The sequence below is a fragment of the Suncus etruscus genome, chromosome 18, assembly GCF_024139225.1.
Source record: "Suncus etruscus isolate mSunEtr1 chromosome 18, mSunEtr1.pri.cur, whole genome shotgun sequence".
In the NCBI taxonomy this organism is placed as follows: Eukaryota; Metazoa; Chordata; class Mammalia; order Eulipotyphla; family Soricidae; genus Suncus; species Suncus etruscus.
In genome coordinates, this window is record NC_064865.1 from 32,749,123 (window position 1) to 32,821,211 (window position 72,089).

Sequence of the window (72,089 nt, forward strand, 5' to 3'; positions counted from 1 at the left end):
TACAAAGGAACACCTAAGACTAAGGGGAAGGGGTGAAAAAGCACATGTATAAAAGCATTACATGTACATGAGTATATCCAGATAGAACAAAATGGGGAGGTATACACAACTGATGAGAAGTGTGACACATACAGCAAAGGCAAAAAATGAGAATGTTAGCAAAATAAATGAGTACTCCCAAAGGAGCAAAAATCAAGGAGACAAAACTTGTGGCTACATAAATACAATGGAAGATTACTGAGGTCAGGGAAATCAAGAAACTCTTTTTAGAAAGAAAAGAGCATTTTGGAAAAAACCCTGACTAGATGAAAACAGCACAAAGGTAAAGGAAGCTGCAGCAACAAAGTAAAGGCTTTGTATAAAGAAATCTATATGTAGAGAGGCACCCACCTGAGGAGACAGTGAGAAGCTTCAAATGGGATACAAACTAAATATGAAGCTATGATATAAAAATTATATGGGAACAGATTTTACAAGAGATGTAATACGTGCTTCCCATCTGGGGATAGGAATTCTTCCTTCCCCCAACTCTATTCCTTTCCTTCCCACCCCCCATATTGGTCTGTCGTCCTCTCACATTCCCCTCACTTGTAAAGCAAGTGAACTCTACTTCCATCACAGCTAAGCCGGTCAGGGGGCTCAGGGGGCCCCCTAGAAAGACCCCCAGAGGGGTCAGGGGGTGTGGAAGGGTGGCGTCGTGAACGAAGTTGTTGCCGAGACTGGAGTTGATGACGCAGTTCTGAGACACGTTCCTCTTTCTGGAAAATAAAAAGAAAGCCGTGGAAGAGAGTGGGGTTAAGAGGAAATCATGAAGAGGTGTGGAGGAGAGAATGGAAAGAGGAGCAAAAAAAAAAAAAAAAAAAAAAAAAAAAACAACCAAAAAGATGGAGAGAAAATGATGAGAGAAGGACAAATAAATTTAAATGATCAATAAGGAACAAAAGGAAAAGCAAAAAGAATACAGTGAGGGTACCAGCTGGAAAGAGATCAGGAAAACAGGGGTGGTAAATGGAGATGGGGAAGTCAGGACTTTACAGTTTCTAATAACTTACAGGTTTGTGTCAACTCATTTCGATTAGCCACCTCTCGGATACCCCACAAGTTCCTAATTATAGGCTGGGATGCAGAGACTCAGTGGGATCCTACCCAGTTCTCCTTCACTGGCTCAATACCCAGGGCCACAGCCTTACCTCCAGGAGTCAAGTTAACAGAGAAGTTCATGCTCCAAAGCCCCCTCTACCTGAGGACTTCAACACTGGATTTTACCTGAAACAGCACTCTTGTTCAACCATGTCCTCCCCAATAAGTATTCTTTTAAGTTCCTCCCTTGATAAATCTCTCTCTCTCTGTTTCTGTCTGTCTGTCTCTCTCTCTCTCTCTCTCTCTCACACACACACACACACACACACACACACACACACACACACACAAACATACCAGAACTACTTCTACCTTGGACTCTGCTTCAGAAACTCCAACCTAAGACACAGGATGCTAATCCTGCCACCTTCTGCTACCATCATCACACACCTCAGCAATGATCTTCTCCAATTCACGGTTCTCCTTCTCCAACAGCCGGGACTTCTCTTCCTCATTATTATTGGTGGATGATCCTGTCTTCATTGTGTCCTGTGCCTCAGACTGCCATTCTCCACGAGTGATCAATCTACGCATCTATGAGCAAATGTTTAGGGCATAAGAGGGTGAGCAGTCAATGATTCACTGATGGCAGGGGAAGAAGGGTTGAGAAGGAAAGAATAAAGACAAGTTGCCCCACCCCAAAGGAATCAAATGGTAGGAGAGGAAAGGTAAAACAAAGAGCAGCACCCTGGGAGTAAGGGAGAGAGGGCCTGGGTGGAAGAGGTGGGCTGACACTGAAACCTCACCTTGGGCACGAAGAGCACAACCAGGGTAATATAAGAGGAGAAAACAATGGCTAGAGAGGCAAAGGCAAAGGCTGCATCCTGCTGACTAGATAGAATCATGGTGACGGGAGCAGTGATGAGGCACAGGACCTGGAGGCAAAATATGTTTGGGAAATCTCAGCCTTGTCTTCAGAAAACATAAAAAGTTTCCTTTCCCCAGAAAGAAAGTCTGTAAGGACAATTGTCAGGCAAACTTGCCACTTGAAATAATCTAACCTCGGGAGCATCCTCAATTCTAGATTGAGAAGAATTCCACATAAACTGTACCAAAGCATTTCTTATCAACATTAACCTTTAGGCAAGAGCTCCTATAATTTCTCTACATACATTTAAGGTCCCAAAAGTCAGTTCCTAACACGAATTCTTGGTTCAGACTCCAGTCTGTGAGCCACAGACAAGCAGTTGAGTTTCTCTTTTTATATAGCTTTTCTGGGAATACCAATGTCAACTTCACTGAGTGGCTATATAAAGACTTAATAAGTATTTCTAATGTGTTTTATCAACTATTAGGGTTTTATAAATCTGAAATATTAAAATACTTTTTAAAACTTCTACTAAACTAAGCCCAGACCTAGCACCCAATTTTTCCCATGCCACCCAATCTACATTGCTGGTAGTCAGTCTCTTGGGTGAAGACCAACTGCCTAGGGAACTCACCGCTACATTGTAGATGGCCATGCCAACAGCACGGTGATCATTGATTTTCTCAGTGGAAACACTCTTGGTCTCATATGCAAGAAAGATACCCAGTAGCAGAAGCAGACCCTTGTAACCATAGAAAATGCCTAGAATAGCAAGGAAGAGTCACCCAGGCAACAAGCCCTCCATGTCCCCATTATTTTCCCTACTCTCTACCACCTCCACCTGCTTCTTCTGGTAGCTCCATAATAAAAATTGGCCTCCAACTTGGCCATTTGTTTTTATATTTTTTGGAAAGGGCTTGGACCACTGCTGGTGGTACTCAAGGGCTATTCTTGATTCTGTGTTCATTAATGACACTTGATGGTGTTTGGAGAATATATGTAGTATCAATGATTGAACTGGGATTGGCTGCATGCTAGGCAAGTGCTTTACCTCTTCTGTATTCTCCTATTATCCTCTTTAGTCCTCCTTCAATTCTGCTCTTTCACTGAGTAACCCAATATATTACCTCCTCCCACCTCATGTCTACCAAACTTGCCCAGATAGTGCCGCCTTCTTTTTTTTTTTTTTTTTTTTGGTTTTTGGGCCACACCCGGTGACGCTCAGGGGTTACTCCTGGCTATGCACTCAGAAGTCGCTCCTGGCTTGGGGGACCATATGGGATGCCGGGGGATTGAACTGTGGTCCGTCCTAGGCTAGCGCAGGCAAGGCAAGCACCTTACCTCTAGCACCACCGAGCCAGCCCCAGCACCTTCTTCTTTAAGAACTGGGTAACAAGGAGCTGGGCCACAAACAGCATCTTATGTTCCATGCAGGAAGATTGCTTTGTACAATGTGGGTAGGTTTGCCATTTGAAGTCACAGATCAGAGTGATATAACTAAAGCCCAGATAGGAAGCTACTCTAGGGAGCTGACTAGAAACAAGCAGTTTGGGTTATGAAAATAAAAATAGTAACACAAGTGCTGCTTCAACCCTGTATTAGGCCCTAAATACTTACTTAAATCTTTATCTAAACAAAAGATAAACTTTCTCCCATTCTTAGTAAAGATTAATGCAGTAACAGAGGGTGACATTTAGACCAGAATGTGACTCAGTGTTTGAATTTGTGAGGCCCTTGATTTAATCTCTAACACATTTTTTAAAAAAGCAATATTGAAACAAAGTTGATCTAAACTCTCTTTCTCTCTTCAATCCTACTATCTTACCCTGCCCCCTCACTTTTGCTGCATCATTGCCTTTCCGTTACCCACAACCCACACACACCAAGCCATGTATTCATCTTCTTAGAGCTGCAATGCTCCAGCTGTGGCAGAATAGACTCATCAATATCTTCTTTTGGTTCCTCCTTGGCAAAAGTCTAAAGGAGAAATCAGATCACAGGTAAAATGATTACCATCTTCTCCCAACCCTTACCAACTCTGTCCCATCTCCTCCCTGGGATTTTCAATACTGAGGCCAAGTTCTACGTTAGACCTGGAAATTTTTTCCCAGATCCCCACCATCTCTTTCAGATCAATCTAGAGACCTCTCATGAGACTCCTAGGAAAAAAGAATGGGATTGAGTCCAGAGAGCTTCATTTCTCAAGATCATCCTTTGTGCTAAAGACTCTGACCATCTGGAAGTCCCTTTGCCCTTTGACTCAAGTACCTCTCTCAAATTTTACCTCAATGGTCCGGTGTAAAGGATCCACAATCTGCCATATGATGAGGGTAAGGATATCCATGCCCACTAGAAGGCCCACTGTAGCATACAGCTTCCAGGGCTCCAGGGTCTGAGTAAACACAGAGCATAGGCATGTTAGGAAGTCCTCTATCCCCCAGAGCCAAGTCATTAAGAAATGAGATCAGAAGCAGCTCACCTTCCTCCACTCCTTCTTTTCTTCCTTCTTTGTGAAGACTGTATGGACCCACCAGATCTTGGTGAACATGGAGCCATAGCCCAAACTAAAACCCAAACCCAGGAGCCAGAGGCGGGCCTATGAAAGGAAAGAGGGTGGGGGAGTAGGGAGAAATGAGGCAAGAATGGGGTAGGGCTAAAGGGGAAACAGATGACAAAGCAGGCACGATACAATCAGTAAGGGAAAAGAGGGAATGAGGAGAAAGCAGGCAAGAGAGAATCTTCCTACTTCTGACAAAATTACTTCCATCCATCTTGCATTTGATCATTGAGAGAAATCTATTAAAAACTCTGATTGTGAACTTCTCCCCAGTGCTTACAGACCATAGCCTAAACACCTTCTGATGTGATGTAAGACCCTTGGCAACAAGACCCAACTACCTTTCTATGTTCATCTCCTAGCCTAGCTCTCCACGCTCCATTTAGGAGGAACCACTACCTCTTTTTTAATCTACTTTCTATTGTGTCTTTTATTTTCCTGGCCACATATATCAGTGCTCAGGGGTTACTCCTGGCAGGCTCGGTGGACCATATGGGATCCCAGGGATCAAACTCCAGTTGGCCACATGAAAGGCAAAAATACCCTATCCACTGTGCTATCACTCCATCCCCCTCTAGTGTATTTTTTTGCCAAATGCACATTACTTTTATCTCTTACACCCTTATTTTCTAGCTGACAGAATCCCATTATGCCAATACCCTTTCAATACCACATTTGTGAGGTTCATTCAACTATCTGTGAGCTACTTCCTTTGTTTCAGTAGGGCTTGATGAACATTCTTACTCTGCTACCTACCTACACTACAGCCTCTTTACTGCACATTGTTTTCATTGGAGACAAACTAATGAACTAAAAGTGCATGTGTGTGCAAATGCCATGAGCAGAAAGGCATGATCAGGACAGGCACAGGAAGGAGGAGTAAGGATGGACAGGGAAAAGGAGAGATGTTTCTCACCAGCATAACAGAGAAGTATACAAATATCACCATTAAAATAAACTGTTCATCATAGCTCAGAACCTTCCACCTGTAAAGGACATTACAGACTTTCCTTCCTTTGAAACAGTATGTCTTTACCCCCAGAATCTCCTGTTGAACAGTTTAATTCTGTCTTCATCCTTGCAGTCCCCATCCCCATGCCACCAAGCTCCCACAGGAAGTCTTCTGTTCTTGTTCTCAGCCCAGACATACACATAAACTACTGTTGTTCAGAGGTGCTTTGTGCAGACTCTTTCCCTTAGCTTTCAAAACTTCCCTCCTCTCCACAAAATGTGCCATGGCAACCTTGGAACCAAAGAGGAAACTACAAAGTGACAAAAGTCTGGAGGCTTTTTTCAGAAGCAGAAAGAAAGCACAGTCCAGCGAGATCAGAAGGGTAATTTTGGGAAAAGGAACAGTGACAAGAGTTGAGGAGAAAAAAGGAAAAAAAAGAAACACAGAATCCTCAACATTATAAGAATTGTTCCTCAAAGGTGTAAGAGCCACATTCTGAAGGTGCTGCCAACCAACTTCTCACCTGGCAGACAAAAGGAAACTGGTTTATTCCGATGTGGTAACCATCCAATCCAAGTGGGAAGACAGCAGCTAGTGCCAGCGAGCAGCCCACAGCTGTCAAATTGTTCAGGTTGGGTTGCGAATTCTGGATATAACTAGGGCAGAAAGATGGGAAGGGTGGGAGAGGGAGAAGAGCAGAATTATCTTCTTCCAATAGCCACACAATAATCTGACTCAATCTCAGGGCCACTGGCTGGAGACAGGCATGGAGCAAAGAGCCATCATAAAAGACAAAACCATTTTGGATTTAGTAGATATGGTGCTTCTGAGACTTCCCCAGCACTGAATACCCACTAAAATAAAGACCTCTCTAGTTCAAGTTAACCCTATATTGTATCCTGGAAACATTTGACTTTTCCTTCAGCTGCTTTGGAGCTGGCATGGAGTTAAACCTGGTTGCCCCTCACTGTTTTGATTATCAGTGGTTGTTAGGAGAATGAAAATCTCCATGAAGTTTTTTGTTCTCACACCATTCCTGAGGCATGATCACTATCGCAGAGAAGCAAACAAGATAAGGAAAACTGCAGAAGAAAAACTTACCGAACATGAGAGTTGTAGATGTTAAAAGACAGACAAACAACAGCTAGGACAATGCCCAGACTGGAAAGAACTGAGACAGAGATAAAAAGTTTCTGTGACAGGAAGCGGAATGTCTTGATGACCAGGGTCTGATCAGCTGGGGGAGACCCTCCTGCATGACAGGGGAAGAGAGAGGAAGAAGAGAAAGGAATGAAGATGAGAAAGGGGCAAAGGACAAAGGTTGTGATGGACACTCAGGTCTTTCACTTTAATGACATAAGGCTCTAACTACCTGAATAAAGCTCATTACAGGTAGAATGTTCTTTGATGTATGGCTCTTAGGAAATAATCAGAAAAGAGAGGAGAAAGTAAAATTAGAGGTTGAGAAAGACAAGAGTATATTAGCAAACTTGTTGTTTTGTTGCTATTGTAGTTCTTTGTTCTATTGTATATTTTGTTCTCACTTTTTTTTTTTTTTCAGTTTTGGGGCCACATCTGGCAGGGTCCAGAACTTATTCCTGCCTTTGCACTCAGGAATCATTCTTGATTGTGGTTGGCAGATCCTATATGGTGCCAGGGATCTAACCCAAATTGGCCATGTGCAAGGTACCCACTGCAAGGTACCCGTCTCTCTGGCCCATTTTTTCTGTTTTCCTTCTTTCTTGAAATTAGGAAAAATGGTAGTTGAAAGAAGGGCATGCTGAGAAATAAATATTATAAAGCCCTTATCATTCAGATTAAAAGATGTAAAAGACAGTTGTAGAATCATAATGCTAAAGAGTTTAAAAATATCTAGTTTTGCCTTCAAACCTTAAAAGAATAATGATCTATGATTTTTAACCTAGCAGGATGATAGTCCCAATTCTAGTTAATAAGTAGAAGCTCAGGTTTTTCAGAGTTCACCCCCACCCCCCAAAAAAGAAAAAAGAATAAAAGATAATACTAATTTCAATGTGCTTGCCTTGGAGAAAAAAGAGTATAATTTAGGCCACAGAGCACTTATACCTGTAGAGAACACTGTCCTAAATTCAAATTATAAAACTTATTTTGAAACCCCATCAATGCCATGAACTAGAAATCAGTTGGACATTGCAGATGCCAGCTACATTTAATGGTTATGCACCCTCCATCTTTAAGGCATCCTTCCATACCCATCACTTATTTTATCTAACTTTCTTCATGAATCTTTTCATTCATCTTTAGTATCTTCCCATTTCTACTATTGAGCCAGCCAAATGAATGAAGACTAACAGTCTACTTTTCCTTGTGAAAATGAGCATTTTAAAAGGCTGGATAGATAGTACAGCAGGTAGGACACTTGTATTTATCGCAGCCAACCTAGATTCAATGGTTCAATCCCTGGCACCCCACATGGACTCCAACAATGATTCCTGAGCATACAGCAAGTAAGCCTTGGGCACTGCCATATATAGCCCCCAAAACTAAATAAATAAATTAGCACATTTTAAGGCCAGAGAGATACCCAGGGGTTCAGACATTTGTCTTGCATATAACAGGCTCCCATTCTTCCCCAGCACTGTAGGAGGTACCCAAACACTACTAAGAGTGACACCAGAACACAGATCGAGGAGTAGCCCTCGATCACCTACAAGCATGGCCCACATGCTGCCATGAAAAAAATTAAATTAAATACTTCTTAAAAGTTCTAATAAAAAGTACAGTTTAGGCTGGGATGCCTAGGTTTTTCCCTAGCAACACAAAAAAAAATAATAAGAACAATAAATAAATAAAAAGCCTGCCTTAGCAAAGGACAATTATATGAGGTTTTGCAACTTCTCCCATAGTCCACAAATGACCAAATTAACTAGTTCACATATATCCAGGCCCCAGAACATCTGGGAAGCCCTATTAGATTTTCCATTTCCAGCCCCCTACCCACTCCCTGTCTCTCAGCAATGAACTATTTTTAATAGTGACCTACTAACAACAACCTATTTTCTCTCCAAATCCACCAAGGGAAACTTCCTTGCCCAGATCTTAGAAATGTTATTCCCTTTCTTTATAAACCCAGTCCCTAACACACTTCAAACTAATAGCACCTACCCCTACACTCTATTTAAACACTTGACCCCTTTATTTAATGGTCCAGAAGGGTTGAAAGAGAATATAAACAGGTTCAATCAATCCACTTACCAATCCACTTATCAGTTTTGGACCAGGAAAGAATATCCTTAGTGCTATCATAGTAGCCAATCTTCTTGTAGCTACCACCTAGCAGATAAAAATAGGAATGACCATAGATAAGTAAAGAGTAAAGAGCAAATTAAGTTAAGGCATTCTTAACTTCCCAGTTTAGTTTTCATGGTTGTTTCTAATTTCCCAAGTACCACACTTGGAAAGACATAAGGGGCTGTCTGACAGGCTTTAGGGCAATGCAAATCAATAAAAATATCTCAGATGTGCAAAACCCTTCAGTGAAAATGGTTACAGTATGTCTGCCACCCATTCTGCAGCCTCACACCTCTCTTGGAAAGACATTTCTCATGTTGATTCAGGCTTCTAAAGCTTTAAATAGGTCTTTACTTATTCTTCCTCTCACACACAATAAAATTATAAGACTTTTTTCCGTGTGGTATTTCATTTTAATTTTAGAAATTCCCCTTCCTTTGGCCTAGGTACTAATTCCTTAAATAAACTGCCCTCTGCAGGAGTGAAAAGCTAATATAAGGATTAAGGCACATGCAGCCAACCCTATTTTATACCAATAGTGCCTATTTTATACCAATATACCAATCGTACCTCTGAGCAAATCTTAAGCTCTGAGCAGGAAGTAGCCCATGAGCGAAGTGGACAAAAAAAATTCCAAATAAAATAAAACTGCCATTCACCTCTTAAACAATCACAAAGTAAAATTCAGTCACCCCTAAAATTCTGTTCTGTACTGAACTATCCAAACAGTCCAAGTTACCAACATAACCTTTCTTTCAAAACCAACCCCCACCACTTTCATCATGGCTAAAATCCACTCTCTCTTGTGTTGGATACAAAGACGATTTGAATGGATGTGAGAGGAGAGAAGGAAAGAAAGAAACTTTTCATAGAAAGCCAAGAAACAGCTCATAGCTATGCTATAAAGATCTGAGAATGGAATAGAATTTTTTAATTAACTCATAAATATCGTATAAATATCTAAGTGTGCTAAATGATAAGAAAAAAACAGAGGCTGGAGAGATAGTACACAGAGTATGGTATTTGTTCTACACACAGCCAAGTTGGATTTGTCTCCAGCACCCATATAGTTCCATATCCCCTACCAGGAATAATCCTTAAGTACAGAGCCAGGAGTAAGCCTTGAGCATCACTGGATATCACCCAAAATCAAAAACAAAACAAAACAAAACAAAAAGGCAAAAAGTAAAGACATACAAACTAAAAATAGCCAAAATACACATACAATGAAAATCTTACGAATGATAGTTTACATAACAAGAAATTCCTTTAATTTCCTAAATTTCATTTTCTTTGACTTCATAAATGTGCAACTGTTAAATCCTTAATCCTTCAACCCAAATCACTAAATGGAAATTTCTAAAATTAAAATGGTAGCTACTGGGGAAGGGGGAGAAATGTGGGTTTTGTGTGCATGTCCCTTTCAAGAACACAATAACTACAATTCATAAAACCTACCATATTACTATTATCACTATTATTTTGATTATTATTTAAGAGTTTGAAAACAAGGATAGAGCAGAGAGATAACTCAAAGGACAGAGCATGTGCTTTGTATGCAGGAGGCCCATATTCAATTTTTGGCACAACAGGGATCTCTGTGCACTTGTCAGGAGTAACTCTTGGCATGAAGCCAGGAGCAGTCCCCAAATACTACTATGTGTGTCCCATAATAAATAAACAAGGACAGAAGATGGATGGGGAGACATTGAGGAAATCTTCAGATATGCCCTGGTGTTCTTCCAGGTATACCAGATTGCTGCTCCCCCCAATTCCCCAGTCACCTCATGTCCCCAAGCTTACCCTGAAGCTGTTCAATAAGTGTCCATGCCATCCGAGAACCACTGGCATCAAATACCACATGACCCTGAGGGAAAGAAACATGTTAAAAAAAGGCAAAGGGAATAAAAGCAAGGGTGAAAACAGAACATCAGGAACTCTAGATTCTTCTGCTTTTGATATAGTGTGCTTCTGAAAGAAATCTATTTATGGTATTTGCCTGTATATAGGACATACCCCAGATGTCCATACCCTAGATTTCAGAAACATTATTCTTCAGAGAATATCCTTCACCTGTGAAATCTGAATGGGGAAAATTGCCAAAAAGAGCAGAACACCAACAGACCTAGCTTCTAGCTCTGTGACCCAAGCAAGTCACCAAATTCCCGTCACTAATCTTTCCACATTATTTATCTACCTATTGATTTAAGTTTGAGAGACCATATCCAGTGGTTCTCAGGGACATGGCTCAGTGCTAAGAGGACACTGCTGATAAATCATAAGTTGCTGGACCTCCCATACACAAAGCATGTTCTCCAGACCTTTGAAGTATCTCCCTGCTCCTAATCTCTCCACTTTAAAAAGGAAGAAGAAGCTAATTTGTGTCTATTCCTCTTTTAAACTCCTACAATTTGGGGCCAGAGAGATAGCACAATGGTGGGGCATTTGTCTTGCATTTGGCCAGTGTGGGAGGAACACAGATAGATTCTGGGCATCCCATTGGGCCCCCAGCCTACCAGGGGCAATTTCTGAGTGCAGAGCCAACAGTAACCCCTGAGGACCACTTGGTGTAATCCAAAAACCAATCAATCAATCAATAAAGTTTTAAATAAATAAATAAAATCCTACAATTTTCATCAACTCATAAATATCTAGATTAAAAGGAAATTAGAGCAAGAGTTAAAATAAGTGGAATACATCTTGGAGAGATAGCTTAAAGGGAAGGATTGGATATTCACCTAGTCCCCGAGTTCTGCTGAGTGTGACCCAAAATTAAAGGAAAATAAAAGAACTATATATACTATATTTCCCTTCTGCTCTTATGTAGGATTTTCTCTGTCTGAAACCAATTATAATCTCTCTTTTCTCTTCTTTCTCTCATTCTCTCCCCTCTCCCACCCCACCACCAAGTATTACAGAAGTAGCAATAACTCACAGAGACACCCTCAAAGGATGAAGAGTTCATGGCCCGGTAAATTTGGTCAGTAATAGTCTGGTTGTTGTAATTGAAGTCTTCCAGGCGCACACCTGAACGGCCACCTCCTCCAGAAGTCTTATTCAGGGCCAATGCCAAGGCCCAGATAGCATCGTAGGCCAGTGGTGCCTCTTGGAAACCTCCTGTCTCCTCAGGATGTCTTTTTAATCGTTTGGTCAGTTTCTCCACAAATTCCTGGGATGTCTAAGAAAATAAAAATAATAGGAAAAGATTGGAAGAAACAGAGAGTGAAGGATCAGATTCTGACTCTAATACTTCAACTTGAGTCAGGCTGAGCAGTATATGTTCAAAATCTTTTATTACACCTGCATGTATTAGATTAGAAGTTACTGACTAGAGCAGGAATTGGCTGGGTCTATTTCTCTTAACATCTTAATATTAAGTACAGCAGCTATCTCTGTACTCTATCTGTACTATCTCTGTAATTATCTTGTAACTACAAAATAATAAACACTAGGCATAATGAAAAGCAAAGACTAGGATGGAGAGGAAAAAAAATCAAAGCAAAATGACTATTCCAATGACAAACCTCAATAAGACTTTCTTTATGGCATTGGCATGGAGGATCTCATAGCTTCTCCACCTCTGAGATATACTAGGAAATGTCACAATATATTTCTTTTTTTTTTTTTTTTTTTTTTTTTTTTTGTGGTTTTTGGGTCACACCCGGCAGTGCTCAGGGGTTACTCCTGGCTCCATGCTCAGAAATTGCTCCTGGCAGGCACAGGGGACCATATGGGACGCCGGGATTCGAACTGATGACCTTCTGCATGAAAGGCAAATGCCTTACCTCCATGCTATCTCTCCGGCCCCACAATATATTTCTTAATTCACTCTTCTTGTCAAGAAGACATTTTTCTTTAGTGTGTTTACCTTTTTTGTTCTCCTCATAAGCTTTCAGTCCACTGTCTCTTAGAGTATTTTTTCTAAAAACTGAGGTCTGCAGAAATAGCTTTCACATACATTCTTGAAGTTCATTCAATCTCTACCCAAACCTATTCTAGCTCTCGATTTTATTTTTCCAAGAAACATAAAAAAAAAAAAAATAATAGAAAAAAAATAATAGTTTCATTTTTAAAAAAAAATGGGAGCTATCTTTGTTTTGGGACCATATTGGGCTACTCCTATCTCTATATTGGGGAATGCTTGAGGAACAATATAGTGCCCAAAAATAAATCTGGGCTCTGAAATCAACAACTGTGTTTTGGCTGACTGAGCTATCTCTCTGGTCCAAAAATAAAGTTTCTTAAGCTCTGTCATAAAGTAGATCTAGAGATCTGGCTATAAATTTGTTAGTCTAAGTAACTTTGTCAAACTACTTTGCAAATGTCTTCCACAGAATGGAGGAATAAAATCCAACTGCCCCTCCTTACACTCATTGGAAAGTTTTGATAGCCTCTTGGCAAGTTTTGAAGTGTGGTAGCAATGATGATGGAAGACGACACTGGTAGTGGGATTGGTGTTGAAATATTACATGCCTAAAACACAACAATTAATAACTTTGTAAACCATGATTCTCTAATTAAATTTTAAAATTATAAAAAATAAAGTAAGGGCCCAGAGAGATAGCACAGCGGCGTTTGCCTTGCAAGCAGTCGATCCAGGACCAAAGGTGGTTGGTTTGAATCCCAGTGTCCCATATGGTCCCCCGTGCCTGCCAGGAGCTATTTCTGAGCAGACAGCCAGGAGTAACCCCTGAGCACCACCAGGTGTGACCCAAAAACTAAAAACTAAAAAAAAAATAAATAAATAAATAAAGTAAAATAAACCTCTTGACAAGGAACAGGTTATTCAAAGGGACAATATACAACTCTCAATATTTAGAATATATTAACACAAAAACAAAACAGAGAAAAAAGAAAAATAAAGAATATATTGGGGCCGGGCGGTGGCGCAAGAGGTAAGGTGCCTGCCTTGCCTGCGCTAGCCTTGGACGGACCGCGGTTCGATCCCCCGGTGTCCCATATGGTCCCCCAAGCCAGGAGCAACTTCTGAGCGCATAGCCAGGAGTAACCCCTGAGCGTCAACGGGTGTGACCCAAAAACAAAAACAAAACAAAAAAAAATATATTAACACACTTTCATAAAGAAATAGTGCAAAAAAAAAAAAAAAAAAAAAAATATATATATATATATATATATATATATATATATATAAAAACCTTTGTTTCCCCATATTCTGGCCACTTTTCTCCCTTAACTTTCTAGAAAAACAGAGAAATTGGGAATGCAAAGGACAGAGCAGTGCACTGGAGTGGAAAAACAGCCTGGATTTTGAAAACAGGCTGGGCTCTAAACCTTGAGAAAAGAAGTAGGTTTAATTCCTCTCTTAATCCTCAACATCCAGTACTGTGCCCAGTCCAAAATAGACAAGAAGAAATGTCCACTGGGTTAGAGCAGTGAAAATATTCTTCATGATACTATAATGGAAAGCACATGCCATTACACATTTGTCCAAACTCTCATAATATATAAGAATGGCCCTCACAAAAGCTATGGACTTTGGAATACACTCTGGGAACATGGTGAAGGGAGTTCAACACTGGTGGTAGGATTGGCCCTGATTCATAGTATGTCTGAAACCCAACTATGAAAATCTTTGTAAATCACAATGGCTTCAATAAAATTAATTTAAATTAAAAAAAACTATGGACTTTGGGTGATAATGATCGATTTTAATTACTCTAGGAAGAAAAGTTGATAATATGGGAAGTGAAAGAGCAGAGTGGAACTATCAAGAACCTCTGTACATTTCTCCCACATTTGCTCTTTAAAAGCTCTTTAAAAAAAATAAGGGTCAGAGCATTAACACAGCAGGTAGAGTGTTTGCTCTTGTGGCTGACCCAGGTTCAAACCTTATGGCTCCCAGAGCTTGTCAGGAATAATTTCTGAGCACAGAGCCAGGAGTAACCCCTAAGTGTGCCTCCCCACAAACAAACAAACTTATAAATAAATAAATATAAATAAAAAGCTATCTTGAGACCAGAAAGATTAGCTCAAAGGCTGGAGCACCTGCTTTGTATATGAAAGTCTGAGGTTCAGTCCTGCATGGTACCCTGGTGGGAGTCACACACACCAACACCAACACCTAGCGGTGTTCAGATGTACTCCTATCTCTGCACTCAGGTATTACTCCTGGCAGGCTTGGGGGAACATACAAGTTTCCAAGGAGCAATCCCGGGTCAGTCATATGAAACCTAACATCCTACCCACTTAACAATTATTATGGCCCCAATTTAGTTTGGTTTTGTTTCATTAAACACATGTGGATTAAGCTCAGGGCTTAATCCTGGTCTGTACTGAGCATCATTCCTGGCAGGATTTGAGGACATAAAGGCTGTCGGGGATCAAACTTGGCTCTTGCTATACTATTTCTCTAACCCAACAAAAAAATTTTTAATGTTCACTGGATTATATGATTGAAACTCAATCATGAAAAACTTTGTAACTATCTCATGGTGATACAATTAAAATATAATTTTATTTAAAATAGATTACCTATTTAGATATTAGATAGAACTCCACAATTTTTTGCGTTTGTTCATTGTAGATTTTTTGCATTCATTCATTTTTAAAATATTGCATTAACTGAGAAAATAGCTCCAAGTATTGGCTTGCATGCTATGCATGAGGAGGCCTGGTTTCAGTCTCTGGCACTGAGTACTACACTAGGAGTCATCCCTGAGAACTAAAGTGGGAATAACATCGGAGCATCACTACATGTGACCCCCAGAAAACCAATATGTATATATTTCATTAATGCTATTAAAGTATTATTTATCTCAGAGATGGAGCAATAGCACAATGACTTGCCTTGCATGGAATCAAACCTGGTTTGATCCCTAGCATCCCATACGGTTTCCCAAGCATGCCAGGAGTAATTCCTGAGCAGAGCTATAAGTACTAACCCCTGAGCACCACCGAGTGCTCATATATAATATATATTATGTTATAATATATATCAATATAGGAAATGTGGGGCCCTCTTAAAAGCTGCAACTCAAAACAATTGAAAAATATTCATGCTCAGCTAGATACCTAAAATTTCTCCATCTTCATTTCTGTTCTTTTGTGAAGTGTTTATGAGCGTTGGACCACACCACAGGTGTTTAAAGCCCCACTCTTGGTGGGGCTCAGGGTGACTATACAGGGTTCCAGGGATGAAAAGTGGGTAGGCTGCATGCAAGGCAAGCACACTACTACTATCCACTATCCACAGCTTTTCCCATGGCATTTTCTAAGCTTTAAACAATTTTCATTATTTAAAATAAAGTACAAAGCATTATCTAGTATAAGGAGCAGCACTAAAAAATCGGGGCCAGAGAGATAATATAAAGTAAGATCATTTTTCAGAATTTTTATTCTAAAAATATCTAATAAAAATGTCCATTAGGGAACTGAGCTAATAATACAGTTTGCCTTCCACACAATCAACCAGATCCAATCTTTGGTACTTCATAATGACCCCCCCCCCCCAAGCCTATCAAGAGTGAACCCTGGGCACACAGCCAGGAACAAGCTCTGAATACAGCCAGGTATGGCCCCAAAACAAGCAAACAAGAAGTTAATTGGATAAGATCAAGAAACAGTTTGAATGGATTGCAATTCTAATTAATTCACCTACCTGACTGTTACCTCCAACAATTTATTAAGCCTCACAAACTGGATATTCAATTATAAAATTGGAGTAATATTGACTACCTTAAATGAAGATAAAAATAGAACATATGTGATAAAAGATATAAAGTAAGTCATATAATTTCTTTTTGTGGTTTTACCATCCGCAACCTCATCTTTGTTACCAATATTCAATTCTGTGATTTTGGATAAGAAGAAGAGATCAAAAAGCAGAGTGCATACCCTGTATGCAGGAGGAGGTTCAAGTAGAATCCACAAAACTCTAGGGACTGCCACCAGCAGTTGTGCCTGAGCACTACCCCAGAGAGCCTCCAAACAAGAACAAACTCTCTTTATACCAGGTGCTTTTCTAAGGAAGATGTGCCACACTATTCAGTCCTTACTCCAATAATATAAATATCATTATGCCTATTTTAGAAACAAGAAAATTGAGACAGGGGCTGGAGCGATAGCACAGCAGTAGGGCATTTGCCTTGTACGTGGCTGACCCAGGACGTGGTTTGATCCCCCGGCATCCCATATGCACCCCCAAACCAGGAGCGATTTCTGAGCGCATAGTCAGGAGTAACTCCTGAGCATCACCAGGTGATTTTGGATAAGAAGAAGAGATCAAAAAGCAGAGTGCATACCCTGTATGCAGGAGGAGGTTCAAGTAGAATCCACAAAACTCTAGGGACTACCCAAAAAAACAAATAAAAAAATGAGACAAAGAGAAGCTTATGCTGCTAAGACATAGAAGAGATGGAATCCAAGGCAGATCTACATCTATCAAGAGCATTTGCTCAACAGAAAGCAATAGGACTGCAACTTTATGAGTAATCCTTCCGTCTCCAAGTCTATCCAATCTGGACTGCAAAGTAAATTCTGCAACTCATACAAATCAGTGAAATAATCAAGTAGAAAATTCACTTGCCAATTTATTAACGGCCCTAACTAACCCCTTAGTGTGAAAGATGACTCAACAATGATCTAGAAAATCCGTATTATGAGAGAGCTTTTTAATATGTGTTATACTTAAGTCTGTAAGGCCTCTATTCCCAAACAGAATTTAATTACTATTCTATACGCAGGTATGCCACCTCCCACATTCCCCTCTAGCCAGATTTATAATATTTCCTCAGAAAAATCCTAACCTATTCTCCCATATTCAGCTCCTAAAAACCCTTTTATTCCATATAACTTCTTTATTTATGCCCTTGGTTACAAACATGTTCGTAATTGGGTTTTAGCCATAAAATGCACATACCCCTTTACCAGTGCAACTTTCCCACAACCATTGTCCCCCATTTCCCTTCTCCCCTCTCCCCTGTCCATCAAGACAGGCACTGTATTTCACTATCATTGTCATGGTAGTTGTTAGTATAGTTATTTCTCTAACTGCACTTACCACTTTGTGATCAGCTTCATATTATGGGCTGGTTCTTCCAGCCCTCATCTCTATTATCTCTGGGTATGATTATTATACTGCCTTTTATTTTTCTTAAATCCCACATACTAATGAGACTATTCTGTGCTTATCTCTCTCCTTCTAACTTATTTCACTCAACATAATGGTCTCCATATCCATGCATGTATAGGCAAATTTCATAACTTCATTTATTTTACTTTTGGGGGGATTTGGGTCACAACTGGCAGCGCTCAGGGGTTCCTCCTGGCTCTATGCTCAGAAATCGCTCCTGGCAGGCTCAGGGACCATATGGGATACCAGGATTCAAACCACCATCCTTCTGCATGCAAGGCAAATGCCCTACCTCCATGTTATTTCTTCAGCCCCCTAAGGGGTTACTCCTGGGTATGTGCTCAGAAATCACTCCTGGCTTGGGGGACACCTGGAATCAAACCAAGGTTTGTCCTGGGTCAGCTTCATGCGAGGCAAACGCCCTACCAATATACTATCATTCCGACCCCAATAACTTCATTTTTCTAACAGCTGCATAGTATTCCATTGTATAGATGCACCAGAGTATCTTTAGCCAGTCATATGTTGTTGGGCATCTGGGTTATATCCAAATTCTGGCTATTGTAAATAGTCCTACTATTCCTAAAAACTTTATCTAAACTACAGTTTCTCAATCTATGTACTATTGGCATTTAAAATAGGATAATTATTTGCTGGGTATAAGGAAATTTGACCTGTGTACTTGCATGTAAATATAGAAAGTTTAGAAGCAACCCAGCCTAACCTCTATCCATTACATACCAGAGAGGTTTGTCCCTTTTCTCACCCCACCATCACCTCACCATCCTTAAATTATGACAAACAAAATAATTTCTAGACATTACAATGTCTGGTTGCAATAACAAGTTTTATTAGTTAGTAATTAGTCCTTAAAACTTAGTTCCCAAAACCAGTAACATCAACTTCCCAAGGAGCTTGTTAGAAATGTAAATTTCCGGGGCCAGTGAGATGGCACTAGAGGCAAGGTGTCTGCCTTGCAAGCGCTAGCCAAGGAAGGACCGCGGTTTGATCCCCCGGCATCCCATATGGTCCCACCAAGCTAGGGGCAATTTCTGAGCACTTAGCCAGGAGTAACCCCTGAACATCAAACCAAAAAAAAAAAAAAAGAGAGAGAGAGAAATGTAAATTTCCAGGTCCACCTTATACCTGAATCAGAACTTCCCAGAGACAAGCACAGTAATCTATGTTTAACTTACCAGGTGGTTCGAATGGAATCTGCACTTTAAGTGAAAATTTTCTATCTAAATAAAGGACCTCCTTATAAAGGGAAGTCCAATCTGCTACTTTTCTCAATTTTCATAGTTCAAGGTCTCTCATCCTATTCCTTATTGCTGATAACTTTCCTTGGTTCTATCTGACATCTAGAATTTCTCCCTTAGATTTTAAGGCTGCTTCTATTCTCTGTTAAACCTTGACTAGAATTTTAAGCAATCAGGTAGATATACTGCCACCTCTAGACCTCAAAAGTAGAAACATGAAAAAAAGTACAAGGCGGGGCTGGCGAGGTGGCACTAGAGGTAAGGTGTCTGCCTTGCAAGCCCTAGCCAAGGAAGGACCGCGGTTCCCCGGCATCCCATATGGTCCCCCAGGAGTAACCCCTGAGCATCAAATGGTGTGGCAGAAAAACCAAAAAAAACAAAAAAACAGAAAACAAGGCAACTTGCAGGAGAACAACAGACAACAGTGGGGCCTTACGGTATCACCCTTCCATGCTCCACATTTGGCAAATCAGGATATGAAGGCCCAGAGGGTCCACCCACAGGGCTTGGCTCAGGCTCAGAAGAATAAGTGACAGACCCAGAGATTTCTCTATAAACAAGAACTAGGAAAAAGATAACAATCTCTAATTCACCTCAAAATCTAAATCACCACCAGAATCCAGAACTCTCTTTACCTTAGTCAAATCCTGAATTCCCGTCAAAGTTCCTCTAATTTCATACTATCAGGCAAAACCCCAAACTGCAGATGCTAGACAACTATTTTCCAATTTTAGTCATCTCATAGTTCCCTGGGTTATTGGAGTTCTCTTACGTTTCAAGTTAGCTATTAGAAAATAAATTCACAGAATACTCCAACTGTTTATTTCTTTTTTTTGTTTGTTTTTGGTTTGCCATATATACATTTTTTTTGCATAGCAATTTATATTTTTTATTTAAACAACTTTATTACATACATGATTGTGTTTGGGTTTCAGTCATGTAAAGAACACCACCCATCACCAATGCAACATTCCCATCACCAATGTCCCAAATCTCCCTCCTCCCCACCCAACCCCCGCCTGTACTCTAGACAGGCTTTCTATTTCCCTCGTACATTCTCTTTATTAGGATAGTTCAAAACGTAGTTATTTCTCTAACTAAACTCATCCCTGTTTGTGGTGAGCTTCATGAGGTGAGCTATAACTTCCAGCTCTTTTCTCTTTTGTGCCTGAAAGTTATTATTGCAAGAATGTCTTTCATTTTTCTTAAAACCCATAGATGAGTGAGACCATTCTGCATTTTTCTCTCTCTCTCTGACTTATTTCACTCAGCATAATAGATTCCATGTACATCCATGTATAGGAAATTTTCATGACTTCATCTCTCCTGACAGCTGAATTATATTCCATTGTGTATATGTACCACAGTTTCTTTAGCCATTCATCTCTTGAAGGGTACCTTGGCTGTTTCCAGAGTCTTGTAAATAGTGCTGAAATAAATATAGGTGTAAGGAAGGGATTTTTGTATTGTATTTTTGTGTTCCTAGGGTATATTCCTAGGAGTTTTATAGCTGGGTTATATGGGACCTCGATTTCCAGTTTTTGGAGGAACCTCCATATTGCTTTCCATAAAGGTTGAACTAGATGGCATTCCCACCAGCAGTGGATAAGAGTTCCTTTCTCTCCACATCCCCGCCAACACTACTTGTTCTCATTCTTTGTGATGTGTGCCAATCTCTGGGGTGTGAGGTGGTACCGCATAGTTGTTTTGATTTACATCTCCCTGGTGATTAGTGATATGGAGCATTTTTTCATGTGTCTTTTGGCCATTTGTATTTCTTCTTTGTCAAAGTGTCTGTTCATGTCTTCTCCCAATTTTTTGATGGGATTAGATGTTTTTTTCTTGTAAATTTCTGTCAGTGCCTTGTATATTTTGGAGATTAGCCCCTTCTCTGATGGGTATTGGGTGAATAGTTTCTCCCACTCAGTGGGGGGCTCTTGTATCCTGGGCACTATTTCTTTTGAGGTGCAAAAGCTTCTCAGTTTAATATATTCCCATCTGTTATTCTCTGCTTTCACTTACTTGGAAAGTGCAGTTTCCTCTTTGAAGATGCCTTTAGTCTCAATGTCCTGGAGTGTTTTATCTATGTGTTGTTCTATATATCTTATGGTTTCGGGTCTGATATCGAGGTCTTTCAGCCATTTGGATTTAACCTTCGTGCATGATGTTAGCTGGGGGTCTAAGTTCAATTTTTTGCAAATGGCTAGCCAGTTGTGCCAACACCACTTGTTGAAGAGGCTTTCTTTGCTCCATTTAGGATTTCTTGCTCCTTTATCAAAAAGTAGGTAATTGTATGCCTGGGGAACAATCTCTGAGTATTCAAGCCTATTCCACTGATCTGAAGGCCTGTCTTTATTCTGATACCATGCTGTTTTGATAACTATTGCTTTGTAGTACAGTTTAAAGTTGGGGAAAGTAATTCCTCCCATGTTCTTTTTCCCAATGATTGCTTTAGCTATTCCAGGGTGTTTATTGTTCCAAATAAATTTCAAAAGTGCCTGATCCACTTCTTTGAAGAATGTCATGGGTATATTTCAGCAGGGCACTCTAAACATAGAATCCCTCAGAATGCCCCGAGACAGTGATCATGATCAGAGTCCTACTGTTGGAAAAAAAAAATCTCGATTCTTTTTCACCTTTGCTAAAATATGGTCATTGAAGTTAGAAAAATAACTCAATAGACAGAGTGTTTTGTATACAAGTGGCCTGGTATTGGTCCCCAGCACCATTTGGTGCTCCAAGCACAGTCGAGTAGCTGCCCCAAGCACTGAGCCAAGAGTAGCACCTGAGTACCACCATTGAGCCTTGCTGAAAACCCAGAACAAAAGGCAAAATAAAATTGTCACTAGTAAACAGTATTAGCTGACAAAAGTATTTTAGCCAGACTTCATAGCTTTCCATGAAAAACAACAGTCCGGAGTTAGATTTAACTAAAATTCAATTCTAGTTTGACAACTCATTAATATGTGGCCTGTGACAAGTCACCTAATCTCTCTGAGTCTCAATTTCCTGGTCTATAAAATAGAAATGATTAATCAATGTCAGAATCCCATAAAGATCATTGAAAACATGTATCTAAGCTCCTGGTTTATGTCACAAGAGCAATTATTACTGAAATTCTTAATAAAATGTTCAAGTACTTTAAAACCATTAAGTTGAATCCCAGCATGCTCTCCAAAGCTGATACATAAATTGTTCTATTAAGATACCCACAATGGGGGCCAGAGTGATAGCACAGTGGTATGGTGTTTGCCTTACACGCGGCCAACCTGGGACAGACCCAGGTTCGATCCCCAGCATCCCATATGGTCCCCCAAGCCTGCCAGAAGAGACTTCTGAGTGCAGAGCCAGGAGTAACCCCTGAGCACTACTACTGGGGATGGCCCAAAAACCACAAAAAGAAAAAAAAAAAAGATACCCAAGAGGTATGTATTATTTAAGATGGTGTTTTGAACAAGAATGAAACCTCTCCTTCCACCATGCCCTACTCACTTGTACTCTTACCTCTGTCTTCCCAAACCAGATAATGTGTCATTTGCTCTAGGCCTATCTCTAACTATCCAGGAAATAGTAATTTTGTTTGTTTTCTGGGCTATACTGGTGATGCTCCAGGGTTACTCTTGCTTTGCATTCAGGAATTACTCTTGGAAGTGCTCAAGGGACCATATGGGATATCAGAAATTGAACCCAGGTCAGCTACAAGCAAGGCAAGGTCCCTTCTGGTGTTATCACTCCACCTCTTGGGAAAACTAATTTAAAAGTTTCTTTTACAGCAGAATGCTGAAAAGAGGTTAAATTTAGTTAAAATTCATCAGAAGGAGATTGGGAAAAGACAGTACAGTGGTCAGGGTGTGTGCTCTGCACATGGCCAAACAAGTACAGTCCCTGGCACCCCATATGGTTTCCTGAACACTGCCAGAAGTGATTCCTGAGCAAAGATCCAGAAGAAGCCCTGAGCAGCACTAGATGTTACCCCTAAACAAAAGAAAATGAAAAAAAAAAAAATCAGGAGTGTCCAAATATAGTACAGGGTTAAGGAATTTGATATACAAATGGCTGCCCTGAGTTTGATTTCCAGCACTGTGTATGGTTTCCCAAGCACCACCAGGAGTAACCCCTGAGCACTAAGATTCAAGAGTACTAATAAGCACTGTGTGGTGGAGCCAAAAGCAAAAACAAAAAATCAAGAGCCAAACAGAACATTAATCAGAAGTGAAAGTTAAGCTACTTCTAAAAATGCTCTGAAATCACCATAAAATAAAATGCATTTCATCCCAGGAACAGAGTTTCTGTAAAGGTGTATTTACATATACAGATTTTTTATTATCATTCACACCATCCCCTAATATGGGCTCTTGCCAAATGTGCCTCAATTGCCTGGGAACAGCCTTTCCGCTCCTTGAAAGCCTATTAGACGTACCATTCTCATTTATTTTTTCTACAAATGGAAGTCAGAGCAGAAGTGAATTCCATAGGAAGCATGATGAAAATAAGCTTTAAGTAGGCAGAAGTCACTTGTCCTGAACCTCTAAACTCCACACCTAACTCCTTTTCCCTTTTGACAATCCCTCAATTATCTTGACCAGCCCAGGTACCATTCATTAAGTTCCATATTCTTACCATGTTGGAAATGCTGCGTGTGTTGGCAGGGTTCAGCATGACAATCTCAGTGGTAATGTGGCCTTCAACTGCCTCAGTCATCTCATCCACAGTGCAATTGATAGACGGGTCATAGGTCTTGAACCAATTGTCAGCATACCACCCAATGAGAAACCAAACATACTTCTTTCCAAAAAGACGTTCCTTGTATACCTGAATGCAAAGGAGGAGGAAAGGCTGGTCTTTGTTTCTTTGGTACCTCTTTCTTTTTTTTCTTTCTTTTTTTTCTTATTTAACACTATTCAACCTATAGGAATCAACAGAGAGCAGATAATTGGCATATTCTATAAGTCTTGGGCATAAGAAGAAAGGTTCAACTAATACTCTTAAAGTTATTCCCCTTCCAAATTCTTTCTAAGTATCTCAGCCAACTTTTCAACCAGTCAGGAAAAAGGAAATTTATGGACTCCTCTGTAAACATAAAATCCATAGGTAAGGAGATCTGAATAAGATATAAGATACACTCTGACAGGAAACCAAGAAGTGGAGTTAAAATCTATTGACAGGGACAAGATACTAATCATTCCTTCAGATAAATTGCTATAAACTTAAGCAAATATTGGAAAGGAGATCTAATGAGATACCCAGGTCAATGAGCCCACCGCAAGGCACTCTTTTTTTAAATTCCAACCCCACCTCACAAAAGACTTTGCGGGCTTCAGTTTCATAGAAAAGTCCCACGATGATTCGGGCATCCTGGCGCTAAAAAATAGAAAAACAGAGCTCCTGAAAGATATCTAAAAACACTGAGTAATTTCAAGGCTTTGGTTTCACATCTAAGCATGTTTAGTGCAAGGTTTCATACAATGGGTAAAAAATAAATGTCAAATGGAAGAAGGAACAAAATTACCCCAGGAGATGCTACTGCTTCACAGACTCATAGTTATGTAATATAATAAACATATTAGCTAATGCAGCTGTGCTGATTACCCAGTTATAAATATACCAAATTAACACAACTGTATACCTTAGATTTGCACAATGTCATGTTGATTACATCTCAGTATCGAAAACAAAAACATCTTGCACCTGCCTGACCCTCCTCTAACCCAACACTGCACCCCCAACACAATCCCTCTGAGGGCTCAGCTCACCATTCCCAGACATCTCACCTTCAGGTTCTTGACAGGCACAGCTGGATCAGAGAAGAAACTCTGACGGAAAGTAATCTCAATTCCGGCCTCTTTTACTCGTTCCTCTAGGTCATCCAGGGTCTTAAGTGGGTATGAGAAACAAATACAAAAAACATGGGTGTCTAGGGGGGTAAAGACTATCTATGAAGGAACAGCAATTCTAAATCTTCTTACTACGACTTTCAAGGTGGTCTGAGGTAGGAAAAAGCATCATAAATGGTTAAATGTGGTTTCTGAATGGAAAGGTACCTGAGGAGCTCATCTGAGGAACGGTGTCCAAGGAATTTTACCCAACTTCTACCAGACCACAAAAATGGGAGGACAACAATGAAACCAGAAAAAGAAAAGGCAGGGTTGAGATAAATAGTCTGATGTTAACCTCAAGAGGCAAGGGAATTTTAGAAAATACCTCAAATGCCCAAAAATACTTTTCAGAAAAGACATTTGTACTTCTGAATTTTTTCAGCACAATAGCCAAAGTCTAGAAACAACCTAAGTGTTCAAGAACTGATGACTGGGGCCAGAGAGATAGCACAGCAATATTTTGCTTTGCACAGGTTTGCTTGCATTCGGCCAACCTGGGAGGGACTCGGTTCGATTCCTGGCATCCCATATGATCAACCAGCCTGCCAGGGGTGATTTCATTGTGCATAGCCAGGAGAGACCCCTGAGCACCACTAGGTATAGCCCCAAAACTAAACAATCAATCAATCAAGTTAAAAAAAAAAAGAATTGATAACTAGATAAAGAAATTATGTTACATAAAAACAATATAATATAGTGGCCAAAGCAGTGGTGCAAGTGGTAGGCACTTGGCTTTCATGCACTAACCTAGGATGGACCTTGGTTCAATCCCCTGGTGTCCCAATGCCAGGAGCAATTTCTGAGCACATAGCAAGGAGTAACCCCTGAGCGTCACCGGGTGTGGCCCAAAAACCAAAATAAATAAATAAATAATATACTATTTATAAGTATAAGAAAAGATGAAATCATGCAATTTGTTAAGTATGATCTAGAGAGTATCAAGCTGTATGTTAGAAGAGGAACAGACAAAAAATAATCTATCTCTCTCTCTCTAACTTTAAAGAAACATTGTAGGGGAATGGCAAATATTGAAAGGTAAATTTGAGCTTCATGGGAGGGAGAGTGGAGGGGTGCTAGAAGGTGATAAACAAGTATTATGCATGAACCTTCTCAGTACCTGTTATAGATCTAGGCAAGTTGGTGGGCTGGAAGGGAAAGCAGGGACATATATGAAGGGAAATGGTCTCGGGTGAAAGATTAGTATTGGAACACTTTATGCTTGAATAAACATTTTATGCCTGAATCATGAATAACTTTGTAACTCAGAGTTCATCAATTAAAAAATAAAGGCAATGGGGCCAGAGAGATAGCAAAGTGGTAGGGCATTTGCCTGGCAAGAAGCCAACCAAGGATGGACCTGGGTTCAATTCCCAGCATCCCATATGATCCACCAAGCCTGCCAGAAGTGATTTCTGAGTACAGAACCAAAGTAACCATGGAGCGCTGCTGGGTGTGGCCCAAAAGCAAAAAAAAGGCAAGTGGTGAATAGATAAAAGGATCAAGAGGACAAAGGCCAGAATCACTGAGAGAAAGTTGAAGGAGGATTAAATGGCCACTGAATATAGAAATAGAGGATCCAAAGAATAGAAGAACACACACACACACACACACACACACAACCACAAAACAGATTATGAATTTCTTTTCTCTCTCTTCAAATCACCCTCTCCATCCACTTCTGTCTGTTGGCATCTTTCACTGAGTCAACTACCTATGTATAATACTTGTTTCTCTTCTCTCACACAGTATCTCACAATTTCTATCTCTCCTGCCCTCTCTGTCCTATACCATTTCTAGAATTCCATTTTTTCTGTACAAACACACACACACACACACATACAACGCCACTGAAATCTGCTACATTCCTATGTTCCTGTACTATATTATCTCTCTTGTCTTATCTCAACAATGAAGAGCACCTACTTTCATTAAACTGGATCATAGAGGTTTTGTCTATGAAAAGGAGCATCAAAGGGGAAAATAAAACAGAAACAGAAACAGTCCTAAAATCAAAAAGTTAAATTCAACATATTCATTTTCGTCAATCCTCTGGCTATCAAAAGAACCTAAGCTTTACCCATTCTAGATTATACTCTTCGGTTAAAAAAAAAAAAATCAAGATCTTTCTCCCCCAAATAAGTCCCAGGTGGCAGCAGTTTTCACTGGCATTTAAGGAAATTCCCACCCTCCTCACCGATGTGAAGACCTCAGTAGTCTGCTGAATGGTAGCGATCTTCTTCCAGCCCCACTTTTCAAAGAGTTTCACTCGGGTGGGATTGTGGAGTGTAGCTGATGGATGAGTTCGAAAGAATGTAGGAAAGCGCTGCCGGTTTGATAGGGCTGGTGAGCTTGAGCCATAGGAAAGCTACGAAGGACAGAGACAATGCAAAAGAACTTACTAAAAGCTACTGAGTTTCTTCCACCTATTTGCCCCTTTCTCTATTCCCCCTTGCTTCTGTCCTATAGAAGCATGCTTTTCGAAAATACAGATTGCCACTCACAATCAGAGCATCTCTCCTGATCTAAGTTTACTTCCTTCTGATATAGGAAGTCAACAATACTTCCAGGTCAGATCACTGTTACTAGAAGCCAACTGCTTAGGTCTGCAAAGACTCTGCATCCTGGCAGTCAGTGCTTCACAGTTCTCGTAAACACAAACTCTCAATACACCCCCTGTTTAGTATAGCTCAATCTTTTGACCACCGTGGAGAGCTTACCACAATGAGGTTCCACATCCTGGCAGCCTCAGCCACAAGAGTAGAAACAGAGCTGCAGCCAGGCATGAGTATGATCTTGATAGGGTCATTGTAGAGCAGCTCATAAAGATACTTGGTAGCTTGGCCTGGATCACACTAAATTGGGGGTAGGGGGAGAGTAAAGGGTAGTAAGAGGAAGTTATTCTTCCACCTACCCACTGTTTTGCTAAGAAGCCTCTGCTCCAAAAGCTGGCAAGAAAGCTTAAGTGCAAAGAAAGCTCTGATAGAGTAATAAAGATTCTTGATACTTAAAAAAAAAAAAAAGCATCTATCATGGTTTCCATTTTTTTCCTTCTTGAAATGCCTTTCTGTTGAGTCTAGTTTCTACTCATTCCTTAAATACCCTCTCTTGTCTTCAACCTACAGTCTTACCTACGCCCTTTCTGTACGTCCCTCCTTCAATATTAATACATCTTCCTGACTTTCAGTTCATTCTTAGTTATCTCTTCCCTCTATCAGCCCTTTTCCCCAGCTTCTATCAGTGAATAGAAATAAATCTTCAGGAATATGAACAAACTCTCTCTGAGTCCCCAGAGCTATTTATGAATGCCTCCTCAAAACCATTTATGAAAAATCCCTCATCCCCTTCCATTTTCTTCTTTCCTCTTTTCAGAGCTAGTGACAAACAAGAGAGGAGGAACAGGACCACTAGGGGGTCTGCTCAGCTATCCGGCCCTTCCTGCTGGGTGCTGACATTTGACAGGTTCATTAGAAGGAGGGGGAAAAAGACATTTAGTAGTGTAAGCGAGGAGAAAAAGAAGACAAGGAAGAAATTGGAATTTATATTAAAAAAAAGTATAGAACTGAATAAATCAGATGCTGTTAGGGGTATATGAAAGAGAGGTGAGAACTAAGAAAGTAAAAGGTACAGAAAGCTAGAGAAAAAGGGGATGAAGGGAGGATGGGACTTGGGGAAGGAAGAGCCAGCCAGATCTCCCACTGCCTGCTCACCCCCTGCTGTAATATGACATTTCAGAAGCTGCAGGAGCCCAAAGGAAGTGAAGAAGAAATGGAAGTCAGTGGGGAGTCAAGGCCGAGGGGACACAAACACAAGAGACTGAGGAGGGTAAAGGGTGGCAAGAAAATAAAGAAGCACCCCCTCGGTGCTCATTTCCTACTGAGGCCTGACATTTGGGACACTGTGGGAAGTTGGAGATGGGAGAACCAGAAAGGCTGTCAGTCTGAAGAATAAACTCCAGAACTCTCTGCTGCCCTCCACAATAGCCCCTGCTGCGCAGTTTAAAATGCCTACTCGAATGGTACTTTTGGAAGGTTCTTGGTCCCTCTAACTTAGAAATCAGTGTGTATCTTTACCATGCTTGGGTCCCTACCTGCCCTTTCCTAGTTTCTGCTATTCCAAGTCCTACTGCAGTTTCTCCCCCAAGTCCCCTCAGTGCTCCTTTTTTGTTTGATGAAAAGCTTAATGAAAACAATTAGGACATATGAGAATATATGATATAGACAAATAGGGCAATGTCTTTTCTGTTTTTTCATTCCTTCTTCATTTTTACTTTTATTTTTTGGCTTGTACTTGAATTCAATGCTCAGGGTTTTACTCCCGCCTCAGCACTCCTAGCATTGCTCAGGGGACCAGGTGAGATGCCAAAGATCAAACCCAGGTCAGCTTGCAAGGCAAGTGCCCTACTCTTTATACAATTTCTTCAGGCCCGATCTCGACAGTTTCTTCTATCCCATTGCCCCTCCCATACTCTTCATTATTGCATATTCTCTCCACCATGGAATTTTAACCTCCTCTACAATAGGAATCCTCCATTCTCCTTTTGCTCCTCTGCTCTATCCAACTGTTAGGATGTACAGTCAAGACAGAACACAGTTGCCAGAACTGTTTATCTGGCTTTCCATATGCCCCATGTCGTCTGTGCTATTCCCTCCTTCTACCTTCCCTCAGGTCCCCCCATCTGCTCCAAAACACTTTAAGGATCCACCTGTCATAGTGGAGGAGATCTGAACTTACACAAGGCTCCCCTAATTTCCTGTGATCCCTATCAAAATGACTGCACCTATCCTTCTCCGTCTCTCCTCCATACACCTCAAGCAATTACCTCTCCTAAGACAGTCCCCTTCATCAGATTCTAAATTCCTTTCCTGCAGCTGCCTGGCTACATAAGCTACATAAGCATCCACCACAAGAGTTTTTACTGATAAGCATGCAGATATAACTCAGACTCTCCTGACCAAGGAATTAGAAACTGCATTATTTCAAACCTTTCTGGTGGTTTTCTTTTTTTGGAGGGGTGCCATATCAGCAATGCTCAGGAATTACTCCTAGCTCTGCACTCAAAAATCACTCCTGGAAAAGTGCTTGGGGAACCATATGGGAAGTTGAGGACTGATTCCGGTTCGGCCATGCCAGACAAGCACCTTACCCACTAGACTATCTCTTTGGCCCCTTCTCTGGTGATTTTTCTGAAAACTGAAGCATCATTCCAAGTGTCAGAAGGGACTGATGTTGCCTCTCCAAACTCCTAACAGTCCCTCAAGTTTCTTCTGTGTGCACTCTGCAACCGCACGTCTAGCCCTTCCTGCATCAGATTTCTACTTTTTGTTGTAGATTTGCTATCCTTGAGAATAAACAGAAATAATCAGTAGACCCCAGGTGTAAGATCACCAAACCCTCAACTCTCCTCGGTCCCTGAGGTCTCAGAGATGCCAAGTGTCAGAAGATAAATGTAAAGTGAGCTTCCAGATCTCCTCTATTCCCAGGGCCACATCTTTTCCCCTATGTAGGAGACAAAGATAAGAAAGAACTCATAGAACTACCGTCCAGGCATCTGAATCTGCATTTTCTCATTTTCTTACCTCCCCCCACCTCGCATCTCATCTCCCTTCTCACATCGTTGAGGCCACAAATCTGTAAGGGAAGAAAAACTCGAAACTCAAGTTCCACTAAATGCTTCACTATCTTTGTCTCCCCTACCCACTGCCAATTTTTCTTTTCTTCGGGTTACTGTTCCCTGACTTCTCGACATAACCAAGCTCTTGTGGAGGTTCCTATGTGCATCTCGAATCAAACTCATTTTCTCAGTGACAGTGTCCATCTCCTGATCATTAGTTTCCCCGACCACAACATGCCATGGATGCCCACTGCCCAGGAACTCAAGAGGAGTTGAGACGGAGGGGATGAGGACCAAGATAGGACTCACAGCTACCTTGCTGGTTGTTTTTAATTAATAAACTAGACTCAAAATTTTCACCACCAGTCCCTATTCTTTCCTGTTTCAACCGCCTGCCAAGAATTACCTTGTTACCATGGTAAATGTAACCCCCTAACTCAACTCCCTCCCTGACAAACCATCAGTCCTCCAACCCACCTCAGCGTCCTGTGCTCCCTGCAAGATCAGACCAACCTTATAAGAACCACCAATTTTCTCAACCCCTCACCCCCACCCCCACTTCCATAAAGCAGAAAGGCCTACCAGGCTGCCTGACTACCATGTTTAACCCCAAGACCCCCCCCAGACCCTTATCTTCAATCTCCAGCCCCAGCAAAGCTCTCCCAGCCCCTCTCTGCAAGTAAACAGGGAGGGAGAAGGGGTCTAAACTGGCAATCCTAGAAGCTAGAACCGAGGTGCACGCAGCTGTCCCCCATCCCCAAGTCCCCACCTCCCCCAAGGAGGGCCATTCCCATACCCCAGGTTTACCTTGCTGTCGTGGTGAATGAGCTTAAGCTCATAATCCGGCAGGATGTCCCTGCGGCTATTCACGTCCTCCAGTGCCATCTCCACAGCCGGCTGGCAGGCCTGGCCCCCTGGCCAGCCCCCACTCATGGGAAACAGCGCCCCGATGTACACTGCGCGCCGTTCTGAGGAGGGGTGCGGGTGGACCCGCGGGTGAGGCCGCGGAAGATGAGGGGAGTGAGAGGCCCACACCGGGGCCACCAGGGCCACCAGGAGCGGCAGTGACCAGCCTAGCCTCCGGGGTGGGCAGGCCCCTGACCCCATGGCTCGGGCGGGGGTCGCTGCTCGGGAAGGGGAGGAGGCGCTCAGGGGGGGCACTTTTCCTGGGGAGCGCTCCTGAGGGGGCGTTCTGGGGGCGCCTCCATCCCTAGTTTTCCGGGGAGGAGGGGGTGAGGGCTCCTGAGAAGCGGGGGAGCTAGGCTTGGCTCCCCAAGACCCCCAGCAGGGCTCTGGCCCCCCAGAGCTCTAGCTCCCTCTGGCCACCGCCGCCTCTGCGCTCCCAGGAGCGGACTGACAGTCCGACCGGGAGAGGTGGAAGAGGGGAGAGGAGCCGGGGAGCTGGGGTGCTGGGGCGCTGGGAGGGGGCTCTGACGTCACGAGCAGCGCACAGCAGAGAGGGGGCGGGCGGGGGAAGGGGGCGGGGAGGCTGGATGGGAGGATGGGGGGCTCCAGGCCGGGAGGCGAGGAGCCAGGCCAGGCCAGGATGGGGGTGTCGGGGGTCCCACCTGGGGGGGCGCGAGCGGATGTGCCTGCAAGGCGGGGTAGGTGGAAGGAGCCTGGAAGCTGGAGAAGGGAGAAGAGGGGGGCGCGGGAGGAAAGGGGCTGGCGCCAGAGTCTGACATGGGGGCGTGAAGAGAAGGACGGGGTGGAGGACCGAGCACTGGGAGGAAGAGGGTGATTGGAAGGATCCTGGAGACTGACAGTTGGGGGAGGAAGGAGGGAGGCTGCATTGAGGACGGTGATGGGGACGGAGCATGGGAACAAGGGGCTGGGTCGGTGCGAGATTGGGGAACAGTGATCAAAGAAAAGGGGCCGGGTTTAGGGGAGCTGGAGGGGGGAAGCTGGAGCGTGGGTCTGGGCAGGACTGACAGCGCAGAACTGGGCGCACCCGGGGAGCGCTGGGCGGACCGGAGAGCCGCCCAGGAAAACCCCAGGGAAGGGGAAGGCTGGGAAAGGTTCGAGGGAAGGGCGAAGGCACCCCTCCGGGTACAGGCAGAGGTTCTGGGGCTCCCCGCACCCAGCCCCCTACCGCCCCCTGCTGGGACGCTGCCTCCAGGCAGCGGCGGATCGGAGAGGAGGCGGAGCGGAGGGGAGGTGCAGCCAAGCTGGGAGATGGGAGGGAACCCGGCTTCGCAGGAAAAAAAAAGAGACTGGAGGCAGAACCAGGTAGGGAAAAAGAAGGGGTCCGCCGCAAGGAGGGGTGGGCGAGGGGTGGTGGAAGAAGGGGACGGTCCGGTAGCCCAAGAGCAGAAACCCTGGGATGAAGGGTGAGAGAGGGGAGGGAGGGAGGAAGGGAGGGAGGGAGGGTGGGAGGAAAAGGAATTGAGGAGCACTGAGACGGGAGAAGGGGTTCAGATCTCACCTGAGTGTGGCGTTCGGTTCACTGGCAGCAGGAAAGACGGGGATCAGAGAAGAGTTACCACCGGCGCCCAGCTTCCCTGTCCTGGTCCCCAGCCCCCTCCCACACCTGTCAGCGGGGGGAAACAGGTGCCTGCCTGCATTTCTGAGGGGAAGGTGCCTGGGGGTGAGAGCAAGAACTTAGGGTCAGGATTTGCTGGTTTTCTTCTTTTAATTTTCATAGGACCACAGAATTTGAGACAGAAGTGCTGACAGCTAAGGCATGGGCTGATCCTGGTTTTAGGAAGCCTAAATACTATTAAATAAGGAGAGTTCTTTAAATAATACAAATAAAATTGGTTTTAAATGATTGTTTTATCTCACTTTTGCTTTTCACTTGTTATCAAAAACAAATACATGATTTGAGCCTCTAAATATTAGAGAGCAGTAGAGAGGCCTTATAAGAGAAAAACCCCAGAGCTTAAATTTCATTAACTTCATATTAAACCCATCCCTGAATGGGAGTTGCAGTTTTCGGAATAAAATGATACAACACAGGCAGAAGAACTAAATAAGGAAATTCAAGTTCAACGATTCTAGAAGAATCAACCAGGGTAGAGGCATCCAGGTGTACAGATAGATCTCTATGCCTGCATCCTAGTAAAGGCTTTAGGTGGCCATAAAATAAAAAGGTTTACAAGACTATATGGCAAAAAGGGTTAGGGCACAGACTGTGTCCCTTGTGGAATGATGCCTGGGAGGTACAAAAATAAGTCTGTCCTCTCTCCCAACCCATCTTAAGGTAGTCCTTAATGCTCTGACAATTCTGTCTCCAATTTTAAGTCTTTCCCTAACTTTTCCACCACAGATGTTATTTTCAATCTTTTCATGTGGAGAAGTAGGGGTGCAGGGTGCTGGAAATCAAACCCAGGCTCAAGGCTTTATATCCCTGAGCTCTATCTCCAACTCTATTCTTTTCCATCTTAATTTTTTAAATGTGACCTTTTTTTTGGGGGGGGGGCATACCCAATGACTCTCAGGGGTTACTCTTGGCTATGAATTCAGAAATCAGAAATCTCTCCTGGCTTGGGGGACCATATGGGATACCAAGGGAATCGAACCGCGGTCCATCCTGGATCAGCCGCATGCAAGGCAAATGCCCTACCACTGCACCATCACTCGGGCCCCTGACATTTATTTTTGAGATTTTATGATAATTCAGCTATATAATGGATGGAAAGGGATCTATTCCAGAAGATATTAATGCATAGAAAATTCTAAATTTAGAAAAGCTGACTAGCTGGAGATAAATTAATTTTAAGTCTTAAGAAAGGTAACGAAGGAGATTCATAATGGAAAAGAGAAACATGAGACCCAATAACTGGGAGTAAGAGAACGATATCAAATGAGAAAGGCAATGGAAAAAAGGTAGGTAAAGAGGGAACTCAGGGCTAGAGGAGGTTTGAGGCAGGTGGGTGGGGTGGAGGAAAGAGTTGATTGCCACCTATGTCTCCCCAATCAGGTCTGTATACACCCCACCCTCTCCCACCATCCAGTCCCACCCACCCCAGCCTCTCACAAGCGTCCTCATCAGCTGCATGCAAGCAGCTGTTCCCCTCACCCTGGCAGTGGGGCTTGGGGGTGCTCCACTGGCCCTGACTACAGATGCTCCGGGAGCTGCCCACCAGATGAAAGTCGGGGTCACACCGGAAATCCACCCGGGCTCCATCCAGAGCTGGGCGGTCCCCACCCGTCAGGAAAACTTTCCCATTTTCCAGGGTCAGATAAGACTTGGAGCAGATTCGGACTGTGGAGAGACAGGAAAATAAAAAAAAGGAGAGGTGAGTTGGGGGAAATCTCAGATAGCTCCAATTTGAGTCTAGGTTCATAAGTTTACTACTACTCTGCAGCAAATCAGGTTTAAAAAGGACGGTCAGTTTCCATTCCTTCCTCAACCCTGTAGTCATCCACACATTCCCAGAAGAAGAAGGAAAACGCATTTCCACTGTAGGAGCCCAAGATGGAGCTATAAGCACATAAAATGGAATCTCTTCAAAGTCAGCTACAGTGGGCGGTTCTCTGACTTTCAGATGTGTGGATGAATGTAACTTTAGCTACACAGTCAGATTTGCCTTTCTTATTATAGAAAGAGAAGGGTACACTGAGGTGGCTTGGTAATGTTAAACTGGGTTTTGTTTCTTGGGTATATAGATTGGAAGAAAGGTATTTGAATGTGTGATTAAATGATTTTAGTTTGCTGTTATATTTTGGCTGTTAGCAAAACAGCATGAATTATCTGGCATCAAAGAAGCCAACTCATAAGACAAATAATAAAATGATTTCATCAAATGATCAGCTAGAGGCCTGATTCAATGTGCCACCTTTAGTGCCTCCACTGCACATATTACACATATGTTGTAGTGGTTCAATAGATGTATTTGTGAATTTGGTTGCACGGGATTTCAGGGACTGGTTTGCCAACAAAAAAAAATACTAAATTTAAGGCAAAAGAGGGATGCTCTGGAAGAGGGCAAAGTGATGCACAAGGTACTCACCGCAGCGGCTGGGTATGTCCATGTCAGTCCAGGAGCCGTTGGCAAGGCACTTACGGACCTTAGGGCCAACCACCTCTCGCTCTCCCCTGCACACATACTCAATCTCATAGTCCACTGGCAGGAAGTTGATAGCCTTCACCTGGTCACGAGTCAGGCCTCGGTACCTGATGCCCCCTTCCCATGGAGGGTGTATAATCTGGCAACCTAAGTCCATGGAGGCAATAAAAGGATATAGTGGGAGAAAAGGGGGTGGGGAGGAAAAGGCAGAGTCAGCAGCATGAAGCAGTGATGCTTAGGGTGTGGTCAATCATTGGGCAGGTAGAAGGGGGGATACTAAAATCTCAGGTGGGAAGAAATACAGAACCCAAAACTAAAATTCTGGACAAAATTGAGTGAGGAATAAGGTGGATGGGGTGGGCAGGTTGGTCGGGAATAATAGAGAAAAAAAAAAGTACAATCTGGATGGAGTGTAATATATGCAAGTGAACTTGTTAAGAGAAGCTAAAGGAGGATGTCAGGGTTGCATTAAGATGGAGTGTCTGTGGGGGGAAGAGGTCTGCAAGGCCACCTGGGCAGCCAGTTAAGTGTGGAGACAAGAGAGCTAAGGTAGTAAAATGTGGGCCCGGGAAAGAAGGGTGGGGTTAGAGAAACAATACGGAGTGTCAGAGAGGTGGCCTGGTGTAGTTAGTCATGTGGGATAGAGAAACACAGGTGGGGTGCTGGGCAATAGTAGGGGTGACAGCAAAGAGGTCAAGGAGTAGCAATGTGGGGGCTGCCAGGCCGGCTCTGGAGTGCTCACAGGCTGGCGGTAGTAATGAGGACGGACGAGAAGAGAGGGGGTGCCAAGAAGACAGGGTGTAAGATAGCGGGAAAAGGCGCACCTTCAGAGGTGGCGTTGGGGGTCTGCGCCCCACTCGCGCCCGGGGGGCGGAGGAAAAGCGGTGCCAGCAGCAGCAACAGCGGCGGCAAAGGCAAAGGCGGCATCTGAGCGAGAGGCAGCGGTGGTGAGGACCGGACCCAGCCCCGCCGGGGGTGGCGCGGCCCGGCCTCCCGCACCCCACGGCCGCCCGGGCTCCGACCTAGACCCAGCCCGGCCCGGGGTTCGAGGGCAGCTCACGCCCGCGGAGGAGGCGGGGGCGGAGCCCGGTGGGGTGGGGGCCGAGGAGGAGAGCAGGCCCGTCCCCACCCTCCACCCTCCACCCTCCCGGGACTCCACCTCTCACCGCATCCTCCTCCTCCTCCTCCTCTCCGGCATCCCCACGCTCCGGGGACCGGCCCGATCGGGTGCCCGGCGGCGGGGCCCTCCCCCGCGCGCCCGTCCTCGAACCCCGGACCCCGCCGCCCGGGGGTTGGGGGGCTCTTACCTCGGTGCTCCGGCCCAGATCCCCGGTGCTCCCCGGCTGCAAGGCCCCAGGCCCGGCCGCTCCTCCCTATCCCTCCTCCTAGCTCCTCTCTCTCCTCCACCTTGCCCGTCCTCCCTCGTTCCTTCCCTCGAAGCCGGGGCTCTCCCTCCCCACTCGCGTCCCCCCAAAACCCCACCCCCGTCTCTCCTTCCCGGGGTGGCGGGCGGCCACGGGCGCGGGGATCTAGCCGGGAGGAAGGGCTGGAGGGAAGGAGGCGGCGCCGGGCCCGGGGAAAGCTTCCCCGGGCGGAGGGAAGCAGGAGGGTGTGCAGGGGAAGGAGGCCGGGCGAGGTGGGGTGGGGTGCAGGAGGGGAGATCTGGGGGAGACCGGGGAGAGGACACCTCCCACTACCCGAGCCCGGAGAGCCGCCCCGGATCCCGGCCCCGCCTCGGACCGCCCACAGCGTCGTGGCGAGGGAGGCGGCGAGTCAGGGGGACCGCGAGGTTGGGGAGTGGGAGACTCGACTCTAACGTGCGATCGGGGGGATGCTGGGCAAAGCGCGGGGTGCTTGGGACCCGAGCCAAGGGCTGCTGCTCTCGCAGACCCGGGGATCCCGGGTGCAGGTGGAGCCACCGGGGGACAGAGAGACAAAGCCGATGGAGCTCGGGATGTGGAGCAGAGGCGGGAGGCCGGCGGAAGGGCAGGTGGCAGGGAAAGGAGAAGCCAGGGTCAGGCGCGGGAGGGGTGCAGAGGAGTGCGGGTGATCACCGGAAGCACCTAGGATGCGGGGCCCCAGAGCTTGGAGGGCAGAGCGAGCTCTTGTGCATGCCCCCTGATGGATGGAGAGATAGGCAGGGCTGTTCTCTGCTCCTGGAAGGGCTTGGGAGGGAGTCATGTAGGAGAGCCATTGAGGTGGGAGATGAGCTTGCAAGTCAGTGGGAGCTAACATTTGGCACAGCTAAAAGGGCCTAGAAATCTAGCTCCTGACTTGGGGATGAAAGCTGGAGAAAACCAAGTGGGGGAAAGTGAGGGTCTTTTGTCTGTTACAGATTCCTTGTTGGTGGAAGTGTGTGTGTGCAAATGTGTGTGTGTGACCCATGTATGTGAAACATGGGTCAGTGGGTGAGTGGTGGTAGTGACTAAATTAGAACTAAGTTCTTCAATCTTCAACCCTTGTTATAGCAAACATTTTTTTAATGCCTCCTTGACTGCTGGGTTGAAATGCATAAAGAATATGACCTACCTACACACACGTTGGGGGGGGGGGAACAAGGTTTTATATCTATAACATAGAAATGAAAACAAAGTGTAGTAAAATAACAGGAGCGGTATTTGGGTGTGAGTTGTAAGGCCTGACTCCACTAGTAGGCAGATGCTTGCACTTACCCATAGACTCTTGGGAATGGAACTGCTACAAACATAGGCCGATCCAGGTGCTGAGTTGGTGACTCAATTGCTTTCAGCATGTTGCCATCAATGAGTGACTTAATAAAATGTACAACTCTTAGTCGCAAAATATCAGTCTTTCCTAAACTCACAAAGAGCTGTAATTGTGTTCCTAGAAAGTTCATTATATATTAAAGCCACTTCTTACAAAAAAAAAAAAAAAAACTATTAAATTCTAGACTCAGATAATTAAACACAGAATTTTCACCTACATGAATATGTCCTAGGGGAGAATGTGGGAGTCTGGATGAAAGACGATTCTTGCCTCTTGTACAGGCTTTGGTTTGAAGAATACACATATCCTTAAATGCCACTAGCAGCCCCTCTTCTCCATCATTGTAGCCCCACCCCAAAAAAAGAACAATTTTTCAGGATGTCCCATAGGGAATGAAGAGTCATTGAGATGGAAAATGGAGGGAAGGGGAAAAAAATAGTAGAGTAGGATTCTTAATTACTCAAAACAATAATTACCCCCTCCTCTCAGTGGTCTGCCTCTCAGTAGGGCCGAAGCAAAAGTTGTAGATCTCTGGACCAACGGTGATTTGTGGTATCTAACTAGGTATGTCAGAGCTCACAGCTAGCATGTGGAAGATTCTGCATTCAGTTCTTAGCACTGCCTGTCTCCTTAACATGGCAGTAGCCTTCCACAGCGATAGAAACAAACCGAAAGAAGAAAGAAAGGAAGGAAGGAAGGAAGGAAGGAAGGAAGGAAGGAAGGAAGGAAGGAAGGAAGGAAGGAAGGAAGGAAGGAAGGAAGGAAGGAAGGAAGGAAGGAAGGAAGGAAGGAAGGAAGGAAGGAAGAAAGCAACTTGTGGGTTTCACTAAAATAAAATCCATTAGCACCAAGATAAATATCATCTTTTCAGACTGCTTTGCAAGAAGAGTCTCCTAGTTCTGTGCATAGTCTACAGGTTAGTTCAGTTGTCTAGTCAGGTGGACAAACATAGTTGCATGCCTAAGGATACCCTATATCCAGCAGGGCCTTTCTACAGGGAACATCTGAATAGAGGGTCTCTCCAATGGAAGTAATAAAAAAGGCTTGTTAGAGTATTCATGTTGGCAAGATGTCCCTAAAGTGCTGCCTAAAATCAGGGTAAATAGGGATGAAATTCCTTCAGAAAAAAACTTTTTTTTTTTTTTTTTGGTTTTTGGGCCACACCCAGTGGTGCTCAGGGGTTATTCCTGGCTGTCTGCTCAGAAATAGCACCTGGCAGGCACGGGGGACCATATGGGACACCGGGATTCGAACCAACCACCTTAGGTCCTGGATCGGCTGCTTGCAAGGCAAATGCCACTGTGCTATCTCTCCGGGCCCTGAAAAAAACATTTTTGAATTGGGGCTGGAGAGATAGTAAAGTGGATAAGTCACTTGTCTTGCACAAGGCCAACCTAGATTTGATCACCTGCATCCCATGTAGGTTCCCAGATCCTTGCCAGGTGTTATCCTTGAGCACAGAGCCTGGATTAAGTCCTGAGTTCCTCTGGGTATGGTCCAAAAGCAAAAACAAAATGTTTCTGAATATGAAATTTGAAATTTTGTTCACAGGTGTTGCTATTGCTCAGAAATTAAAACAAACTGAAGGTTCAAATTAAGCATTAATTTTATAAATTGGAACGTACACATGGTTCTAAAAATATGTGCTTATTATTGCTTTACTTTCTAATGATCTTAATGTGGGGAAATGAGAGTTTTAGGGATAAAGAAAATTATACAAAATTTTTCTTTATTTTAGGGGTCACAACTGGCAGTGCTCAGGGCTTACTCCTGGACGTGTGCCCAATGATCTTTCCTGGAGGTATCTGGGCACCATATAGGGTGCCAGGGATTAACCCTGGGTCAGCTTTGACATCTGGTCCTTGAAATTTGTATAGCTGTGACATACTTTCAGACGGCTGTCTGAACCTGCAAGTTCCAAATCCTCAGATTCAGCTCACCCAGAAGGAAACTATGAATGATGTAGCCTAGCTTAAGACGATCAAGTCTGTACCAAACACTAAACTTTTTTTTGTTTACCATTATTCCCAAAATAATAAATATAATAATTATTTATATTGTTTAATTATTATAAGTATATAGGCGAGTGTGTGCTGATTATATACTGCAGATACTGTGTCATTTTATATAAGGAACTTGAGCATCTACAAATTTTGGGGCTCTTTAGTGAAACAAGATAGTTTTTATTTACAAAAGTTCAAGGGACTGGAGTACATATTTTCCATGCAGAAACCTTAAGTTCAATCCCCAACATCAGCAAGATCTCTGAAGCACCTGCAGGAGCAACCCTCAAGTGCCATGCTGAGAAAAGTACTCGAGCACTCCTGGTAGTGGAAAAAATAAAATAAATAACTAAACTGAAATAAAGCCAGATAAATTATTCAAAAGGTTAATCACATGCTTTGCATGCAGGAGACCAATGTTTAATTTCTGACACTACATGGTCCCTCGCCCTGACTACCAAGCAAAGAGGCAGGAACCCTGGGTATGATTGTTTCCTCCCAAAATTGGAAAAAATGTATATATACATAAAAATACCAGCAGTGAATGCCTCTGGAACCATGAATTATGAAGTAACTTTCTTTTCCAATTTTAGTTCAAATATTATGTGATATATCTTTACAATCCATGGTTTTGTTTGGTTTTATCTGTTACTGTTGTTTTATTTATTTTATTTATTTATTTATTTATTTTTGGTTACTGTTGTTTTAGTGTTAACTTTCTGGGCAAGAAATATAGTACAGAGAGAAGATATTTTCCCTGCTTGTAGGCATTCCTGGTTTCATTTCTGGCACTGCATATGGTCCTCTTTGTACCTCCGGAGTCATTCCTAAACAGAGAACCAGGAATAGCCCCTGAGCACCACAGTGTGTAATTCAAAAATCCCCCCTTCCTCTAAAAAGTTACCCTTCCTAAGTAAATTGAAACAATACAGAAAAAATCTTTTTTTGAAACAGAGGTATTTGAAAATATAAAGAGAAAGTTTAATTATATTCATTGTATAAACCATTCACCCTTTTCCACTAGTAGTCACAACTTCCTCCTCCACACCTGTTCAACGTCTAGACTCCTTAGATACCACATCCCTTAGATCATTTATTGGGATTCTTTTTCAAACAACTAGGTGAGTATTCTAACCTCATCTTCTCTACTATCAGTACAATTACTTCTTTTCCTTCCACATTAAGCACAGAACTCCTCTGCTCTGAAAAGTTCCCTGAATTTGATCCTATTCTTCTTCCCTTACTCCTGTTTCCAAATCCTGTTACTCTAGATCAAAATATGTCCTGCCAGGCCCGGAGAGATAGCACAGCGGTGTTTGCCTTGCAAGCAGCCGATCCAGGACCAAAGGTGGTTGCTTCGAATCCCAGTGTCCCATATGGTCCCCCGTGCCTGCCAGGAGCTATTTCTGAGCAGACAGCCAGGAGTGACCCCTGAGCACCGCTGGGTGTGGCCCAAAAACCAAAAAAAAATGTCCTGCCCTCATTTGGAGACCCAATGCTACATTTAAATGTAACATTTAAATCTTACAAGTAGGGAATCTTTGTGGTCAGAAAGAAAGTACAGCAGGTAGGGTGCTTGCATGCAGCGAACCTGAGTTAAATCCCTGTCATCTCATATGGTCTCCTGAGCTCACCAGGAGTGCATCCCATACGATCCCTGAGTGCAGAGAAGTAGTAAACCCTGAGCATGGCTGAGCGTAACCCAAAAAAACAAACCAAAAAAATGTAGGGAAAGCCTAGCACAGATGTGAATGAAGCTCTGCTTTTAGCAACCTAGAGTAAACAAACACCTGCTACGTTTTAACTGTTCCTTCCATATCCTTCCAAACCATCTCTCTAATATTCTAAATGCCAACATGACTCATACACACCTTCAGATGCTTTCAGTATTTATTGCACTTAGATCAGCACAAAAACACAACACCTTAGTGTTACCTCCCTCAGGCCTTTAAGTTATTGCTATGTGATAATGTCTTCATAGTTCAGAAAAGGAGTGTGTCTCAGAATATTGTGATGACCTGCCCGAGCTCACAGAGTCAACATCAAAACTGGGTCTCAATCCCAGGTTTCCTCTCAGGTCACCATAAGGCCAGCCTGATCCCTTTCTTTTAGTTGCTCAAATACTTTTTATTAGGGACCAACAGAGCAAGCTCCTCTACTTGGAGATGCCCTATTCTGCTTCCCCATATTATGCTCTCTCTCTCTCTCTCTCTCTCTCTCTCTCTCTCTCTCTCTCTCTCTCTCTCTCTCTCTCTCTCTCTCTCTCTCTCTCTCTCTCTCATTCACCTAGTTTGGTAAGAGAAGGGAGGAGGGGCTTGGTGGAAAGAGCCTGGGCCATACCCAAAAGTGCTAAGGAGCTACTCTTAGCTCTATGTTCAAGGGGTACTACTAAACGTTGCTCAGTACTGGGGATTAAACAAGAACCTCCCAAATGCAAAGTATGCTGTTAGCCTCTTTAGCTATCTTTCTTGCCTTCATTCATAGTTTTGTAACATCCTCCTTGTTAAAGCTTTCTTAAATTCCTCAAACTAATCTATTCCCCACCCCCACTAGCTGGTCTCATAGAAGACTATAATATCATTTGAAACATTTCTCTTGAAAATAACAAATAATTATGGAGTTCTTTATTAACGTCAGCTCCCTGACTAAACATAAGCTTTATAAGGCAAAGAACCTGATTTATACATATATATTTTGTTTGTATATATACATATTATCCCATTATATTCTAAATGCTGCATGATGACTGCTACCTTATTGTTATGTTTTTGTTTCAGTTTTTGTGTGTTTGCGGGCCACACCTAGTGATGCTCAGTGGTTGTTCTTAGCTCTTCACTCAACAAACACTCCTGGCGGGGCTCAGGGGACCATATAGGATGCCAATTGAACCTGGCATGCCACATGCAAGGCAAGCACCCTACCCATTGTACTATCTCTCCAGCCTCTGATACTTTATTATTAAGCTATAAGCTTAATAATAAATAAATAAATAGGGGCCAAAGTGGTGGCATGGAGAGGTAAGGCATCTGCCTTGCCAGCACTAGCCTAGGATGGACCACGATTTGATCCCCTGGTGTCCCATATGGTCCCCCAAGCCAGGAGTGATTTCGGGGTGCATAGCCAGGAGTAACCCCTGAACATCACTGGGTGTAGCCAAAAAAAACAAACAACAAGAAAAGATCAATCAATAAGACATCTCCTTATAAAAAGATCAATTATTCTTGCACTGTAAAGGATTGTCACACCATTTCCAAGCCTGCTAATGCTTTGGTTGTCCCTGTTGTTTATCAAAGGACTTCTAGGCATTCATAAAACAGAATTATTTTCTTCTACACATTCCCCACATATTTATGTTATTCTACTCTATGATTTACATAATTATAACAATAACTTTCATTTTACATAAAAGTACTTTACTTAGGGGGGTGGGAAAAAAGTACTTTACTTAGTCTGCTTCCCTTGTTTCTTATTACATTCTCTGGCATGGACATTATTATTTCTATTTCATAAATGGAGAGACTGAAATGCAAATAAATTTAGTAATCTGCTCAATATCTCACCAGTCATAATCCAACATGAATATATTTTCTTAACTAATTCCAAAGTTCCCTCCTCTGCCTGATGAATTATTTCCTAAGTTTATAGGGATCTGTCTACTAGGATTTATCACCATACCATTACTATTGTGTTTGAAACATCTTGGGTAAGAGGTTGGAAGAATATATTTACTTGCCCAGAGAGCAAAGTGTAGCTTAGACATAAGACTGTCCCAATCCAATATGACTTTGCCAGTATTTATCTGAGTGTTCCCTTTTTAAGACTACTTACTTGCCCTATTTGCAGGTGTCATGTTGTCTATATGTTAATGTGCTCTGGTTCCTTTCCATATTTTCCAATTGTCCTTATCATTAGCAAATTGGAGCTTCCTGTCCAGAATTAGATCTAAAAATATAACTGTCCTCTACCATCATCCAGCATTTTCTAATGGCATTCAAATATAGTTTTTGGTACAAGCACAACTGCTTGTCTACATGGCAGCACTCCTACCCAAAGCAGACTACTTGTACAACAAGATGTTACTAGGAAAATGATTTAGCTGTTTTCCCTTCTCATCTTCCAAAGACTAGACTCTTTGGGCTTATTCCCAAAATCCTGCTGTGAAATGAAAGCAAAGGTGGAGAATTTCCAATTGGTAAAATTCTTTCATTCTATCTGGATAATTATAAGTAGAACAGGGAGAAGAGAAAAAAGTAAGTGAAATACCAACGCTCAGTGAAACTTAGGAGAAGAATTTGTGACCTTTTTGTGGTTGTTGCCAAACAGGCCAAGGAAGTTAAATAGGGTGTCTTATTCTTCTTTCTGTGATCACTGTTTTCTGTCCTAGAACCAATATGCAACTCAAACGAAACCATTGTAGAGAAAAACTAAGACTGAGAAAGAATGTTCCGAGCACTTCTCCTTGCATTTTTTACTCGTATCAACATTTTACTGAGGGGTTTGGGAAGCAATTTGGTTTTGAGCCCTAGAAGCCTATGGCAAAGTAAACTAGCTGTGAATGTGGAAGGTAGGAAAGAATTGGACAGGGAAGAGAAAAAAAAGTGGCTCAAAGCAGAAGCACAATTTTATAGGTAGGACTCGTACATAATTTTTCAAATTTCTTCTTCCTAAATTAACATTGTCAAAAATGACCATTTTACCTAAAGATTATACAGAGTCAATGTAAGTGCCATCAATATCCCAACAATGTTCTTCAAGAGTTTAGAGCAAACTCTTCTAAAATTTGTATGGAACCATAAAAATCCACTGGATAGTAAAAGCATTACTGAGAAAAAATATGGTGAGAGGTATGTGTTTCTAGACTTTAAATGTACTATAAAGCTATAATAATTCAATTACTATATGATAATGGAAAAATAGATGCCTAAGGGTAATACAATGAAGACCCTAGAGATTAAACTCTCACATTGATGACAAAGAAACAGGTGCATGAAATTAAGGAAGAAAAGCTTCTTTAGTAAATGAAGTTAGAAAAAGTAGGGGCTGGAGAGATAGTATGGTGGTAATGTGTTTGCCTTTCATGCAGAAGGTCATTGGTTCGAATCCCGGCATCCCATATGGTCCCCTGAGCCTGCCAAAAGCGATTTCTGAGCCTGGAGCCAGGAGTAACCCCTGAGGGCTGCCGGGTGTGACCCTCCCCCTCCAAAAAAAAAAAAAGAAAAGAAAAGAAAAATTAGATAGCCACATGGAAAAATTGACATCCCTCGGCATCCCTTATGGTCCCCCCAAGCCAGGGGCAATTTCTGAGCACTTAGCCAGGAGTAACCCCTGAGCATCAAACGGGTGTGGCCCAAAAAACAAACAAACAAAAAAAAAAACAAGAAAACTAGAGCTAAAATAGAAAGAACACCTCATTGTATGAGAGAAAATATTCTCATACCATACTTAAGATAAAGGGGTTATATCCAAGCTATACAAAACATTACAAAACTCAACAACAAAAAGCTAATAATTCTAATCAAAAATAGTGGAAGGAAATGAACCATCACTTCCCCCAAAGAAGACATATGGAGGCGCAAGAAGTGACTGCACAGTGGGTAAGGTGTTTACCTTACACACGACTGGCCCAAGTTCAATCAATGGCACCTCGTATGGTCCCCCAAGCACCACCATGATTAATCCCTGAACATTTCTGGATATATCCCGAAAGCAAAACTGATTAAATTAAAGTAACAACATATAAATGGCTAATACACATGAAAAATGTACATCACTTATTATATCAAAAAAAAACTAAAATGACTTTGAGATAACATCTCACATCAGTGATAGTGGCATATATCAAAAAGATTAGAAACAACCAGTGTTGGGGAGGAGGGAGACTTGGGACATTGGTGATGGGAATGTTGCACTGGTGATGGGTGGTGTTCTTTACATGACTGAAACCCAAACACAATCATATATGTAATCAAGGTGTCTAAATAAAAAAATAAAAATAAGGGGCCGGGCGGTGGCGCTGGAGCTAAGGTGCCTGCCTTGCCTGCGCACGGACCGCGGTTCGATCCCCCGGCGTCCCATATGGTCCCCCAAGAAGCCAGGAGCAACTTCTGAGCGCATAGCCAGGAGTAACCCCTGAGCGTCACAGGGTGTGGCCCAAAAACCAAAAAAAAAAAAAAATAAAAATAAAAATAAAAATAAATAAATAAATAAAAAGAAACAACCAGTGTTGACAGGATACAATAAAAAAGGAGAATCCTTGGGGGCCAGAAAGATAGCACAGCTATAGGGTGTTTGCCTTGCACGAAGCAGGCCCTGGACTGACGGTGATTAGAATCCTGGCATCCCATATGGTCCTCCATGCCTGCAAGGAATGATTTCTGAGCGCAGAGCCAGACATTTAGTAGATATAAAGGTTTTATCTGTTATGGCAGGGGTCATATTTAGAAAGGCCTGGAGAACTTTTTTTTGTTTTTGTTTTTGTTTTTTGGGTCACACCCAGCAGCGCTCAGAGGTTACTCCTGGCTCTGCACTCATAAATCGCTTTGGCACAACATATACTAAAATTGAAATGATTACAGAGAAGATTAGCATGGCCCCTGCACAAGGATGGCATGCAAATTCATGAAACAGTATGATAGCCAGGCTCTAGAAACAACCCAAATGCCCAAATGGATAAAGAAATTGTGGTTTATATATATGATGGAATACTACTTAGTTATAGGAAAGATGATATCTTGCAGTTCACTGAAACATAGATAGAAGTGAAAGGGATCATGTTAGGCAAAGCGGGGGCGGGGGGCAAAAGACAAATATGTTATCTCACTAATTTGTGGTTTAGAGAGAAAAAGAAAGACAATAGATAAACACCTGGACCAGGCCAGGTGGCTCCTAGCCCTACCCCCTCCCCCAGACCAAGGGAACTCTCAGGAACAAGGCCAGGTGCATCTTCGCCCCACCCCCTGCCCCAGTCCACAGGAACTCTCTGAGCGCCAGGACCAGGCCCGGTGAGCCTGCGCCCCACCCCCCGAACCCCAGACCAAGGGACCTCTCCTCCAGACACAAGGACCAACCACAGGCTCTGGCAACGTTATTAAACAACCGGAAACTTCAACATTCAAAGCCACTAAATGCAAAGAAATATGGGTAAACTAAGGAAGACACTAACAGCTGGGAAAATAGAGAGAAATCCTAGCAAGTTTCCAAGTCACCAATAGATGAGGATCTAAAAGTGGCAATGAATGACCTAGCAATAGAAATCAAGGAATCACTGGCCTGCGAAATCAATCAAGAAATCTATAGATGAACAATTCAACCACCTCAAAGAAGAATTCTTACAGAATATAGACGATGAGAGAATCCATACAAATGAAATTAAGGGAAATAAAAAACATGGTAGCAAGCCATAATAGCAGAATTACACAGTTGGAAGAGCGCATAGAGGAACTTGGGGGGAAAAAGAGATAAAAATCAAATAAAAACCTTTGGCTTTGAATTGTAATACTGTGACTACCAAGCAATGAGTGGATGAGTAAGAGAAATAGGTAGGCGAATGAGAGGTGACATGGTGACAGTAATGGAAGGTCTTGAGAACTTTGGTGGTGATTGGTGTACAATAACTGTGTGCATCAATACCATTAACATTAATATTTTTTAAATTCCTCTTCTGGCAGTAGAGATAGTCCAATGTATAGGGAGGGCACTTGCCTTATGTGCAGTTAATACATTCCACCCCTCATTCTTCATATGGTCCTCTAAGTTCAACCAAGAGTGATCCCTGAGTGCAAACCATGAGCATTAACTGAATGTGGCCCAAAAACATGAGCAAATTCTTCTGTCCACACCCATTTTGATGTTGTTGTAATGTCCTGGATTCATATAGTCACTGCTCTAGATAGCTGTGTTTTCCAGAGGTTACTTTCTTTGTGGAATCCACACATACCTGGGTATGGTGGACTACAGATAACTCATTCCGTTGTGGCAGAGGGATCCCAAATAGCAGAACCTGTAAGATGGTGATTGGTGCATGTGACAGATGTGAATAGTACAGTTGATTGAACTCGTGTTTTTCATGTTTGTAGGACAAACACTTGCATTTGAGCTATTCCCTAGGCCTGTTCTTCATGATTTTAATTCTTAAGTGATTTCCTCATCTGCTCTCTCAGATGTCTAAACTCTCCACATTTTAGCTTGGAGTTACTTTTATAAAGAAGAATTAAACTTTTAGCTTTGATTTTTGGGTGGTGTGGGCATTTTTGTGTTTATAAGGAGAGTGGTCATTATATCTTCCTTCAGGTTATCCTAATAAATAAATATTGAGGACTGGGACAATAATCCAATGAATTGCTTGCATGCAGTGATCTGGATTCAATCTCCAGCATCCCATATGGTCCCTGAGCATCACCAGGAGTCAATCTTGAATGCAGAGAAAGAAGTAACCCCTGAACATTGCCAATCATGGCCCAAATACCATATATATATATTTAGTATATATTATAAATGGAACTGTTTTATTTCCAGAAAGTTTTGAATACAGTCAATTTAGACTTAACTAATGAATTAATTGTTCCATTTATACAAGTAGTTTTACTTGATTACAAACATGATTACAAATATGACTTTAGCTGGGTTTCAGTCACAAAAAGAACACTCCTCTTCACCAATGCAACATTCCCACCACATCTCCCTCCACCCATATCCCCTGCCTGTATTCGAGACAGGCATTATACTTCTCTCACTCATTAACATTGTCATAGTAGTTGTTAGTGTACCATTCTCTTTGAGATGAGCTTCATATATAAGCCAGTCCTTCTGGCCCTCATCTCTGGGCATTATTGCAATAATGTCTTTTATTTTTCTTAAAAATGCATAGATGAGTGAGACTATTCTGTGTGTGTCTCTCTCTCCCTCTGACTTATTTCACTCAGTATAATAGTTTCCATGTTCACCCATATATAGGAAAATTTCATGACTTCATCTCTCTTGATGGCTGCATAATATTCCATTGTGTATATGTACCATAGTTTATTTAGTCATTCATCGGTTGAAGGGCATCTTGGTTTTCCCCCAGAGTCTGGCTATTGTAAATAGTGTATGAGAAAGGGATTTTTGGTATTTAATTTTTGAGTTCCTAAGTTATACCCCTAGAAGTAGTATAGCTGGATCATATGGGAGCTCAATTTCCAGTTTTTGGAGGAATCTTCATATTGTTTTCCATAAGGGCTGGACTAGACGGCATTCCCACCAGCAGTGAATGAGAGTTCCTTTCTCTCCACATCCCTGACAGCACTGATTGTTCTTGTTCTTTGTGGTGTGTGCCAGTCTCTGTGATCATTTATACAAGTATTTTATGAGAACACTTCTGCTTTATATTGGAAGATACACTTATAAACCATTTTATTTATTTATATTTTTAGTGGATTAAAGTAAAGAAAGATTTGAGTATTAAGGTTTGTTTGGGGTTTATTTGTTTGTTTTTTCAGAGAAGTGGGGGGTGGAGAGATAATAAGTGGATAAGGTTATTTTCTTTCACAAAGATGACCCAAGGTCAATCCCTAGCTCCACATATGGTCCCATCACCAAGAATGTGAAGTAAAAGCTGAGAGTCAGGAGTAACTTCTGAGCACATCCAGATGTGGTCCCAAAACTGAGATACAGAGAGAGAGGCAAGACATAATTAGTTTTTAATTGGGTCCAGAGAAATAGCATGGAGGTAAGGCATTTGCCTTGCATGCAGAAGGACAGTGGTTTGAATCCCGGCATCCCATATGGTCCCCTGTGCCTGCCAGGGCAATTTCTGAGAATAGAGCCAGGAGTAACCCCTGCGTGCTGCCAGTGTGACCCAAAAACCAAAAAATAAAAATATGTTTTTAATCATGTGTTTTCTGTTATGACAGCTTTATGAGCAATAAAGAAAATTATTTTAGGTAAAGGATGCATTAAGGTAAAAAGAAATAACTTAGAGCAAATATTGAATGATATTCTAGTTAAATACCAGCCATTATGTGTGATTAACTTCACTGATGGTCTCAATTCCTCCCTTATAAAGTGCAGCATTGGGTGGATGGAAAGTCAGAAATGTTTAACAGAGGAACACATGTATGAGTTGATCCCCATCACTGAAAAATATATAAATAAAATGAGAGTGGTTTCAAGGATAGGTCCATGTGAGAGCACTGACTTTGCAAATTTGAGACTGAATTCTATATTTAGCACTGTGACATATGACAGGCTTAGGAGTCCACAAGAATGCCAGGATTGAACTCTGTACTATCAGTCTCTGTACTATCACTCCAATCCCTATTTATAATTTAAATGTTAGATTCAATTAAAGATTAAATTAAAGATGATGCTGGGACCAGAGTGATAACACAGTAGGTAAGGCATTTACCTTGCATGCGACCAATCCAGGTTCAATCCCCGTCATCCCATATGTTCCCCTGGGCCTGCCAGGAATAATTTCTGAGTGCAGAACCAGAAGAAACCCCTGAGTGCCACCAGGTGTGTGTGGTCCAAAAACCAGAAAAAAAAAAAAAAAAACAGAAATGTTTGGGAATAAGCACAGCCTATTTCTAACCAAGGTGTGGCCTAAAACACCAAAATTAAAAAACAAACAAGCAGAGCCGGCACGGACGGGCAGCTGGCAGGCCTCCCCATGTGCCAGCGGCCTTTTGGTCCGGCCTAGGGTAGTGGGGCCTGGACCTGGGTCACCTGACCCCCCTCTCCCCCATTCCTCCGGATCTCCAGGTGGGTTCCTGGAAGAAGTTGACGGGGCACCCTGGGTTTTCCCCACTCCCAGGCCAGGCCCGGACACTGGCCTAGGGTGGGGCTTAGGGGGTGGAGTTAGATCTGGTGGGTGGCAGATAGCTGCTCAGTTATACTCAGGCTGTCACTGGAAATTTCATACCAGTCTACATTTTGCAAACCTCGCGGGCGCGCGAACATTTGCTCCTCCCAACCATCAGTACCCCAGATTTACCCTTCTTAACTTTAGTAACACATAGTTTTAATCTCTGACCTAAGACATACAGTAGTTCTAACAAATCCCAGAACTATTTAGAAGGACACAAATTGAACACATATTGAACACATATATCTTTGGAATATTTTATGGGTATTTTCTTTAACTGATGTAACTTTCTATATATTTTTCTACCATGATGTTTCTATCCACTTTTCATCTTGTCTTTTCTTTGTAAGCTGTTTAGTAAGGATTGTTGTTGGAACTGTCCCTCAGTTTGATGCCTATGATTGAACTATGTCATGGAAATTGCTGGTCTTGTTCCTATTGCCTCCAGATGCACCAATAACGCTTCATGGCATTGATCCTTGTTTGCATAGACACATTAAAATGGAAAAACACCATACATATAGATAAGTTCTTATCTAATAAATCTCAGTACAATGTACCTTACACCCTGAACATTGATATAATGACCTGGCACAGGCCTCAGAAGAAAGGGCATCCTCCATTCACGCCAGAACCAGGCAAGCTATCTACGAAACATCCAAGGTCTTTTATAGCAACAGCTGGAAGCAGTCCTCTACCAGGAAAGACACTACCAAGGGTCTGACATCGACCTCCTAAAAAGAGACTTCCGTTTACACTGAGAAGACTTGACAACAACAATGACCTGCTCTACAGGACATGGTTCTCTCTAATGCCCCTTAAGTGGGAGGGGAAACGAGAGCATGCTCTGCACCATCCTGACTGCAATATGGGATATGCAGACTCCAGGATCTTTAATACAGAAGCATGATACCAACAACAGAGACTATGTGAGGAATGGAGGTGTATTGCCACTACAGACAATGACTTGAATTGGACAAACTAGTTTGCCTGGAGCCCAGAGTCAGTCCTGTGCCAGGAAACTTCAGGGGTAGGGTTTCCTTGTATTTAGACCATAATTTGTCTTTCCATGTCCCTTATGTTTTGGTGGGCCTATGCAAACAAATGCCACTTTAATACCATTTTTTTACTAAGTTCCCTTGGCTCCAATCCTTAAGAAAAACAACCCACTAAAACTTTTGAGGTTAACTTAAACTAGTAAGCATGTGCATGGAACTAGAGAAATGTACTTTACCCTCAATGTTTAAGGAGTTACATAAGTCTAATATCTTTAGATTATATTGTGTGCTGCTAAGAAACAGTATGTACTACAACTGGGGATTTGAGGGACAAAGTAATTGTATTGTACATGGGTTTAGTTTTGTTTTTCTTAATGTTCTTTGGCTAAAAGTTCAAGGCTGGGATATCATCGATGGGAATACCGTGAATTTTGTTTATGGGTGATTGGGCTTCCACTGTAACTTTACCCTTTCCTCTTTCTTTGCATCTTTGTTGTCATAATTAAAATTAAAAAAGAAAAAAAAAAACAAGCAGGCATGTGTAATCTCTGGGCCCATGAGAATGGTTCCTGCATGCACATGTCACCTGCATCTCCCCTATTAAAATGTGGCTTTTCTACCTTTATGCTGGGATGCTGGGTTGTATACCAGGCTCTCCCCTCTTTTGAAGAAGCCCAAGTTCATTTTTAAGCACATAAATCTCTTTCTTTCTTATTCTCTCCCACCCCTTCTTCAGTTATCTTCGAATAAAGCCTATTTTTATTAAAAAAAATAAAGTAGCAAAAAATAGAGGGTCAGAGAGATAGTCAAGAAACTAAGGTACCTGCTTTTCATGCAGGGACCCTACTTCAATCTCTAGCACTGAGAATGGTCCCTGAGCACCACCAGCAGTGATCTCTGAGACATATTCTGGAATAAGTAGACCCTAAGCTCTGCTGGGTATGGTCCAAAATCCAGTAAAAATTTAACTTAATTTTTAGTTGGTAATAATTGGTAAATATTTTTACCAACACTACAATAAGTATGTAGCCCAAAGTACAAATAAACTTGGAAATGTAGCTGTCAAGAAGTCAAGTTGGGAATGAGATGTACAGTGAGAGGGAATCTTCAGTAAGAGATGGAGGGATGAGGACATGAAATGGTTGGATTGGAGGTGGAAACTGTACTGCTGAAAACCTATTAAAAACAACTAAATAGGGGCTGGAGTGATAGCACAGTGGGGAGGGCATTTGCCTTGCACGCAGCTGACCCTGGTTTGATCCCCGGCATCCCATATGGTTTTTTGAGCCTGCTAGGAGTATTCTGAGTGCAGATCACTGAGTGCTGCTGGATGTGGCCCAAAATCCAAAACACACACACACACACACACACACACACACACAAACACAAACACACACACTACATAAACCACAATGGTATCTAAATAAAAGGAAAAACTATAAAAAATAGTTTTTGTTTTGGGGGGACCACACCCAGTGATGCACTCAGGAATGACTACTGGTGATATTTAGGGGACATATGGGATGCCAGGAATCAAACCTGGGTCAGCCATATGCAAGGCAAGTGCCCTACCTGCTGTAGTATTGCTCCTACCCCATAAATAAATTTTTGTTTGTTTGTTTGTTTTGGGGGAGCCACACCTGGTGACACTCAGGGGTTACTCCTGGCTCTGCACTCAGAAATAGCTCCTGGTCTGGGGGACCACATGGAATCAAACCACATGGAATCAAACTACGGTCCATCCTAGGTCAACTGTGTGCAAGGCAAGTGCCCCACCGCTTGCACCACCGCTCCGGCCCCATAAATAAATTTATTAAATTAAAACTCCACATTGGGTCTGGGGAGTAATACAACACATATTTTCACATGTTTCCAGGTTCTGTTCATGCCACTCTTCCCCATCCCTCTGAAAATAAAAAAATAATAACAATAAAATCCAAATAAACAAAAAAAAATCCTCCATAAATTATTTGCATTTAGTGTTGATATTTTACACTATGTAAATTAACTAAAGATATATTAATTGGTGAATTAATATTTCAGTAAGTAAAAACTGTTCAGTTTTGACCAAAGATTCATCCAAGTAAGTAGCTTGTCTGGGCCCTTTCCAACATCAGACCAGTAACTTAGTTTGACCAATAGATGGCACTAATTATCTTTCAGAAAATTGGCATTTTCCCTAGTTCCTTGAGATTTTTCATGTTCATTTTTTGGTACATTCTTTACAAGTCATAATTAAAAGACCATATGCTCACTGAAAATAATATACCACGTATTTCATAGAAAAATGTAAACCCCCTATTTCTAGTAAGTCTCATGGTAATTTCATAATCTTGATTAAACCTGTAAGCAAAAAATTGTGTTGGGTAGTAGAAATCACTATATGATTTCAAGATCATCCCTGACATATAACCAGACCCTGAAAAAAAAAACTACTATGACCACATATGCTCCACCACACCCCAACACCACGCATAGCCACATTCAGTGCTACTCTTAACAGTATTAGGAACTCAATCTCCTTCAGTTAGCTAGATCTTTACAAAGTCTTGTCCTTCACTAAAGGTAAAGCATTAGCAGACTGATTAAGTTCATTGCTCCTAGAGGTGATACTAAGCAGTGATTTAATCAACTCTTTCAATACATATATTTAAATATATGTCATATACAAACATTTACCAAAATATATATTTCTCCTCTATGACCTGCTTTTTCTCTTTTTTTAGAGTATGACCTGCTTTTTTAAAATAAAATTAGAACCACATATGTCTTGCTTTATTCAGTGAGGTGACTATAAACCATTCAAGGGCAAACAGGAGCTAAATATATCTGGTCCATCAAAATGACTGTAATTAGATGTTCATTTAACAACAACAAAAAAATAAAGGATGAAGGTTGATTCAGCTTGATTGTGCTTACACACACGTACAAAAACACCCTGACTATTAAGAGTTCCTTGAGCAGCTTCTTGGGCACTGATAGAAAAGAAGCAACAATGTTCTCTAGCATTCCAGAGACTCATGGTCCAGAGGTAGAGAAAACTAACATGTGGGCTTTCTGGAGCAGAAAGAAAAATGGCATATAAAGAACAACTTGTGTCCTAAATCTTTGAGTCTCCAAGGCTGTGGGAGAAAACCTTAAAAGAAGAATAAAATAATGAAAGGGAGAACATTTTATGGATGCCAGTTCAATAGATCTGTACTAAAAAGCCAATTAATCAAGAGAAAAGAGTTGGTGCAAGAAAAGAATTTAGGGACTGCAGTGATAGTACAGTGGTTAAGACTCTTGCATTGCATATAGCCAGCCAAGTTTTCTCTTCAGCACCCCAAAACCTGGTTCCCCAATCCTTGCCATAAGTGATTCCTAAGTATAGAGCTAGGAATAAACTTTAAGCACTGTTGAGTGTGGAAAAAAGTCACCAAGTTATCTGCGGGGCTTTAGGAATATGAAATATAAATCAGTCGTAAACTCATTGTATGTGTATAGCTGGGAGTTCATCCCTCTCTTTCTCACCTACCCTCACTGTCAAAACTTGATGCTGCTGCCACTATTCTCAGCATACTACAACTAAAACTCTCCACAGCCAAACCATAAAGATGGCCATGACAAAACTGATAACAACAAAGCGAAGCGAACATGGATATAAAAAATGAAAGAAGTCTCCAGGCAAATAGACACATACACTTTATGTAATAAAATTACATAATGTAGGGCCGGAGAGATAGCATGGAGGTAAGGCGTTTGCCTTTCATGCAGGAGGTCATCAGTTCGAATCCCGGCGTCCCATATGGTCCCCCATGCCTGCCAGGAGCAATTTCTGAGCATGGAGCCAGGAATAACCCCTGAGCACTGCCGGGTGTGACCCAAAAACCACAAAAAAAAATTACATAATGTAACTATTATGTAATAAAATAGAATTCCCCATCAGACACAAGCCCTTAGTCTAAAATTTAAGATTGATAGTCAAAAAACTGATCTCTAAATAAACAATTAGTATGATCAAGAAAAATTATAGGGGCCAGAGCGATAGAACAGCGGGTAGGGCGCTTGCCTTGCATGCGCTCGACCTGAGTTCGGTCCCCAGCATCCCACATGGTCCCCTGAGCATGCCAGGAAGGCATCCTGAGCAAAGCTAGGAATAGCCCCTGAGCATCGCTGGGTGTGGTTAAGAAAAAGACAAAAAAAAAAAAAAAAAAGAAAAGAAAAGAAAAAGTATAAACTATTTACCTAAATATGTTAGAAAGCAAAAAGGTGTCCAAAAGGGGACCTGAAAGCTTGAAAGGAAGAGAACAGTGCAGTAGGGATTCTACTTGGTCATTAATTTTTTTCAATATTCTTATTAAATATTTCTCACTCTTTCCCACCTCAGGAGCAAAGAGCAAAAGCCAGATGAAGTACTGACGTCATGGCCAGACTTTCCTTCATACTCAGAATCTATATTATGGGGTTTTTTTTTGAGTCAGTAACAATCCTAAACACTTTTATATACCTTATCTCATTTAACTTTCCTATCAATGCCATGAGGTGACTGAACAAAACATAGTTTTGTTTTGTTTCGTTTTGTTTGGGGGCTACACCCTGCAATACTCGTGGGTAGTTAGTTACTCCCGGCTTACACTCAGGAAGTACTTGAGTACCACTGAGTACACTCAGGTGGTACTTGAGGGACCATAAATGATGCCATAGATCAAATCCTAGTAAGCCATGTGCAAAGCAAACTCCCTACCTGCTACACAAATACATCCCATCTTACAGTAAAACTTCTTTAAGATACATGTCCAAGGTCACAGATTTTCCCACAGTAGAATCTGATCTAGTTGGCAATAAGCTTGGTGAAACTGAAATTTATTTTATCTTATTCTAATTTGGTTTTGGTTTGGGAGTCACACCTGGCAGTGCTTCATCCCAGCAGTGCTGGAGGAACCAGACAGTGCCAAAGATCTAACCATGCATGCATGCAAAACATATGCTCTGTCCGTTGACTCATCTCCTTGGCACTGGGGCTGGAATGTAATCTGAGCATTCTCAGCAGCTGAGTAGAATCAGCCTTCAATCTGCACTTTTATATATATATATATATATATATATATATATATATATATATATATATCATATTTATATATATATCATATTTATATATATATCATATTTTATGTGAAATTTAAGATTCTCAAGATTCCAGGGAAAAATATTCTAGATTCAGGATTTCCAGTCTTGAAAAATTTCCAAGTTGTTCTTCCACATTTTTCTCTGATTGCAGCCCTCCAAGATACTGATTTCTGCCCCCCCTCAAAATAGCCACTACCACCGTTTTCCTAGTGTCAGGGTGATACAAAGTGACAAAAAAAAGTCATCAGGGAATGGGTGCTCTCAGGGATTAGCCAGGGGAGCCTGGCTACAGGGGAGCCTAAACTACTGGGGTCTCGCCTCCTGAATTATTATTAACCAAGCAACATTATAAACCTCCTTAGTCTAGAGTGGACTAAAGCAGAGAAATTAGGTGAAGAGCAAAAGAAAGCAAGTTTAAGGAGAGTGAGTCTGAAGTTGAAAAGCTAAAAGGGATTTTCTCCTGTGAGACTTTAAATGTCCCTGGAGTCCTAACTGGAACCTACCGAGGCTTTTGCCTATTTACTGTGCGTTATTCCTCGCTCCTAAAGACTCCTAGCAACCAATTCTCCGCGGAGGAATCGTTGCCGGGCAGAGTGGGAGTCTTTCTCCTGAAAGATGCTGCAGGGATTTTGGCTATTAAAAAAAAAAAAAAAAAAAAAAAAAGGACCCGGAGAGATAGCACAGCGGTGTTTGGCTTGCAGCCGATCCAGGACCTAAGGTGGTTGGTTCGAATCCCGGTGTCCCATATGGTCCCCCGCACCACCGGGTGTGGCCCAAAAACAAAAAAAACAAACAAACAAAAAAACCTATTTGACTAGGAAATGCAAAGGATGGAGACAGGGAGCAAGGAGATGGGAAAGGAGATTATATACATTTGCAGCGCTCTAGGGGAAAGATCTTAGAGTAATTTATCTAACTTCCAGTTTAGTACAGGCATCAATACCCAGCAATAGGAAGTTTCAGTCCCACAATCTGTTTGTTCTCTCTGCATTGTAGGCCAGTTCTAATGGAGAAATCATTCTTCTTTGTATTAAGCTTCAATCTACATTTGAAGACTTAACTGATCTATCCACAAAGATCTACAAAATAAATTGATTCCTTGTCCCCAGAACAGCCCATAACATTCAGCTCAAGAGTATCACAAATACATTCGCATTTCTGGAGGAAAGTGAAAGCAGAGACCGCACCCCACCCCACCCCCTGACAGGACAAGTGCTAAGTAAGGAATGTGCCAAGAATGTGTCAGACCCATTTCAGGTTGATCCCAGACACTGCATATAGTCCCTAAGAGTTGACAGGTGTGACTGAACCAAGAATCAAAAGTAAACTCTGGGGCCGGAGAGATAGCATGAAGGTAAGGCATTTGCCTTTCATGCAGAAGGTCATTGGTTCAAATCCCAGCATCCCATATGGTCCCCCGAGCCTGCCAGGAGCGATTTCTGAGCATGGAGTCAGGAGTAACCCCTGAGCACTGCCGGGTGTGACCCAAAAACCAAAAAAACAAACAAAAACAAACAAACAAACAAACAAAAACACCTACAGGGAAACAAATAAAAATAAGAAAGAATCAAAAAAGCAAGCCTAAGAATTTGATTTTTTTTACAGGCTAAATGCTTTTCTTTATGAAAGATTAAAATATTGGTAAATTTCAGAATAAGAACTTCGAGATAAATTGTTGCAATTTACCATACGAAAAACACAAAAACAGTAAAACAAAAAAATGTAGATGAAATTTAAACTTTTGGCAAAACTGCAGTGGTTTTTATGACATTTCAATTTTTCCAATTTGATACATTCACTGTGTGTGTTATTTATATAAATACATCAGTATGGATGGAGAGAAGCTTCTGGTTTCCGTAAAAAACACCCTACAAGTTCTCACTTGCTTAGTTCCATCAAAATGGTTCAGATCAAAATTCTCATTTCTCCAGCCAAGCTATGAAACATTTAGCTAAATGGCTATAAAGTAGACATTAATTACTAAATCACATAAACTACCCCAACCAATTTTTGGGGGGCCACACCAGTTGACCCTCAGGGGTTATTCCTGGCTATGCACTCAGAAATCACTCCATTAGCCTGGAGGCTCAGGGGACCATATGGAATGCTAGGGATCAAACCCAGGTCTGTCCTGGGCCAGACACATGCAAGGCATACACCCTACCATTGTGCTAATCGCTCCAGCCCCTACCTTAACCAATTTAAGCACATAAATACTATGAAAACTGGGGTGGGGATTAAATTACTCTTAAAATCAATGCCTGTAGAATAAACTCTAAGAGAAAAAAAGTCAAAGCTTATTTAATGACAGCAATTACTGAGGTGTTCAGTATTATTCATAGTTCACATGGACTTTTGCAAGTAATTCTCAGAATAATCCAAATGAGGTAGAATTTACCATCCCACTTTATAGAGGAGAAATCTATGCAGACACTCATACAAAGTATTAAATTTTGTCAGGCAATTTTTCAGAATTTCATAAATTTATTCTATATCAAAGTGATATTATTTTGCAACGTTGTATAGGTTCAGGTATACAGCTTCTCATCTTAAGAATTATATATGTGGAGGCCGGAGAGATAGCATGAAGGTAAGGCATTTGCCTTGCATGCAGAAGGTCGGGGGTTCGAATCTCAGCATCCCATATGGTCCCCTGAGCCTGCCAGGAGCAATTTCTTTTTTTTTTTTTTTTTTTTTTTTTTTTGTGGTTTTTGGGTCACACCCGGCAGTGCTCAGGGGTTATTCCTGGCTTCACGCTCAGAAATTGCTCCTGGCAGGCACGGGGGACCATATGGGACACCGGGATTCGAACTGATGACCTCCTGCATGAAAGGCAAACACCTTACCTCCATGCTATCTCTCCGGCCCCTGGGAGCAATTTCTGAGCATAGAGCCAGGAGTAACCCCTGAGTGCTCCTGGGTGTGGCCCAAAAACCAACAACAACAACAAAAAATTATATATGTGGCATTCTCCTCACCACTTACTCCAGACACCAAAACAATACAGCCTGTTCCCTATCTATCACAACCAATTAACCCCTCTACTTTTTTCACTCTTTTTTTCGGAATGGGGAGTTGTGCCACACCTGGTGGCTCTTAGGGGATACTCCTGAGTCTGTGCTCAGAAATAATTCCTGGCAGGCTCAGGGGACCATTTGGGATGCTGAGGATCAAACCCAGGTAAACTACATGGACGGCAAACACCGTCCCAGCTGTGCTATTGCTCCAGCCCCACTACCTGTTCCACTTAATCTTTTTCCCTGGTAACTACCATTCTGTTGTCAAAATCTAAGAAATTTTTATATGCTCTTTGTTAAGCTTTTTCATATATCACAAATGAGTGAAATCATATAATATTTACCTTCTCATTTTGATTTATCTCACTTAGCAAAATCTTCATAATCCATCCATGTTTTCAAATGCTGAACATAAATGTTGAAATTTTATCTTCTTAAAAAAGTAACTGAGTAATACTCTGTTGTGCATATATCTCACTTTTTTATTAAATTAGCATTGGCTTACAAAACTATATGTTTTATTGATATCATTTTTGACCCTCCAGATATATATTAACAAACTACACCTACCATCAAGAATCAGTGTCAGTCTACCACAGTAAAGTGGACCTTCCCTCCCCATCTGTAATCTCAGTTCTACTGAATTTTGAATCCAAAGATTTGTTTTCTCTGGATATTGTTAATTCCCTTGCTTTGCTTTTCTATATCTACATAGAAGTAAAACCAGAGGCATGAGACTAAAAAAAATTATATATATATATGTTCAAATAAATATAAATATATATATTGGTTCAAATGGTAGGTCTATTTTATCTATTCTTTCAATACTTTTAGCAATCTTCCAACTGTTTCCCTTAGAGACTGTGCCAATTTACATTCATATCAGCAGTGTACAAAGGATCCTTTTTATCCTCACCTCCTAAGTACTTGTCGTTGCTAGGTTTTTTGATATGGGCCACTCTACTGTGTGGTGATATCTCATTTTATTTTTGATTTGCAGTTTGTTTCCTAATAATCAGTGGTGCTAAACATATGTATGTGCCCGTAGCATCTGTATATCTTCTTTGAAGACATAACTGTTTATCTGTTCTTCCCATTTTTTGACAGGGTTGTTTCCTTGATGTGGAGTTTTGTGAGTTCCTTATATATCTTTACTTTATCCAGTCATCTTTTGTTACATTATGAGGACTCATATTGTTACCAAATCTTGATTTGTGAATAGTCTTCAATAAATATAGGAATTCATAAGTTTTTTTTAAATGGGGGTGAATTTCCCTTCCTTCTAGGAAAGTGGCCACTTTGGCTTACTAAAATGTGTTGGAAAAGAAAAAAAGAAAGCTGGAGGGACAAAATAGCTGGTAAACCTTGCACACTATTGATGTAGACTTGATCCCTGGTGTGCCTACCTTGGTGAAATGCTTACTTAAATCCTCTTGCTCACATTTTTTTTTTTCTTTTTGGTTTTTGGGTCACACTTTGCAGCGCTCAGGGGTTATTCCTGGCTCTACGCTCAGAATTTGTCACTGGCAGGCTGGGCGGGGGGGGGGGGGGGGAATTTTATGGGATGCCAGGATTCGAACCACCGTCCTTCTGCATGCAAGGCAAACGCCCTACCTCCATGCTATTTCTCCAGCCTCTCACTTTTTAATTGACTTGTGTGTTTTTCTTGTTGTTGAATTGTATAAGTTGTTTATATTTTGGATACTGACTCAAAACTTTTTTTACTTTTGCTTCCAATTTCATTCTCCCTGAGATTTAGAAATTTTAGAAGTAAGAAAGCTGAAAGTGGGCCCGAAGAGATAGCACAGCGGTGTTTGCCTTGCAAGCAGCCGATCCAGGACCTAAGGTGGTTGGTTCGAATCCCGGTGTCCCATATGGTCCCCCGTGCCTGCCAGGAGCTATTTCTGAGCAGACAGCCAGGAGTAACCCCTGAGCACCGCCGGGTGTGGCCCAAAAAACAAAAAACAAAACAAAAAAAAAAAAGAAAGAAAGCTGAAAGTTTTGAAGTTAAGAAAGCTGAAACAGGGACCAGAGTGATAACACAGTGGTAGAACCTTTGCCTTGCATGGGGCTGCCCACGACAGACCTGGGTTCGATTTCCGGTGTCTCATATGGTCAGGAGCGATTTCTGAGCACAAAGCCAAAAATAACCCCTGAGCGTCACTGGGTGTGGCCCAAAAAAGAAAAAGAAAAAAAGAAAGCTGAAACAGTTTGGCTTGAGACTTGGACTTTGGAAGAAGAGACTTTTGGACTTGGACCTCTCCTCTAAGGGAAAAGACTCCTTGCTATATACTTTAACTTTGATTTGGCCAAGATTTTTTGTTTGTTTGTTTTTCGTTTGGGGCCACATTCAGCAGCACTCAGAATTTACTCCTGGCTCTCTGCTCAGAAATCGGTCCTGGTAGGCACGGAGGACCATATGGAATGTCAAGATTTGAACCATAGTTGGTCCTGGGTTGGCCGCTTGCAAGGCAAACGCCCTACCGCTGTGCATGTCTCTGCCCCCAAGGTAAAAATCTTTATACTGAACAGAACCTCCAACATCCTTGATTGGCCATTAATGATCAAAGGAGATTGAGCATTGAAGCCTTTCCACTGGCACTTTCCTCAACCCAGACACCTCATTGCCATAACAAGTAGCATATCCCTAATGGGGCTCAGCGGGTATGTGGCCAACCCAGGACTCACATGAATTTAATCCCCAGCAACCCATACGGTCCCGTGAGCCTGCCAGGAGCAATTTCTGAGTGCAGAGCCAGGAGTAACCCTTGAACACCCCAGGGTGTGGCCCAAAACCCAAAATGAGAAAGATAACATATCCCTCATGCATGAGGTCCTGGATTCAGTTCCTGGCACTGCAAAAAATAAACAGATTAATAAAAATGATGATCAGTTTCTCCCATTTTCTGTGCATTCAATTTATGTCCAATGTTCCCACCATATTGTTCACTATTCCTCCTCGTAAATATGCAATAGTTTCTAGAAAGCTACAAAATATGTGAACATCATTCTAACTCTACTAGACATGAAACCAGATCCTGTACTTCCTTTCTTTGAAGCTTGTTTTATAATCCACCGTAGTTCTAGAATCTGTGCTTCCCAATTTAGGTAAATTCTTTTCTTATCAATAAAGCACCTCTTTGCTATTCAATCGTTCCAGTGCTTTTTTGACAGCTTCCCCTTATTTGCTACATAGTTTGAAAACACCCTTTTTATTAGGTAGATTGACGGTCCAGTTTAACAATAGCTTTATTCACAATGCAGAGGCTTTCAGTTTGATGCAGTACCATTGTTTGAATTCTTCTCTGTTTCTCTTTCTTGTTTTGTTTTGCTGTGTGTGTGTGTGTGTTTGTGTGTGTGTGTGTGTGTGTGTGTGTGTGTGTGTGTGTGTGTGTGTGTGTGTGTGTGTGTGTGTGTGTGTGTGTGTGTGAGGGAGAGAGGACACTGGTAATATTCTGTGCTCAGAGTACTCCTGGTAGTGCTCAGAGGACCATATGCAGTACCACGGTTGGCCACAAGTAGGGCAAGCACCTTAAACCCAGTATTATCTCTCTAGGCCTAACTTAAGTTTCTCTTAATATTTATTAAATTGCAAGTGAACGGGGCCGGAGAGATAGCATGGAGGTAAGGCGTTTGCCTTTCATACAGAAGGTCATCGGTTCGAATCCCGGCATCCCATATGGTTTCCCAAGCCTGCCAGGAGCGATTTCTGAGGGTGAAGCCAGGAGTAAACCCTGAGCGCTGCCGGGTGTGACCCCCCCCAAAAAAAAAAATTGCAAGTGCACATGTATATTAAACCAGTAGTTTTAACCTCATAAAAGGCAAAGTGAACTTCATGGTCTATGATCAGGGCACAAGATCCATGCTTAAAAGGAGACATTATGGGAGAAAAGCCATGCTAAACCTGGTAGGCCAAGTCCCAGGTCCAGATTACTAGAGTCTTCTAGGGATGGGGCAGGCCCAGTCCCTGCACTGTTGGAGGACTAATGGTTTATCCACCCACATTTACTTCTGTTTAAATTTAAACAGCCTTGCCCCATAACTGATTTCAGAGAGAAGCAGATGTCAAGTCTGAACCTGGTAGGCCCAACATACCATGGTGCTTAATTATCCTATCAATGCAGCTGTGGGAGCAGCCACATGCAGCTGTGCATCAGTTCACAGTAGTGACAGCCCAATAGTGACAGAGGGAATAGAGAACATAGGTGGGAAAAAAAAATATATATATATATATCAACCACTAAGTTGAATTAGCAAGAACAATACCACAGAAGGCTCAACTAGAACCAAATATCTCAGCAAGTTCTTGAACAATAAGTTCATTATGTTGTAAGAAAAAAATCTAAAGTAAATTATCTTATGCCTGTTTAGAGGCAGGCTCAGTGGGTGGGTAGGTAAGTTGGGACAGTGGTAGAGGGAAGGTTATGATGATGGTGGGATTGATATTAGAACACTGAATACTTGAAATGACTGTACTGTCAAGCGACTGTAAATCACAGTGTTTAAATAAAGTTTTAGGTGGATAAAAAGGAAATATTGTGTTCAGTTTTAATGTTCTATGTCACTTGTTTTGAAATTAACTTTATGTTTTGTTTTACTTGTTTTGGGGCCATACCCTGCAATGCTCAGAGGTTACTCCTGGATCTGCATTCATGAATTATTCCTGGCAGTGTTAGTGGCACCATATAGAAGGCTGGGAATCAAATCCAGGTCAGCAGCATGTCAAGTTAGTGATCTACCCTCTCTCGCCCTGTCTTGAAATTCTCAATAACGTTTCTTTTCTCTCTCTCTCTCTCTCTCTCTCTCTCTCTCTCTCTCTCTCTCTCTCTCTCTCTCTCTCTCTCTCTATTGGTTTGGTTTTAGTTTGGGGGCCACACCCATTGGTGCTCAGGGGTTATTTCTAGCTCTACACTCAGGAATCACTCTTGGCAGGCTCGGGTACCATATGGGATGTCAGGGTTGAAACCAGATCAGCTGTGTGCAAGGCAAACACCTTACCTGATGAACTATCTTTTGGACCCTACTTTTTTTTTTCAATTTGTGTTTTGTACAGGGATAGGACTCCCTCTTACAAATCTCATGCTCTAGTTCTTTAGGCTATCTCCACAGTGCCAACAGCGATGTTTTTAGGTACTGACTGGCATGGAAATATCTCCAAGATAAACTGTTTCCATTTATTTGTTTTAAAAGTTGGGGACTGGTGAGGTAGTACAGTGGTGAGATGGTGCATGCAACCAACATAGGTTTGATCCCTTTCTCTCATATGGTCTCCTAAGCATTACCACTTCTGAGAACTGAGCCAGGCATAAGACCTGACAACATCTGTGTGTGGTCCCCCAAAATTTTTTAAATTAAAAAATATATACATATATATATGTATATATATGTATATATATACAGAGAGAGAGAGAGAGAGAGAGAGAGAGAGAGAGAGAGAGAGAGAGAGAGAGAGAGAGAGAGAGAGAAGGTAAGTGCTCTAAGTACTGTCTAGAAATGTTATAGACTAGAGTTTGTGGGTAAATCTTCAGTTACAGTGCCTTTCTCAAGAGTTCCCTCTAGTGGCATTAGTGTGTATTCAGAGAAAACATGATCTCTTGTTAGATTTTTTAGATTTTGGTGTGTGTGTGTGTGTGTGTGTGTGTGTGTCTTGTTAGATTTTTTTAGATTTTGGGGTGTGTGTGTGTGTGTGTCTTGTTAGATTTTTTTAGATTTTGGGGTGTGTGTGTGTGTGTGTGTGTGTGTGTGTGTGTGTGTGTGTGTGTGTGTAACATATGCAGCAGTGCTCCTGGCTGTGCTGAGGCCAGAATGATAGTAAAGCAAATAGGACGTTTGCCTTGTATGTGGCCAACCTGGGTTTGATTCCTGGCAGTCTATCTCATCCTCCATGTTCACCAGACACATCTCTGACTGCAGAGCCAGGAGTAATCCCTGAGCATCACTAGATGTGGCTCCAAAACCGAAGAGTAAAAAGAAAAAGAAAAATACCTTTTATTCAGCAAAAAAAGAATGATGTTGAAGTAATCTTATTTGGGGCTGGAGAGATAGCAAGGAGGTAAGGCATTTGCCTTTCATGCAGAAGGTCATTGGTTCGAATCCTGGCATCCCATATGGTCCCCCGAGCCTGCCAGGAGCAATTTCTGAGCATAGAGCCAGGAGTAACCCCTGAGCGCTGCCGGATGTGATCCAAAAAACAAACAACAACAACAAATAAAAAGATTACATGGACATGGCCAGAGTAATAGATAGTACTTAGGGTAGGGCATTTGCCTTGCTCAGGGCAGTTTTAAGTTTGATCCTCGTCACACATGTACTCCTCTGAAACCTGCTAGGAGTGATCTGTAAGTACAGAGTCAATAATAAGCCCTGAGCACTATCAAAAGTGTGGTCCCCACCTCCAACCCCCCCAAAAAGGTTACAGGAACAGGGGCTAGAAAGATAGTACAGTAGGCAAGGTCCTTGAAAGTGGTTGATGTAGGTTCCATCCTGGAGCTTTGGAAGGTCCCTGAGCACTAACAGATATTATCCCTAAACAAGCAAACAAACAAACAAAATGAAAAGATTACAAGGACAACCCTTACCAAAAAGTCCAACAAGTGAGTGATCCTGAGTGGTCAAACCCTAGCTGGTCTTTCAAAGGCTTAGAAGCAAAGGGAGTGGGGGAGGAAGGCCCGGTACCAGGCAGCCTCTGCTCCATAGCTCTGAGGGGGTGGTGAAGGCAGACCCTGGTCATCCCCCAGTCTGTAGTCCTTTGTTAAGTGCCTGGCAAGAATGACGTGGGTCTGTTCTTCCCAGGGCAGCTGCAGCAGGACTGGGAGGAGGCCGATCCAGGCAGCACAGCCCTCCCATAACCTCCCCTTAGATGTTTTCAGTTGTAGGGGACATGCATCCCAAGCCCTCTGCTTAGCCTGACCCTGATGCAGGAACTCTTTGTCCTTAGTGACTACAGAGATGGCAAGTTTAAGATCCTCTCTGACCAGCTGTCTTCTGTCTGTCCTTTTTATCCTCCAATTGTCTTTCAGCTATGCAGGTAAGATTTCTCTTATTTTATGCCCTGGGGAATATAAAGGCTATGTGAGAAAAGAAAGGCCTGTTACCCTGGGATCACTCCCTTCAATCTGTCCTCAAGTTGCTAGGAAAGTTATTTTTCTAAGACACAGAAGTATTGACAAATATTCCCTTCCTCCAAAATTTTCTAAGGTTTCTATATACCTTCAGAATAGAACCCAATATTTTGGTTCTTAAACTCAACAATGTGACCTTAAATGAAGATTCTTTTTGAATTAGTTATTTTCTATTGTTCCAGGTTTGGTTCATAGAAATTTTTGTTCATTTGTCTGTTTTGGGGCCACATCCAGCAATGCTCAGCAGTCATGGCTGGCATAGTTCAGGGCACTCTATGGGATATCAGGGATCAAACCTGAGCTGGCAGACTGCAAGGCAAGCACCCTGCTCACTGTTTCTTCAGCCCAAGACATTTTTATCCAATGGGAATATTATAACCACCTCTTGAAACTGCTGTCAGTGTTCAGTAAGATAATGTATCAACCATGACTGCAAATCCAAAAGGCTTAATAGTACTCATTTGTCGCATAGTAAATCTTATAAATATTTATCAGATTGTAGCATCATATTTGTGAGGTCTATTCTATGTTCAAGCAATATTAACTCTTTTCTTTGAAGAAAATAGTTATTAGGTTGTGTGTGCATGAGAGAGACTTGTGCTTTTGTGTGTGTGTGTGTGTGTGTGTGTGTGTGTGTGTGTGTGCTTTGAGGCCATATCCATCCATCAATGCTCAGGGATCACTCCTGGCAGTTATCAGACCATATGGGGTACTGGGGATCAAACCTAGTTTATCTGCATACAAGACAAGAACCTGTCCACTATACCATTTCTTGGCTCATGGAATAGGATAGTTTTATTTGGAGAAATAAGAGGAGAGGAGGAGAATTTTATGTTCAAGGAAATACATGTCAAGTGGGGAAACATCTAAAAGTACACATCACAGATTGTGATGAAATCACCTAAATAAAGAATGCCACTAACAAGTTTATTTAGAGGAACTCTGCTTTTATGTACTGTGAAGAAATAAAAGGAACAGAAGACATTTACCCTATCTAGGGATCTGATTGATAGAGAAACCCACTCAAAGTACCTGCTTGATAAATCTTCACAGGTATAATAGGAAAAACAGCTTTATCTTCTAGTAGCTCCCAGTCTGACTGAGTAAACTTATTCCACAAATTAAAATACTGGGAATGTGTATGTACAGCGTGAGTTCAGGTTTGTAATAGGGCTAAAGGTACAAAGGAATGGTAGAAGGAAATAAAGCCACCTCCCTCATGGAAAGTCTTTGCAAAGAATTTGTCAACCAAGTGTAAACAAAAACTGAGGGGTGGAAGTGGTGAGAGAGTGATAAATTCTAATCATTTAAAGAGCAATAAGATCAATCCCACCTATTTTAAATTAAGTGATAAATTAAGAATTAAGTGATAAGAGTTGACTTACTGGGCCAGAGAGATAGCATGGAGGTAGGTCATTTGCCTTACATGCAGAAGGATGATAGTTCAAATCCTGGCATCCCATATGGTCCCCTGAGCCTGCCAGCAGCGATTTCTGAGCATAGAACCAGGAGTAACCCCTGGGCACTACTGGGTGTGACCCAAAACCAAAAAAATAAAAAAAATTTAAAAAAAGAGTTGACTCACATTTTAAGGCCTAGAGGTCTGCCTAAAGGTCTGGCAGTAGAATGTGCTGGTAGAAAAGTGAGCAGCAACTAGTAAGATCACCTCGGGGCCAGGCGGTGGCGCTAAAGGTAAGGTGCCTGCCTTGCCTGCGCTAGCCTTGGACGGACCGCAGTTCGATCCCCCGGTGTCCCATATGGTCCCCCAAGTCAGGAGCAACTTCTGAGCACATAGCCAGGAGTAACCCCTGAGCGTTACCGGGTGTGGCCCAAAAACCAAAAAAAAAAAAAAAAAGATCACCTCATAATAAAAAGTTATTTTTCAGGGCATATCACATACACACACACATTTTTTTATTTAAAATGTGTTTGTCAGAAGACTGTTCCAGATCATTTATTCAAATTCATTCAAATTTCAAATTCAAACATCAAATCCTATTATAGTAATTTTCCTCAATTGGTGTGTTCATTGTGAATATAAAAATTGAGCTCTTTGAACTACTCCCTGGCTCTAGAAAGTGTTAGTCAAAGTTTCACTTAAAAGTTTACTAACAAGTAGGGCTGGAGCAATAATACAGTAGATAGGGTACTTGCCTTGCATCAGGTCAACTCAGGTTCCATCTCTTGCATCCTATATGGTCCCTTGAGCACTATCATGAGTAACTTCTGAATGCAGTTAAGGCCTGAATATATGTGGGTATTGCTTCCAAATAAAACAAAAAAGATTTACAATCAATTAAAAAATGGAAAAAATTCAAGTGACTACTTCTTTCCCTATATTAAAACATCTTTTCCCATAATAGAGATATTTGTCAATGTTCCCTCTGATACTCATATTTTGGTATCTTGGACAGGACAGTTCAGAGTAATAGGACCAAGGCACCCAATTCGAGCTCTTGTGGGGGATGAAGTGGAATTGCCATGTCGCATATCTCCTGGAAAGAATGCTACAGGCATGGAGATCGGTTGGTATCGGCCTCCCTTCTCTAGGGTGGTTCATCTCTACCGAAATGGCAAGGATCAAGATGGAGAACAGGCACCTGAATATCGTGGTCGGACTGAGCTGCTCAAAGAGGCCATTGCTGAAGGAAAGGTGACTCTCCGCATACGAAATGTAAGATTTTCTGATGAAGGTGGTTTCACTTGCTTCTTCAGAGATCATTCTTACCAAGAGGAGGCTGCAATAGAATTGAAAGTGGAAGGTAAGTAGCAGCATATAGTATTAAGTATTATCTTTTGGGTGACCAAGACCACCTTTTGCACTACTGTTTTTTCGTTGGTTGGTTGGTTTGGTTTTTGGCTCACATTGGCTGAGCACAGAGATTACTATGAGACTTAAATTATACTCTCAGCTAAGAGGAAATCCTCAACCCAAACAGTTCTTTTCTAGGAACCAATGTCATATAAATATTCTCATCAGTACATGAGAATTCATATACTGATGGGTGTTTGAAGATAATTCCTCAGACCCGAGTCCCACAGGGATTGGGGATTTGGGTCTGGAAACAAAGCCTCTGCAGGAAATAATCCAAACCAGGCTGGGGAGATGAAAGAGATCCAGGTAGCTTTCCACCAGGAGCAGCAGTGGAGATCTACCTGAGCTTCAGTCTTTATTGGGAAGAGTAGGACCACCCCATGGGTGGTCAAGATGGGACAAACACATGCAAAGAAGAAGCCATCTCTGATTTGGGTGAAAACTGGTTAATTCAACAGGTGTTTATAGAAAGATCCAAACTAGAAAAAGTTATAAATGGAGGAAAAATAATACAAAATAAATGAGAGGCTGGAGAGTCAGTAAAGCAGGTAAAGTGCTTGTCTTGCACTTGACCATTCCATGTTAGATTCCTGGTATCTAATATGGTCTCCAAGTCCTATCTGGAGTGATTCCTGAGGGCATAGCCAGGAATAATCCCTGAGTACAGCTAGGTGTGACCCCAAAAACAACTCCCAAAAATACTAGAATTTCCAATTATTTTGTGTTAGTCAAGGGAATATGATATGATAAGGTTAATCAGTTCTTAATTATACTTTTTCCCTTTTTGTTTTGCTTTAGAATGTCTTTATTCATTTGTCAAGAATATTCCTGATTGATTAAATTGATCTAATATTATCATAATAGATATTTATTAATTCCTTTTATGGTGGTTTATCAGATGAAAACTAAGTATATTGAGATATACTTAGTAGTGTAAGTGACTACTCATGTAAAAACAAATATCTGAATACAATTATAAAGGATAAACTCTATTAGCTTGTGTAATGAAGATAGGGGGCTAGGAGTACATTAGATCTGTGCTCAGGACTTGTTTTTGGTTCTCTGCTCAGGGATCATTAGTGGTGAAGCTTGGGGACTCATGAGCTGCAGGGAATTTAATAGGTCTTGGCTGTCCACAGGCCAAGTGCCATGATTAACTCTTATTCTATCTCTCTAATCCTCACTATCAATTTAAGCTCATTTCTTCCTCCCTCTAAAATGTCATCTTAATATGTTTCCTGTGGTAGATGATTTTGAAATTTCTGGTTTGTTGTTTGGTTTCAACATCCCAGGATGGGATTAAGATATAAATAAAGTGAAATAGATAAAAGGAAAGCTTTGATAGTTAATTATTATTTAGTTGATAAATACTGAACTGTCGTTCATAGGATTTGAACCTCAGGTTGCTTTAGTTTCTCTCTTCCTTAACAGCAGCTGTTAGGGTCCTGCTGGCTCACCACTCAATTAGAGACCATGACAACTCCAAGAATGCAATTAGCAAAGGCAGGTTTATTGACTGACTAGCCAGGGCTGCGATCATGTCAAGAGACAGAGGACAGGAGCCCCGAACAGCAAAGCAATAGGGTTTTTATAGGGTTTAGGCTATAGGGTAGAGGGGAAGGCATTGTCCAATCAAGGGTTCAATTTAGCTTTCTTTTTCCAAATGCAGCTCAGGATTCCAGGGGGTGTCCAAGGGGAATTTGAGTTTGTTTCTAGTATTGCTAGGATTTGGGGTTATAGGGTAGAGGGGAAGGCAATGTCCAATCAAGAGTTCAAGTTAGCTTCCTTCTTCAAATACGGCTCAGGGTTCCAGGGGTGTTTCCAAGGGGATTCTTGTGTAACTTCGTTACCACGTTGCTAACACAAGGTGCTCATTTGGC

General features: G+C 42.0%; 2 protein-coding genes and 1 pseudogene across 3 annotated transcripts in view; 2 read left to right on the forward strand and 1 right to left on the reverse strand.

Moving 5' to 3' along the window:
* Positions 1–459: 459 nt before the first annotated feature.
* GABBR1 (gamma-aminobutyric acid type B receptor subunit 1) lies at positions 460–37,023 on the reverse strand. The gene is made up of 23 exons (XM_049765326.1): positions 36,884–37,023; positions 36,401–36,503; positions 35,520–35,723; positions 34,586–34,771; positions 32,990–33,010; positions 31,372–31,532; positions 27,671–27,805; positions 27,148–27,318; positions 24,849–24,950; positions 24,373–24,438; positions 23,698–23,889; positions 11,663–11,905; positions 10,531–10,594; positions 8,692–8,769; positions 6,559–6,709; positions 5,981–6,113; positions 4,428–4,544; positions 4,233–4,340; positions 3,832–3,925; positions 2,583–2,710; positions 1,887–2,015; positions 1,531–1,674; positions 460–758 (listed from the first exon to the last, which is right to left on the reverse strand). The coding sequence occupies exons 2-23, from the start codon at positions 36,501–36,503 to the stop codon at positions 585–587; spliced, it is 2,904 nt and encodes a 967-aa protein (XP_049621283.1). The 5' UTR covers positions 36,884–37,023; the 3' UTR covers positions 460–584.
* Positions 37,024–46,839: 9,816 nt separating this feature from the next.
* On the forward strand, positions 46,840–46,939 carry LOC125996803 (uncharacterized; annotated as a pseudogene).
* A 20,108-nt stretch (positions 46,940–67,047) lies between these two features.
* Positions 67,048–72,089, forward strand: part of MOG (myelin oligodendrocyte glycoprotein) — a 16,381-nt gene continuing 11,339 nt past the window's right edge. For both annotated transcript variants that reach the window (XM_049765423.1, XM_049765424.1), the window contains exons 1-2: positions 67,048–67,300; positions 69,809–70,156. In XM_049765423.1, the coding sequence (XP_049621380.1) occupies positions 67,222–67,300; positions 69,809–70,156 (427 nt within the window). In that variant the 5' untranslated portion in view covers positions 67,048–67,221. The remainder of the gene's footprint in view (positions 67,301–69,808; positions 70,157–72,089) is intronic.

Excerpts from the sequence above, each read along its gene's own strand:
- GABBR1 (XM_049765326.1), bottom strand. The coding sequence starts at position 36,503 with ATGCCGCCTTTGCCTTTGCCGCCGCTGTTGCTGCTGCTGGCACCGCTT. Across the intron at positions 23,890-24,372 it reads CCCGCAAAGTCTTTTGTGAG|GTATACAAGGAACGTCTTTT; the intron begins GTGGGGTTGGAA and ends CTTTGCATTCAG. Across the intron at positions 3,926-4,232 it reads CTTTACACCGGACCATTGAG|ACTTTTGCCAAGGAGGAACC; the intron begins GTAAAATTTGAG and ends TTTCTCCTTTAG.